Source organism: Panthera pardus, unplaced genomic scaffold (assembly GCF_024362965.1).
Source record: "Panthera pardus isolate Hobbes unplaced genomic scaffold, ASM2436296v1 HiC_scaffold_333, whole genome shotgun sequence".
NCBI classification, from domain to species: domain Eukaryota; kingdom Metazoa; phylum Chordata; class Mammalia; order Carnivora; family Felidae; genus Panthera; species Panthera pardus.
Window position 1 is genome coordinate 405402 of NW_026526914.1, and position 60948 is coordinate 466349.

Here is a 60948-nt window from a genome sequence, read left to right on the forward strand (position 1 = left end):
TTTAACTCCTTTAGTCTCCTCAGGAATCCATCAGGCAGGGCTCACCACCACTGTGCTTCTGTCAGGGGCTGGCTTCTTTCAGTGAGCCCAGTGCTTTCTGCACTGATGCTCAATGCACCCGCAGAAGGGTGAGCCACACTAAGCCCGGCGGCAAACCCTTTGGCCCTACGTTTCCCACACGTGTGCCTGGTGGCAGAGGTGCACAAGGAGCCTGCCTGCATGCGTCTCCCAGGTCCTCCACAGGGTACAAAGTACCGCCTCAGGAGGCTGATCCGCATCACATGGGCATAGCTCTGCTTGCACGTGTTAGCCTTTCGTATCATACAGGCAGCCCAGACTTAGAAATCCTGCTACCTGCTTACAACTATCCAGCCCTCGTGCTTCTGCAGACGCTCTGTGTCTGTACAGACATTTGAGTCACGGTCTCGTGACCTTCCAATACAGCTTGATGGTCTGTCCTTAGCTTACAGCCTGGGATGCGGTTCTCACTCATTGTCCTCCCCTCGGGTGCGAGTTTCCTCCATCACTGTGGTGGAAGGTAACCTTTATCACCATACGTTGGCTTGAAATTACTGGGCGGATCACCTGTCTGCGTCCGGGGATCCGAAGGAGACCTTGGCTCTTTTGCTCACGGTCCACCCTTTCTCTGTAATGAGTCGCTTTGGATGAGAAGCTTGCCAGAGGCGAGGGGGCCTCAGAGTTGAGCACATTTCCTGGGCATCTGTGAGAACTTCGTTGGTTCCACTCGGAAAGCATTGACATTCATGGATGTGCAGCCTCTGCTTTTGCTTGAATTTGCCGAGCTTTGGGACGTGATTTCTTCCCGCATGTGCTGTGCCTAAATCTCTGCTGTGTCTTTCCGGCAGTCCCGTTTGCTGTCTCCTGCTGGTAAGTACAGGACTTCCAGCAGCCCTGTGGGGAACGGGTCCTTGTTTTCTTCCCTGCGGTGCCCTCTTCCTCACCCCGAATGACCTCACTGCAGCTTCCTTCTAGTTCAGCGATCGTTTCAGACTGCCCTTAAGGTCCAGGTGGGAGCGGTGCCTTTTGTGCTGAGGGCTGACCACTGTAGAGCATTCGTCTCTGTGCAAATTGCACAGGTGAATTTCACCAGGTGAAAGAGAGTGCACACTGCAGTTGCCCTGTCTTCAGAGTCAGCCCACCTGTCTCCGCCTCGGCTGCCCCTGCTCTCCTTCCTCCTACCCTCTCCTTGCCTCCCCCTCCCTTGTCTTCTTCCTGTCCCTCCCTCCCACTTTCCTTCCAGCTCTCTTTGTCTTCGTCTCCCTCCTCTCCATCACTAATGCCTCCCCCTGTCTCCGCCTGTCTTCCTTGTAATAGGTGCCCCTCTGTCTCTTCTTGTCTTGCTCCTCCTCCCTGTCTCTCCCGCCAATCTCCCCGGACTCTCCCTCTCCAGGCTGGTCTTCCCCTCCACTCGTCCTTCCTTCATCTGCTCTGCTAGCACGTGTCTCTCTCTCTCCCTCTATAGCTCTGTCTCTCTGTGTGTCTCTTTTTCACTGTCTCTCTCAGTGGACCTTCTGTGTCTGGGTGCATGCTTCTTCAGAATTCTTGTTGGTGCCTGGGAAATGGGAAGGGAACTCGTCTGCTTTCGTGTGTACTAGTGAAAGCAGGCACGGGGCTTTCTCAGAGACAGACACAGACAAGTCTGCAATTCTCGGTGAAGGGCCCCTACGTGCCCTGCGTGGTTGGAGTCGTCCTCCTTTTAGTGGAAGGTTAGATTTCAGGACCGGAGCAAGCTGCTAAATCCTACTACCCCATCTCCCTGGCGCTCTGTACGGAGATCAGTAGGGCACCAGTGGCAGATGGTGCTCTGGGGGTTGTTCTTTGCTCTGCATTGCAGTGCAGTGAGGTCTACTGAGCTGTGTTCTTGCAAGGACATGGCGGTGGGGTGGGTCTAGGGTGGGTGTCACTGGTTCTGGGTGGGCACCCACCTTACCGCCGCCCTCAGCCTGACGGCCAACGAGGAGATACCGTGGGGACGGCCATGTGGCCCCGGTAGGCGTGACACTAAGGACTTCTCCAGGCTTTGCCCCAGCTTCATGAAGAAGGGGCAAGGCACGGAGCAGGGAGTGGCTCACGGCGTGGACGATCCTGTGCTGAATGCTCTGGTGCCCGTAGTGAGGCCTCTGGGGAAAGGGTGTACAAGCGACCACAGACTGCGCGATACCGGGGACCTCGCAAGTGAAGGCTGGAAGGTGACAGCGCTGAAGAGGACATGCGGCAAACGGGGGCCACGCTGGCACCTTGGCACTCGCTCCAGAGCCTGGACCGGCCATTGGCGCGCGCTTGCTGGCGGCCAGCACCCTGTCTTGCTGTCTTGCAACTGATTGCTCCCCGAACCTGGCCAGCTGGCCTGACCTGCCCTGGAACCACTTCGCCCCCAGGCCGCATGCGCACACTCTTCACTGCCTCTGTCTCGGCCCCTCCTCCACAGCAGCCACAGCCAATGCGGAGTCCTCAAATCCCAGAGCCTGTGCGCCTGCGCTCAACTTTGGCGGGCTGCGGCGGGAGGCTTCAGGGAGCTAATGGTCTTGCGGCCAAGGCTCCCCCCACCTGCTGCCGTTTCCTGTCCTTGTCCTGAGGCTGCCCTAGCTACACTGGGGCCGGGGCCGAGCGTCATGGCCAGCGTGTCGCGGTCCGGACAAAGCGGAGATTCCCGCCGACCCTGGGCCCTGATCGTCCCGGATGCGAAAGGTGGAGAGTCCCGGCCCCGCGGGAATGCAGGGGCGCTGGAGGGCGTGGGCTGGCCGCAGTCCCCAGGTTCAGGGGCGGCAAGCGCCCATCCTGTGCAGGAAACCCAGGCCGGGTGTGAGATACAGGTGGCAAGCCCAGCGGAGGAATTGGTGCTGATATTGGATGACGGAATGGTGGCGGCTGAGGTGGTGATCGGGGAGGAGGAAGAGGACGGCGAGGCGACCAAGGATGAGGTGGCTGGAGAGGAGAATTCTGAGGAAGCCAAGCCAGAAGCAGAGGACATGCACGAGGAGGAGGAGGAGGTGGAAGTTGAGAGACAGCAGCAGGAGGAGTTTCAGGAGCAAGAGGAGAAGCGCGAGGCAGATGCAGAGGCGGAGGAGGGGCCCCAGCTCTCACAGCCGCTGCAGCAGCAAGAGCCAGCGCTGCGTCCTGCCTCAGCCCAGGACCCGCTGGCAGCACTGGAGCGTCTTCAGCTGGAGATCAGCGCTGGGAATGCCCAGGATTCCAGGGCCTTATGGCGGCTGAAGCGCAGGATTCTTCGGAGGCAGATTTCTTACCTGGATCACAGAAGGGCCATCATCAAGCACATCCCTGGCTTCTGGGCCCAGGCGGTATCCTTCCTTGTGCTGGTGGGTGATGGCGGGGGCTGTTGTGCAGGAGGGCTGGGCACTGAGAGCAGGGTGCCTCAGGGCGATGGCCCCCAGAGAGGAGAGCTGGGGAATGGTCCCTGGCCCTGGGTTGGTGTGGTCTGGGATCCAGTGTAAGGCCTTGGACAGGGGCGGTTGTTGGGGATGGGGGGACTTGGTGACTGGGTCTGTTTCCTCAGGTCTCCGCCAACGTTGGCCTGCAGGCTGGTCTCAAATATTACTTGCAGACACGAGCCATGTGTCCCCATGCTACCAGAGCTAGGGTAGCACAAAGCAGCCTTCACTCAGAGCAGATAAGGCAAGGAAACATTTCGCTGCAAAATGGGAGAGTTACGCAGGCCGCACACCCACCTTCACATTCACAGGCTGTGCACGTTTCCTAGCAGTTCCTTCAAAAGAGAGCATTTCAGACACACACTCATGACCTTTAGTGGAACCACGCCACGCCCCTTTGCCAGACAGTAGGACGACTGAGACCCACTCCGAATGGGGTACAAGCTGCCTCCCCAGACCCTGACACATGACACACACACACACACACACACACACACACACACACACAGAGGATTCTCTCCTGGTATCTCCACCCCTGCTTCCCTCTCTGTCCTCAGGCTCCGGCTCGGTCCCACCCATGTCTTTCTCTCCGGACTGGCTGTGTCACTGTGTCTAATCCTTTTCCCTCCTCGGCCCTCCTCGTCCGTGCTTCTCGATCTCTTTCTCCCTCCCACACCCTCTGCTTGCAGCGTAAGTGTGCAGTCGGGTTCCTGTAAGCCATGTTATTCCATCTGGACTCAGGAGGCTGGTGACAACATAGGTCTTCACGGGAATATGCCAAGAAACCCAGCCGTGAGGAGGGGTCAGAGCACATGCCGACATCACAAGCTATGATGGGCTGCTGGCAGCCCACACAGGTCAGATATAGGAAGGAACTGTGAGGCGTGCAGGCAGTGGAGTCTCTCCCTGCTGTGTGCAGACAGCGTGGGAGGTACAGGAAGCCAACGGACTGCCCAGTGTCGATGGGGTCTGATGCATCTGCAGAGGCTGAGGAGTGTGGGGACTAGTGTTTCCTGGTCTTTCTGCACATGCCGTGATCTAGTCCCTTGCTCTTAGCCTGGGAGGGTTGGAGGGGGGCTGTGTCTGTTTCCACAGCATCTGAAGGCACAGCTCCTTGACACAGCACAGATTCTGAATCACCCCCAGTTGTCGGCCATGATCGGTGCCCAGGACAAAGACGTGCTCAGCTACGTGGTCGACTTGGAGGTGAGACCGGGGAGGCTGTGGCTGGGGGCCGTCCCGTCGGCTGTGGGATTTGGGCAGGAGAAGGTGAGGCAAAGGTGCTCACCCTCACAGCCAGGCAAGTAGCTCAGGACCCCGAGGGAGGACACTTGCCCCCTCCTGTCCCATTGCTCACGGCAGGTGGAAGAAGTGGGCCATCCCAAGTACCGCTGCAGAGTGATGTTTTTCTTTGGGGCCAACCCGTACTTCCGGAACCCAGTGATCATTAAGGAGTATCAGCTGAGCTTTGCTGGTAGGGTGTGGGTCCCATGATGGTGCGGGGCAGGGGGATGAGGAGCATGAATCAGGGGCAGGAGGGAGGGGGAGGGGGAGGGGCAGGTGGGTGGGGAGGAGGCCATCAGCTTGCTCCTCAAATCCTCTCTTCCTGCAGGCTACAGGATATCGCGTTCCACTCCAGTCCAGTGGTTCTGGGATTATGAACGTGGAGCTCCCAGTCGCAGGCATGACCCCACCAGCCTTAACTTGTTCAACTGGCTGTGTGAGCACAGCTGCCCAGGGGCGAACAGGATTGCCGAGGTGGGGCCCCTGAGGCCTTCGTCAGCAGTGGGGATGTGGGTGGCCCCCGGCCAGAGAGGAGAGTGGGCTATGCCCAATGTGGCGCCGGCCTGTGTCCTCTTCCAGATCATCATCGAGGACCTGTGGCCCAATCCCCTGCAGTACTACCTGAGGGAGGAAGGGACCAGCAGACAGTGATCTGACGTGCTCACGTGTCGGTGAGGACCCCAGTATGCGGTGTGTTGACCTGCGTGTTGTATGGGCAAGGGAACGTGGGCCACACATTGGCTTGGAAATGGAAGGTCCGCCGACACAGGGACACAGGTAGCATGGGGAGAGGGTGGGAGGATGACAGGGGACCTGCAGAGACTCAGCTGCAAACACACAGAGGGTCGAAGCCTGCAAACCAAATGCAGTTGTGCTGTGGGCTGGGGCTTTGGAGAGCAACTGGGGAGGAGCAGTGCTTCACCACAAATGCTCCCCGTGGATGTCCGCCCTGTCCCGGGCTTCCCCCTGCTCCTTCAGTCTGGATTTGCCTGCCAGTCTTTGGGTCAGGAGCTGTCGTGTCCCCAGGCGCCACTGTGGTGAGAATCTCGCACTTCCTTCCATGTGCCCCACCACGCCATGTCCTCCCGCAACCCGACAGCCATTCTTAGAACTGGTCCAAGGCCATTGGGGGCTGGAAATGAATCCCTGGGTGAGAAAGCAAGGGGGATCGCAAAAGGGCGAGGCACAAGAGTGACACCATCTGGGATGTATCTGCAAATATCCCGTATCATTCTTGGTGTCTGTTGCGTGGGGGTGCGTGTGTGCGCGTGTACGCAAATGTGTCTGCGTGTGCCCACATGCGTCAGGGGCTCTGCATCTGTGTGGGCGTGAATGGCGCAGAGCTTCTATCTTTGCCCATGCAGAAACAATGGAGGACGCCACCAGTGCTGGAAGAGATGGGTGGATGAGTCTCCTGTCTTCTACGTGCCCCGGAGAGAATTGAGGAAGAGATAACGTGTGGCAGCCTTGAAGAGGTTCCACGATGTTTATGTGGACACATACAGGAAGCTAAAAACCCTTCTGTTTTTGTGTATGTGTTTGTGTGTGTTTATGGGGGACGCAAGGAGGCTCGACGAGAACGGGACCTGAGTGTGACTGTCCTAGCCGCTGCCCGGGTGATTCTGTGTGTGCAGGAGAGGTGCAGTACTGGGGTGGGGCCGGTGTTGCCATGTGCACAGAGGCCTGCCTTCTTGGGCAGGAAGAGCCTGGAAGGAGGAGGAGGAAGAGACAGACCTGTTATTTGGAGATTTATTGTATAGGCCAGAGCCGAAAGGCAGGGAAGGGGATTGCACAGTGGGACCAAATTGGTCCATTGGGTCGTGGTACAGTGTGGCCAGGACTCGGGGGGGTTTCATCCAGGACCCTTGCTCCCAGAGGGGTGTTGTGTCCTTGGTGAGATAGAATCCAGTCAGCGAAGCCTCCAGTCAGGATCAGAGCTAAGACCACATGTCCCCGGACAACTCAGGAGCAGGCAGCCTTCTCATAGTCGATGGCAGTATACCTTGCTGCTGCCTCCCACACCCGGGGCTCCTTTGACCCCGAGCCCTGTCCTCAGACAGTGGCTCAGGATGGGAGATGTGTGAGGGGGAGGGGCAGGTGTGGGTTGTGGGCAGCAGCGAGGCTTATGAGTGGGAATTCATGGAGAGAGTACGCACGAGGGCAGAGATCCAGCGTGAGTTCGTGCGAGTGTGTGTGGGCGTCTGTGGCAAACTGGGCCTGAGATCCGTGGTGGTGCCGGCAGTGTGAGCGTGCATATGTTCGTGCGATTGCGTAGCCGTGTGTCTCTGTGTGTGCAGGAGTGGGTGGTTAGGCCACTGGAGAGACAAGGAGAGACACAGCGGTCTGTGTGAATGAGGTGCTTATGTGGGACGGTCAGGTGCCAGAATACAAGAGTGCAGTCCCTTCCCTCCTGAGTCCTGATGGTAATCGCTGGGATGGGTGCAATCGTTGCTGTGCCAGGGGGCTCAAGTCAGGATGCAAAAGGGAGATTGGTGCAAGGTCAAGAGGGGGGCCGAGGGGAGGACAGCCTGTGTCCAGTGGCCAGTGGACCACTTGTGAGTAAGTGTGCTTGTGTGTGTGTTAGTGTGTGTCTAGGTGGGAGTGAGTGTGTGTGTGTGTGTGTGTGTGTGTGTGTGTGTGTGTGTGTGTGTGAGTGGCTCTGGTGGGCCGACAGTAGCAAATACGTAGGGGCTACATGGTGTGCCCAGGCTTTGTGCACAGGGTAGCTAGGGAACCCAACCTGTCAGGCTACGTGGTGTGCAGAGGGCGTAGGTATTTCCCTGGAGGGAGCCGTCTAGCAAAAATCTCTGCTCTTGGCAGACGAGCCATGTTTTGTCGCCAGTCAGCTCTTCCTTGGGGCTCTCCTCTCTGCTTCCTGTGCACCAGGCCCAGGGAAAGGGAGGAGCTGGGACCCTAGACCTCAGGTGACTTGAGTCCCCCAGGGGTGCCATAGCAGGGTGGTGTGCGTGATCCATGTGTGGATGGGCAGGTGAGCAGCCTGCCAGCTGCTCTCTGAGGGGACAGTTCCTTGCCAGCAACACCTCTCCCCGCAGCACAAGATCACCACTGTCGCTGCAGCTGGGCTGGGGACATGTCAAGGTGTGTCCCAGAACTGTGTTCCCCTTGCATGTAAGTGGTGCCAGAATGCGCCTCTCAGTCCCTGTGCGGGTGACCCTGATTAGCCTCAGGCTTTGTCGACTCCTGGCCTCATGTAAATGGGGAACTGGGTTCCTTTCTCAGTGTCTCAGCGGTTGCATGTCGACAGAGGATGCTGTGGACATTGTGGTCAGGATTCTGACCGGGCTCCCCCCGCCCTGCCCCAAACCACAGTGGGCAGCACATGGCCCACTGTGTGTGCGCTTTGGGGAGGCTAAAGCCGTACAGCCCCTCCAGTATTCTTCTCAGGTGGTGGACGGTCAAAGGGGCCTAGGGAGGAACACTGGTCCCAGTCTGCTGCCGGCTGTGCCCACAGGTGTGTGTGCCCAGCTCCTTGACGCTGAAGCTGCAAGGCTTCCGCACTGCCCCCAAAGCCCCATCCCTAGAATTTGCGTGTGGGCCAGATGGAAGTGAAGTCCCAGTGACCCTGCGGGATCACAGCGGGTGGTCTCGTCTGTGCCTGGCCACCCACCTACCTGCCTTCCCCGCAGCCCGTGGCCCCCATACAGGGCTTTCGGTAAACACACGGCCACCGTCCAGCATGAGAGGAAAGGCTTGACGGTGTCCCAGTACCGCTGGTCATGTGTTGGCTGCTGCCAGCTGACAGCATGGAGACCCCATGGCCCAGTGGAGGATGTCCGACCTGTCCTACAAGGAACTGGGGACGACTGTACGGATGCATCAGGTCCCATGCAGTAACCTAGGCCTGACCTTATCCGCCTAGGGGGTGATCGAAGCGCCTTGGGGTCCCAGGCCTGGCATACGTGTCGGTGAGCTTCCTCCTGGATGGCGCTGCCGACACAAGGCTGGCTGGTCAGGGGTCGCGTGGGAGGCCCGTTGGGTCCCGGCCTCTAGGTCCGATACTGCTGTAGGTGTTGTTGAAAAGACAGAGCACGATATGACCATCCCTTGGGTGTCGCTGCACCGGGGATCCCGTCGCTGCTCCCAGGTTCCCACTACCGAGTCTCCCCGGGAGGCCTGGGAGGTTGCCAGGCTCCTTTTGCAGGGACACAAAGGCCTGTGAGAGCCCATCCGCAGGGTCCGGTGCTCATTGCGGATGACTTGGGGGCAGTGCGAGATCTATTGCTCCCGTCCTTAGAGGAGATTGTGGTAGTCTTAAGGGACAAAGATGTGCCTGGAGAATAGAAGGATGTCCAGAGGAAGCATTGGAGGAGGAAGAGGACGAGGAGGAGTAGGAGGATGAGGAGGAGTTGGAGGAAGAGGATTGGGAGGAGTTAGAGCTGGAAGAGAAGGGTGAATGATTGGGTGCAGGAGAGGGAACAAGTGGAGGAGGAGGATGTCCAGGATGAGGAGGAGCACGAGCCAAAGGAGCAGGAGCAGCTGGGGGAGGATGTTGAGGAGGACGAGAGCAGAGGGAAGAGGGTGGGGAGAAAAGATAGAGCCAGGGTTCCAGAGCATGAGTAGAAGTGTAGGAGCAGAAGGAGGAAGAGCCCGAGGAGGAAGAGGTGGAGGGAGAGGAGGAGCAGGAGGAGTTGGAGGAAGAGGATTGGGTGGGGTTAGAAGAAGAGGAGGAGGAGAAGGAGCAGTGAATGACTGGGTGCAGGAGAAGGACAAATGGAAGAGGATGATGTCCAGCACCAGGAAGAGGAGGATTACGGGCCAGAGGAGCAGGAGCAGCTGGAGGACGGAGTCGACTAGGACGAGAGCAGAGGGAAGAAGAGGTGAAAGGTCAGAGGTAGGGCAGGAAGGGCAGTAGCAGGAGAGGACCTGGAGAAGGAGGAAGAGTCCTAGGAGGAAGAGTTGGAGGAGGAGGAGGAAGAGGTGAAGGACGAGGAGGATCAGATGGAGGAAGAGGACTGGGAGGAGTTACAGGAGGAGGAAGACGAGTGAATGATCGGGTGCAGGCGAGGGAAGAAGTGGAGGAGGAGGAAGTCCAGGACGAGCAAGAGGAGGAGCACGAGTCGAAGAGCAGTAGTAGCTGGGGAGGAAATTGAGGAGGACGTGAGCAGAGGGAAGAAGAGGAGGAGGAGGAAAGGTAGAGCCAGGGCTGGAAGAGCAGTAGCTGCAGAGGGGGAGCAGAAGGATGAAGAGGCCCGAGGCTAAGACTTCCAATACTGTGTTGAATAACAGTGGAGGCGGTGGACATTCCTGTCTCGTTCGTGACTTGAGCTGAGAGCTTTTGCTCCTTGAGATGATATTCACGTTGGGTCGTTCATACATGGCTTTATGATCTCGATGTGTGCTCCTTCTATCCCTACTTTCTTGAGGGGTTTTACCAGGAAAGGATGCTGTATTTTGTCCATCACTCTGTCTGCATCGATTGAGAGGATCCTGTGGTTCTCGTCCTTTCTTTTATTGATGTGAGGAATCACGTTAATTGTTTTGCAGATGTTGAACCAGCCCTGCGTCCCAGGTACAAATCCCACTGGGTCGTGGTGAATAACATTTTCATGTATTGTTGGATCCGAGTGTCTAATACCTTGTTGAGGAGTTTTGCATCCATGTGCATCAGGGAAATTGGCCTATAGTTCTCCTTTTCAGTGGGGTCTCTTTCCGGTTTTGGAATCAAGGTAACGCTGGCTTCATAGAAAGAGTTTGGAAGTTTTCCTTCCATTTCTATTGTGAGAACAGCTTCAAGAGAATAAGTGTTAACTCTTCCTTAAATGTTTGCTGGCACTCCCCTGGAAAGCCATCTGGCCCTGCAGTCTTCTTCCTCCGGCAGGTTTTTGATTACTAATTTGATTTCTTTACTGGCGATGGGTCTGTTCAAATTTTCCTTTTCTTCCTCTTTCAGCTTTGGTAGTGTATACATTTCTAGGAATTTGTCCATTTCTTCCAGATTGCCCATTGTATTGGCAAATAATGGCTCCTAATATTCTCTTCTTATTGTTTGCCTTTCTGCTGTGTTGGTTGTGATGTCTCCTCTTTCATTCTTGCGTTTCTTTATTTGGGCCCTTTCCTTTTTCCTTTTCATCAAACTGATGACTGGCTTATCAATTTTGGTAATTCCTTCAAAGAAGCAGCTTCTGGGCTCATTGATCTGTTCTCCTATTTTGGTTTGTTTCTTTGTTTGTTTGTTTGAGGTTGTTTTTGTTTTTGTTTTGTTTGATTTTTGGTTTCAATAGCATTAATTTCCGTTAATCATTGTTATTTTCTGTCTCCTGAATGTTTTGGGTTTCGTATGGTGTTCTTTTTACAGCCTCTTAAGGCGTAAGGTGAGGTTGTGTCTCTGAGATCTTTCTTTCTTCTTTAGCAAGACCTGACTTGCTAGATAGGTCCTCTTATAACCGACCCTGGTGCGTCCCAGAGGTTTTGGGTTGTGGTGTTATCACTGACTTCCATATACATTTTCATTGACTTCCGTATACTTTTTATATTCTCTTTCAACCCTTGCTTAGCCCGTTCAATCTTTAGTAGGATGTTCTTCAGTCTCCCAGTATTTGTTACCTTTCCAAATTGTTTCTTGTAGTTGATTTCGAGTCTCTTAGTGTTGTGGTCTGAAAATATGCACGGTGTGACCTCGATCTCTTTGAACTTCCTTAGGGATGACTGTTTTCCCCAGCATATGATCTATAGAGGAGAATATTCCGTGAGCACCGGAGAAGAATGTATATTCTGCTGCTTTATTATGAAATGTTCTGAACATATCTGTGAAGCCCATCTTGTCCAGTGTGTCATTCAAAGCCCCCGTTTGCTTCTTGATTTTTCGTTTACGTGATCTGTCTATTGCAGTGAGTGAGTGCATAGAAGTCTCCTCCTATGATGGCATTACTAAGAATGAGGTTCCTTATGTCTGCGTTTAATTGGTTTGTATATTTGGTTGCTCTCAAATACGCCACATAAATGTATCCATTTGCTAGGTCTTCTTGGTGGATAGACCCCTGAATTATGACATCATGGCCTTGTGTACCACTTGACACAGTCTTAAATTAAAGTCTAGATTGTCTGATAGAAGTATGGCTACTTTGGCTTTGTTTTGTTGACGGGTAGCATGACAGATGATTCTCCATCCCCTTCTTTTCACTCTGAAGTTGTTTTCACATCTAAAGTGGGTCTCTGGTAAACAGCATATCGATGGAACTTGTTTTCTCATCCATTCTGTTCCCCTATGTTTTTTGATTGGAGCATTCAGTCCACTGACGTTTAAAGTAGTACTGAAAGACACGATTTTATGGCCATTATCTTGTTTGAAGAGTTGGAGGAAAACATATCTATATATCTTTATATCTGTATCTACGTCTCCATCTCCATCTATATGTATATGTGTATGTGTATGTATATGTGTATGTGTATGTGTATGTATGTATATGTATATGTATTGTATTAACTGTATCTATATATCTATATCTATATCGATATGTATATGTCTATATACATCTATATATATAATTCTATATCTATTTGTATATATAAATATAATTATAAAGATAGATAGATAGATAGATAGATAGTTAGATAGATAGATAGATAGATATCAATTTCCCTCTGAGTGTCCCCCCTTAAAATTGCATGCAGGTGTGATTTAGCGGTCACAAACTCCTTTAAATTTTGTGTATCTGGGAACCTTTTTCCTCTGTTTCTATTTTGAATGATGGCCTTGCTGCATAAAGAATTCTTCACTGTGGATGTTTCTAATTCAGCACTTTGAACGTATCCTACCACTCCTTTCAGGCCTGCCAAGTTTCTCTGGATAGGTCTGCTGCAAACCTGATCTGTCTTCTCTTGTAGTTTAGGGACTTGTTTCCCTTGCTGCCTTGATGATTCTCTTTGCCTGAGTACTTTGTGAGTTTGAATATGATATGCCTTGCTGAGGGTCAGTTTTTGTTGAATCTGATGGGGTCCTCGGTGCTTCCTGGATTTTGATGGTGTGTCTTTCCCCAGGTTAGCAAAATTTCCCACTATGATTTGCTCACATAACCTTTCTACCCCTTTTTCTCTCTCTTCCTCTTCGGGACCCCTATGATTCTGATGTTGTTTTTCGTTCTGCATGAGTCACTGATTTCTCCAATTCTTCAATCGTGCTCTTTTCCTTAATCTCCCTCGATTTTGCTGCTTCCATAGTCTCCATAAGTTGGTCCTCTGAATCGCTGATTCTCTGTTCTGTCTCATCCATCCTTGACACCGCTGCATCCATCCGTCATTGCAGCCCAGTTATATCATTTTTAATTTCATTCTGGCCAGTTTTTACTGCATTTTTTCTCTGCACAAAGGGACTCTAATCTACATTGGACTGCAGCTAGTATTCTCATAATCGTGCTTCTAAATGCTGCTTCAGACATCTTGCTTGTGTCTGTGTTGGTTGAATCCCTGGCTCTCGTTTCTTCAGGCTCTTTCTTTCTGGGTGAATTCCTTCCCTTTGTCATTTTGAATGGAGAAAAGGAACTCATGAGGTAGAAAATTCAATGAAATATTCAAATTATAAAATGTTAAAAGTAAAAACTTAAAAACACACATGTGAATAATGGAATGAATGATGCTAGATTCTAGGCATGTTTCACCTGGGTGTTGAAAGTGGTTTTGACACAGGAGAGAAAAAAACGTGGGAGTGGAGAAAAATTTAGAAAATACTAATAAAAAATATTAAAAAGGGAAATGTTGTGAGAATTTGAAAAACCAATACACTGAAGTAGACTAAAAGGAGAAGATGGGAGTAAAATAGAATCTGTGAATATAGACACAAAAGGAAAGAATCATGTAGAAGAGTATTAAAGAAAGTTAGTAAAATTTCCACCTGCCCAGTCTCCTTCGCCTCTCCGCGCACAAAAGCACCTCCCTTCCCATGCCTCCTCGCTCTCCAAGTTCACTTCTGCATGCCACGTACCTGCTGAATTCGGTGGTTCAGGATATGCAGATTGCTGTGCTAATCCTCCAGTCAGTTTCCTGGGTGGGTAGGATGGTTTAGTGTTGGTCTGGCTGTATCTCATGCACGCGAGACACTTAAGAAGCTTCCATGCTGTCTGCCATCCGGGCTCCTCCCCAAAGAGGTGAGATCTGTAGCACCAGTTCTCCGATATGAGACATCCCACAGGAAAGTTGTGGTCGGTGACAAAGCGGAAAAGGGCATGTACCAAACAGGGAGGTCACCCTGGAGGGGGAGGCAGAGAACCTGCTCCAGACCTGGGAGGGGAGGCAGGGGCTCAAATGCTGGAGCCACGCCCACTGCCCTCCAGCTGATTGTTCCTGAACAGCAGCCAACTGTCTGGGTCTGGCCTGGAGCGCCTTCACCCCAAGGACCCATGGTCAAAAAGTTCACTGCCTCTGCCTCTGCCTCTCCCCCACCTCCACCGCAGCCACAGCCACAGCCACAGCCACAGCCACAGCCACAGCCACTTCAGTGTCCGAAGGGCCACGGGGCCGTGGGCGTGCTTCCCAAATGCTGGTGGGCTCCAGAAGGAGGCAGCAGGCATTTAAAAACCTTGGGCCTTGACACTCCACCTGCTGGGCCTAGTCTGGAGCCTCATGCCTCAAGTTCCCACTCCTTCTGCTCTATGGCCCTAGCCTGAGGATGGGCTAGGGCCCCAAAGCAAGGGAGTCCTGTTCCGGAAAACGCTGAGATTGCTGACAATACCGGGCCTCCATTCTGCTGGAAGAGGGCGTTCGAGAGTCCAGGAATCGTGGCAACACCCCTGTCTCAGTCCCAGACAATTTCACTCATTCATACGCACTCACACGCACACGCACGGGCACGGGCACACACACACACACTCCCCCTCTGTGGCTGTCTCTAGTGGCGACTTACTCTCCTTCTTCGGCCTCCTTCCATGTCCCTCTGGCCTCTGTCTGTCTCTGAGTCCCTGTGATCATTTTCTTGAGGGAACGCTTCCTCCCTCCCGCACCTCCATCTCTCTTTCTCTGTCTCTGTGCTGTCCTTGCACAGTATCAGTGCATCTGGGTTTCCGTGAGCTGTGCGTGTCCATATGGACGGAGTAGGCTGCTGATGGCACAGGGCTGCAGGGGAACACACAAAGGAACGCACAAGTACCAGGGGTCAGAGCACATCCAGACCTCCTAAGCCGTGACTGCCTCCAGGCAGCCCACACAAGCTGGGTATACATGTGAACTGAGAAAGGTCAGTCCCTTGGCCCTTGCCCTGTAGGTTGCAGCCAGCTGGGAGGTACTGAAACCCAAGGGACTGCCCAGTGTTGAGAGGGTCTGAAGAAAGGGCAGGAGCCGAGGAGGCAGGGAACCTAGTCGTAGCTGGTGTTTCTCCACATGCCATGTTCCGGTGCCATTGGTACTGGAAGGTTGGTATCAGTTGTGGCTCTCTTTCCTTGGCATCTCAATGCAAGCTTCCGTGACCCAATGGAGGTCCTGAATCTGCCCTAGTTTTCAGCCAGGTTGGGCCCCAGGACAAATGCACGTGCTGTGTGAGGGGGGAAAGCAAGTGTGAGTCGTGAGGAGGAGCTAGCCTCGTGAGTGGGATGTGGCAGAGGGCATGAGTGAGTGCACAGGTCCACTAGAGTGTGTCTGTGAATGTATTGTGGCTGGCGCCTGTGAGTACTTTTGCCTGAGACCTAGCGTTTGTGCTGGCAGCGTGCACGTGTCTGTGTCCACGTGCCGCGTGGCCGTGCATCTTTGTGCCTGAGTGAGTGTGTGTAGGCCGTTGGCAAGCGAAGGAAAGAGACTGGGGGCTTTCCTGACTTGGTGAGTAAGGGGGGGCTCCCGTGCCAAAGTGCAGCGAGTGCAATCCCTTCGCGCCTGGGATCGACACGGAGCTAGCTGATCACCTTTCATGACGGGAGGAAAGCCCGGACTTTGCCTGGGTCCGCTCGTCCTGTGTTGCCTTGGCCAGGGGCAAGTTGGGGTTGGGCCACCCATGGCGCAGTGGAGGAGGACCAAAGTTCCCTGCAAGGAAGTGGGCGTTAGTGGAGGGAGGCAGCAGAGAGCATGAGTAAGCCTGGCCCTGCTCCTGGAGCGGCCTTGGGGATCATCGCAAGGCCTTGTGGTCCCAGCCAGGGTATGTGTCTCGGTGAACATCCTCCTGGATGACCCTGCAGAGACAGGCCTGGCTGGTCTAGAGTCCCTTGCGAAGTTGGGGCCCGGCCCCGGGACCCCAATACTGTGGTAGGTGTTGTTCAAACTGAAAGGCATTGCCTGCTTGTCCCAGACAGTCCCTGCACCTGGGACCCAGATTTGTTCCCACGTTCCTGCCACGGGGTCTCCCGGCGATGCGTGGGAGTTTGACAGGCCCCATTTCTCTGGAGGGAGTGAGTTGCATAGGTCAGGTGCACCAGGGTCTGGGCCTGCTTTCCTGTCTTGCCCACCCGCTACGTCCTCTGCTGAGGGCAGCTTGAGGGCTCACCACTGGACCTGTTCCTCTCCCTTTCTGGGTAAGAGTTTGCCTCTCTGTCGGTCACACTGGCCACCCCCTCTCAGCCCCCTACCACCTGTTCAGCCTCCCCCCATCCACCTGCGTTTCTATGCATTGCTGTCACCTGAAGCGGTGGTGTGCTGCCTCATATATCACAGCCACCCTGGAGCATTTCTGTACCCCGTTCGTATCCTGACATAGCCCAGCGAGTCTGGAGGAACCTCTTCTGTGTCACGGAAGCAACATGTTGGCCAGAGGGCCCGGCACACGAATTTGGAAATCCTAGAATCCCCCGCCTGCCTGGCAGCCTCCTGGTCCCATAAAGAGGTAGGGGAACACTGCATTCCACCAAAGGGAAAAGGCAATGCATGAGTGTGGTGCCTGGCCAGGCAATGCATCTCGAGCCTCCAATCCTGCAGTGGCTCTGTGTGGTGTGTGTGTGTGTAGCTTATGCTGTCTGACATAGACCGGCAGGGAGTCCACATCACCACTGCCCTGACAGGGAGGGAGACCACATCATCGCCCTCACTGCACACCGTCTGCAGCTTATTGCTTCCCCAAAGTGGTCATGTGGCTTCATGTAGACCCTGGGGCGTGTCCCTCACTTGGGTCCCAACACTGCATCCCCCAACCCCCCGATACCTCTCGGAGACCCTTGAAATCACGCTGCCTGTGGCACAGGGGGACAGTGTTTTGAGCCAGCGCCCACGCTCATGGCAGCCTGCCGCCTAAGTGAGTGGTAAAGGAAATGGGACCAGGATGAACAGACATACGGCCAACGAAGGCCTGGGGAGGGTCCCTGTGAGAAGATGGCCAAGCATTGTGGGAGGAAGGGGACCGCTGTCTGTGGGACAGACACAAGCTCCAGGAATCCCAGGGCCCACGGTCACGGGTCTTTCCTGTGCACTGCCACACACGGGAGCAATGGGCAGCCCATCATGAGAGGGGGGTGTGTGCTTGCCAGTGTGTCACTTTCCAGGCAACGGGGACAAACGGCAAGAGCGGCGCGCATGATACGCAGCCTCCCCTAGTGTGGCGTCCTCTCCACGTCACACACCTCTGGTCACCGACCTTCCCTAGCCGGTGCACTGCTAGACTGCTGTCATGACATACATGTCTTCTGGGAGCAAGGATGGACGTAGAGAGTATGCAAAGGAGGCTGAGCAGATGGAAAACCGGGGTGCACAGACAGCAGGCGCACAGCTGACATGCGTCTCCCGGACAGCCAAGGTGATCCGCTGAGTGGATTTGTCGGACTAGGGGCACAATGAACAAAGGTGGCGGTGTAAATGGGCAAAGCGGGGAGGTCCCCCTTTACCCGTGTGTGTAGATAGCCGCGTGCCCAGCGCAGCGTGGAATGCAAAGGTCGCTTTCGCATGGCCAGAAGCCAAACAGGGCACCCAGAGCGCACAGAGGGCCGGCTGCAAGCCCCCCGGAGGAGTTGCACTGCACGGGGCCCAGAGCCTTCCTGCCTATGCAACAGACGCGCCCCAGTTTCCGGGTGACCTAGGGGCGGGACCGCCGAAGCCACGCACGCCACCGTCCCTATGATTGGTCCTGAAGGCAGTGAAGCGGCCTGGGCGTGGCTTGGAGCTCCCTCAGCCTCAAAGCCGCAGGCGCACACCTCTCACCACAAAGGCCTCCGAGGCAGCATCGGCATAGCGATAGCCACCGCCGAGGCATCCTGGGTACAGCACCATGCGCATGCGCATGCGCATGCGCCCCCTCGACCTTTGGGCTCTGGGAGGAAGGGGGAGCGAGTTGCCAGCCATTGCCCTCAGGGCTCCACTCACTGGGTCTGGGGAGGGGGGCCGTGCTTTCACCTCCCGCTTCGTCGTCGGTAGGAGCCACAGTTGGTGTCTCGGGCCGGGGCCGCATGTTGCGCGACTCGTGTTTCCGAAACACTGGGGATGCCCGGAGCCCCCATGCCGCCTTCGACCGGGAACGGGGCGGTCGAGAGACGAGGGCCCGTGGGGACACTGGGTCTCCGGCAGGGCCGGAGGTGCCGCAGGCCGAAGGCTCGCAGGCCACAAGCGAACAGCCTGTGCAGGAAGGCCAGGCCCGACCCGAGAGGCAGGTGGGCGGCCCCAGCGAGATATCGGTGCCGCTGGTGCATGACATAGTGGCGGTGGAGGCGCTGTGGGGCCTGGCGGAGGAGGAGGTTGAGGTGGCGGCCGCGGAAGAGGACGCGCCTGGGGAAGAGGGGCATGAGCAGAGGAAGAAGGGGGAGGAGGACGAGGAGCAGGAGCCGGGGAAGGAGAAGGTCCAAGTTCACGAGGAGGAGGACCTGAAGGGCGAGGGGGAGCAGCAGGACCAGAAGAGCAGAAGGAGGAGGAGGAGGAGGAGGAGGAAGAGGGGGAGAGGCAGCAGGAGTAAAAGATTAGAAGGAGGAGGAGCAGCAGAAGCACAAGCAGAAGGAGGAAGAGCGGAAGGAGGAGGAGTTGGCGGAAATGAAAGGGGAGGAGCAGGAGCAGCAGGGTATAGAAGCGGGCGCGGCGGCGGCCACGGCGCCGGCCGCGGCGGTGGCGGTGGAGGCATTGGCGGCGGCAGTGGCAGGGGAAGGGGACCAGGAGGAGGAGCAGGAGGAGGAAGGGAAGGCGTGCGAGCCATTAAAGGGAGAGCAGAATTGCAAACCGAGGAGGAAGAGGAGCAGGAGAAGGAAGCGCTGGAGGAGCAGCAGCAGGGCGAGGAGGAGGTGGAGGGCAAGGAGGACAAGGAGGAGCGGGTGGAGGAGGAACAGAAGCCGAGTGAGCAGGAAGGCCGATGGGTGGAAGAAGCCCAGGAGCTGCAGGTGAAGCAGGCTAAGAAGGAGCAGGTAGAGTCAGGCCTCCGTCCTTGCCCTTCCCCACTGGAGGCTCTGGAGGCTCTGGAGGCCCTTCAGATAGAGCTACAGCCGGTGAATAAACAAGCCAGCCGGGAGCACGCTCGACTCAAACTCAGGATGTGGCAGAGGCGGCAGCGACATCTGCAGCAGAGAGGTGCCCTTATCCAGGGCATCCGTGGTTTCTGGGCCAAGGCTGTATCCTTCCTGCTGCTGGTGGAGGGTCCACAGGGGGCTGGGCTTGCGCAAGAGGAAGGAAAGGGAGGTGCCATTTAGAGGAACCCAGGACAGGGACTGGAGCTAAGCCACGCTCCAGTGGCCGGGAACGTGCAAACGTGATCCCATCCGGTGGTCCTGGCTCTGCAATGAGTGTGGGAGGAGGGCAGTGCCGGGGTGGGGGAGGCATGTGTGCTTTACGTCGCACCTGGCACGGAAACAGCGCTGGGAGAGTGGGGAGTGGCGGTGGAGGTCCAGGCCAGGTCGGGGAAATGACCGAGGGCTTCTTCCCACACAAAGCCGCGTGGGGGCACGTTTCTGGGTCCCGCTAAGCATCTTGCTGCGGGGAAGGCGATGTGAATGCCCACTGGTCGGCGCGAGACCGGATGTGTGCTGTCTGGCTGTGTGGAAGTAAGCGTCCTCAGTGTCCTCACGAGCACACAAAGCTAGGCGTGGTTGCGGGCGTCTGGGCATGCACAGCCTCCTGTGCGTGTCTAGCAGAGCCCTGCGCGATCCTGAGACCCCGTGGGCCTGGACGCAGCCTGTGGGGAGGGCTTGAGACCCTGGGGGAGGACGCCAGTCCCGGGGGGAGGACGCCTGGATGCTGTCCACACTGGTTCTCTGGTTCGAGCTCTCTCACGCCCAGCACCTGAAGGCTCTTTGACCTGCGGCAGTTTGTGAACCACCCTCAGATGTCAGCCCTGATTAGTAAGCCCGATGAAAGCATGCTTCGCCACATGACCAATTTGAAGGTCGGCCTGGGAGTGGGAGGTGGTGTGGGTGGCTGGCTGTGTGGGGAGGGGAGGTGGTGGGGAGAAGTGATGTGTTCCTTCCTCAGGGGAGGGCGGGTCTCCTGGAACAAGATTTCACATTTCTGCCCCACTGTACCACGGCAGGTGGAGGAACACAAGTTTCCCAGGGAATGCCGGAAGATCCTGCTGTTTTTTGGCAAGAACTCCTACTTCCAGAATGAAGTCGTTACGAAGGAGTATGTCCTAGGCCTTGATGGTAAGTGTCCACTGACTGCATGGGCGGCAGTGGGTGCAGGGTTGAATGTGATTAGTTCTCTGGCGCCTTCTCACATACTCGTCTTCCTGCAGGGTATAGGGCGTCTCATTCCAGTCCCATCCAGTGGTACCCAAGGTACAGACAGGAGGCCTACAGACGCAGGCATGACAACAGCAGCCTCAACTTCTTCAACTGGTTCTCTGACCACAGCTTTGCCGGCTCTAGCAGGATTGCTGAGGTGGGGCCCTGTAACAAGGAAGGGAGGTGATTTTCATGGGTTCCCCCACTGCGTGGGATAGCTACCTGAGGCCTGGCCTGTCTCCCCTACCAGATAATCATAGAGGATCTTTGGCCCAACCCCCTGCCGTATTTCAAGATGAAGGAGGCCCCAGGAGAGAGAACTGAGAGGGAAAGAGGTGAGCAGCCAAGGGTGTGGGCACGGAAATGTGTGTCATGGGGTCCAGGGCACAATTCTCTTCTGCATGGAGGCACCGAGACTCACAGCGGCACAGGAGGTGACCCCAGGTCAAAAGGGCATCAGCCTGAGACAGGGAGTCTTAAGAAGTAACGTGTCAAAGAGGCTTTGCCCCTTTGGGGAGCCTGAAGGTGGGAAGGGGGCTAGACAAAAAGAATGAGCAAAGCGGGACAACCAAAGCTGGCTCATCACATAGCACGGTGACAACTGTCATTCCCGGACCATGAACCCCACCCTCAGGCCTCCTACCACCATCCCACATGTTGTCTGGCTTCTGGATCCCCTTGTCAGCTTTGGCACAGCTTATCACACCCTCCCATCCTACTTTCCGTTTGGAAACATTCAAGCAACCTTACTCAGGGCCAAGATAAGACTCTCACCTGTCCTGTGTGTGTGTGTGTGTGTGTGTGTGCGTGTGTGTGTGTGTGTGTGTCTGTCTGTCTGTCTGTCTGTGTGTACCCATATATCCCAGGGATATGCACGATCTTGAGAAGAGTATGAAGGAGCGTCGCACTTCATCGACCCCAGTGGAAACCCTTCCGATGCTCACCGATGGTCCACAAGATTCTCCTGGCCATGAAATAAGGACAAGGGTGGTGGTGACACGTGGCGCAGGGCAGGGGTCCAATACATTTGAAGAAATATAGAATGGGAGATAAACAGCATGAAGTGTTTGTGTGTGTCTTCCTCTCAGGTTCGCTCTGGGGCGTGTCCATGTATACATGCGGCTGTCCAGAGGTGTAAGTGTTCTGTGCCTGCACATTGGAGTTCCAAGGAAGGGCGGGACGTAGGACATTGTCCGTAGGGATGGGTCACACATTGGGATTGCATGTGAGGTCAGTAAGATTGAAGCAATGGGGACTTGAGTGAGGGAGGCCAGGGCACAAACCTGAGAGAAAGGCCAGTGCCCAGGTTCATAGCTTTCCTGTGAAAATGAGGAAATTCAAGGAAACGGAGAGGCCAGCACAGGCCAGGGATGTCCAATATTCAGGGATTGGGCATGTCCATGATGGTGCCCCCAGAATCCCGCATGGGGACACCCTCAGTCATGTTGACTGAACCGCCACACAGGGAGGAATTCCCAGGGTTGATTACCCTCTGGTTTTCAGACGTCTACCAATGCAGACTGTCTTGTGGACAAGGTCAGGATCTCAGGACCAGCCACACATATTTGAGGGATTGTGAGCAGGTTGTAAGATTGGCGTCCAGGGGAAGGAACCGAGGGACCAGAGGCAGAGTGGGTGGGTAAGACCGATGAAGTTCTGCTTCAGGCAGAGTTGACAGGGACAACATACACACTGCAGAGAAAACAGCCCACTACAGTCTCACGCAACTCCAAAATCACAGCGAACTTTTCTGGTTCCACTTCCTGAAGCTGAGCCTCCCAAACACCGCTTCACTTATTCTCACACACACACACACACACACACACACACACACACACACACACAAGACTCCTGAAGGAGTCCTAGTGCTGATGCCCTTGTGTGAACTTTGCTGTTTCTGAAAAGACCTCTGGTTACGAATGGGTGGCCCAGATTGCAAGCCAACAGAGGGGAGGGTCGCGGGGAGGTGGGGCTCTTCAAGGGCACGAACACGCCAACCTCTCCCGTGTGCCCTCTGCCCTCTCATCATCAGCCGTGATGAGTCGGGTGATGCTCTTCCTCTGTGTCCACAGGCTTAAGCCGTGTGTCCAACACGCCATGTGAGACTTGTGAGAAGACTCCCAAGTGCAAACACCAGCAGGCGCTCAGGGAGGTCGCCTCGTCCCAGGCAGCCTGTGTTCCTTTGCCTGAGTGCCAGGACAAAGGCTGCCTCAGCCACATAGGGAACGATGGACTTGTGAGGCCTTAGCATTCTGTGCAGAGGTCCCCGGCAGGCCTGGAGCTTAGAAAGGACTGGGACGAGCCTCACCTGCGAAGACGTGAGTGCTGGGATACTCCTTACACAGCAGATGGCTGCTTGCCAGAGATGTCTGTGCTAGGGATGGGGCAAAAGCTCCACCGTGCGAGCAGTGCAGTCGACAGAGTTCAGCCTTGTCCATCGCAGGCTCTTCTGTATCCCCATGTAACACGGCCCCCAGCACAGCGTGCCTGACACTGACCTCCCGACACTAATATTCCTGTCTCCCAAGCTGCCCAAGCTCCCCAGGATCCCCACTGCACAGCTCTGCAGTACAAGAGCCTTCTCTGCAGTGGGTCTATTCCAGAGAAGGCGTGGGCAGTCCCAATGCATGGAGGCCTCTTGCCCCTATCATATGCAGACAACACGGTCAGCGGGGTGTCAGCACGCTGTGGAGTTGAGGATCTGTGCGACCAAGCCTTACCTCTTCCAGGGCAGAGGCTGTCGCACTCTCTAGAAGGGAAGGCAGGCCTTTCTCTCGCTGCTGTCTGCACACTGGCTGGAGAGGCACGTCTTCTCAGCTGCTTGATGGGTAAATGTCAGGGTACCCTGGAAAAGCTCCCAGTGCTGACCCGAGTCTTTGGGTGTGAACATCCAAAGAAAGTATGGCCAGTATTGTGCAGTGGGAATACGGCCTCAGTGGTCATGAGGCTGGGCCCTTTGGGGCATCTTCCTGCACAAGCAGGCCGTTACTTGATAGGTCTTGCCGAGCAGGAACACTTTACGGGACAGGTGAACACAGGGTCCCCCACATGTTAATATCTCCAGCCAATACCTCCTTAGGGGCCAGGGTGACGTTTCCGCCCGGCCTGTCCCAAAGACAAGGTACGGACAAGGTGTGGGTGTGGAATGCACTCACGGCACCCAGAGCCAAACCCTCGAGTGTGGACACTTGAGGTCCGTGGGCAGAGGCCTCGGTGCTCTGTGTCTGAGGGATTACAGCCCTCATGCTGCACACCCGGCATCCCCGGGTGTCCTCCCGTATCCGCAGCTCTCCCCGGGGAGCCCTAGGGTCCAGGAGCTGCTAAAGCCCCTGCACAACTGTATCTGCTGCCCAGCGGCCTCTTCCACCCCAACATCAGCGTGTGTGGGCTCCAGAGTGCTGTCCCTCGAGAGAGGACACCCTCAGCAATTCAGGAGCCTTCTGACTTCCATGTCTCTGAACCACACGTGTCTCATTGGCCTGTCGGGATCGTCACGTTGTTCTCTGTTCACAGGAAATGTCTCGCATTGCCTGTGCTCCTCTGTCTCCCTGAGTGAGCCCTGGCGTGTTTGTGTCTTTTCCTGGCTTTGCCTGTGCCGACACCTCTCTGGTGATGCCTCCTTGCCTGGCCTAAGTGGGCACAGCTGTACCCGTGTAACCGCCTTCGTCTCTGCACACCTGTGTGTTGGGTCAGCTGTGGCTCTGGTGGCCTGTCTTGTCTTTGGTGTATGCTTCTGCGCTTGAGTGTGCTTCCCTCTGCATTCAACCCCTTTCTTCCACTGACAGATCCAGTTGCTGTCCTGCTGTCAGGTGGAGGGGCTTCTGCGTGTTCTGTTCTATGTTCCAGGAGCCAGAAATCCTTCCGTGCCTGTAGGACCTTCGTCAGAGGATTGGCCATGCACTCACTGCCAGCCAGTTAATGTCCCCAAATGCAGCTGGCTTGCTGTGAGCATTCCGTCACACCTCTATTTTCTGTCCTTCTGTTTTCAAACCCTTTGCGCCCGAGGGGCTCAAACGTCACTGGCCTGCACATTGCAGATGCAGGCGTAAATTGTGAAAAGCGGACCGGCAACGTTTTCCCACTTACTCTTTTGCCACGTGGCATGTTCCTGGCTGGGAGAGACTTCCCCCTGCCAGTGTGTGTCTCGTTTCCCTGTGCCTCCTGTGTGTTCTGGTCCCTAATTTGTCCATTACGTCCTACCTGGGAGTCTGATCCATGTTTGCAGGAACGAGGCTGACACCTTTGACTGCTGGGTTCTGAGCTCAGCTTAGTCCACCAGGACTAGTGCGTGCCTGAGGGACACAACGGGCAGTGACGGATGTGCCCGTATCCTTCACGTGCAAGCGCTCCGTCCAGCCACCTTCACCGGGACATTTCTCAGCGACCCCTCTTTGTGTGTGGTGAGAGCACTTGCCTCTGAGAAATCTGACGAGGCGGTGAAGCATTGCTTACGGCTGCCCTGTGCAAGTTAGATCTCCAGAACTCATGCACATGGCATGACTGCATCTTCACACCCGAGCCCCGACACCTCCTCATCGCACCCTCCCCTGATTAGCACCACTCTACTCTCTGGTGGACTGCATGCCTTTAACTCCTTTAGTCTCCTCAGGAATCCATCAGGCAGGGCTCACCACCACTGTGCTTCTGTCAGGGGCTGGCTTCTTTCAGTGAGCCCAGTGCTTTCTGCACTGATGCTCAATGCACCCGCAGAAGGGTGAGCCACACTAAGCCCGGCGGCAAACCCTTTGGCCCTACGTTTCCCACACGTGTGCCTGGTGGCAGAGGTGCACAAGGAGCCCGCCTGCATGCGTCTCCCAGGTCCTCCACAGGGTACAAAGTACCGCCTCAGGAGGCTGATCCGCATCACATGGGCATAGCTCTGCTTGCACGTGTTAGCCTTTCGTATCATACAGGCAGCCCAGACTTAGAAATCCTGCTACCTGCTTACAACTATCCAGCCCTCGTGCTTCTGCAGACGCTCTGTGTCTGTACAGACATTTGAGTCACGGTCTCGTGACCTTCCAATACAGCTTGATGGTCTGTCCTTAGCTTACAGCCTGGGATGCGGTTCTCACTCATTGTCCTCCCCTCGGGTGCGAGTTTCCTCCATCACTGTGGTGGAAGGTAACCTTTATCACCATACGTTGGCTTGAAATTACTGGGCGGATCACCTGTCTGCGTCCGGGGATCCGAAGGAGACCTTGGCTCTTTTGCACACGGTCCACACTTTCTCTGTAATGAGTCGCTTTGGATGAGAAGCTTGCCAGAGGCGAGGGGGCCTCAGAGTTGAGCACATTTCCTGGGCATCTGTGAGAACTTCGTTGGTTCCACTCGGAAAGCATTGACATTCATGGATGTGCAGCCTCTGCTTTTGCTTGAATTTGCCGAGCTTTGGGACGTGATTTCTTCCCGCATGTGCTGTGCCTAAATCTCTGCTGTGTCTTTCCGGCAGTCCCGTTTGCTGTCTCCTGCTGGTAAGTACAGGACTTCCAGCAGCCCTGTGGGGAACGGGTCCTTGTTTTCTTCCCTGCGGTGCCCTCTTCCTCACCCCGAATGACCTCACTGCAGCTTCCTCCTAGTTCAGCGATCGTTTCAGACTGCCCTTAAGGTCCAGGTGGGAGCGGTGCCTTTTGTGCTGAGGGCTGACCACTGTAGAGCATTCGTCTCTGTGCAAATTGCACAGGTGAATTTCACCAGGTGAAAGAGAGTGCACACTGCAGTTGCCCTGTCTTCAGAGTCAGCCCACCTGTCTCCGCCTCGGCTGCCCCTGCTCTCCTTCCTCCTACCCTCTCCTTGCCTCCCCCTCCCTTGTCTTCTTCCTGTCCCTCCCTCCCACTTTCCTTCCAGCTCTCTTTGTCTTCGTCTCCCTCCTCTCCATCACTAATGCCTCCCCCTGTCTCCGCCTGTCTTCCTTGTAATAGGTGCCCCTCTGTCTCTTCTTGTCTTGCTCCTCCTCCCTGTCTCTCCCGCCAATCTCCCCGGACTCTCCCTCTCCAGGCTGGTCTTCCCCTCCACTCGTCCTTCCTTCATCTGCTCTGCTAGCACGTGTCTCTCTCTCTCCCTCTATAGCTCTGTCTCTCTGTGTGTCTCTTTTTCACTGTCTCTCTCAGTGGACCTTCTGTGTCTGGGTGCATGCTTCTTCAGAATTCTTGTTGGTGCCTGGGAAATGGGAAGGGAACTCGTCTGCTTTCGTGTGTACTAGTGAAAGCAGGCACGGGGCTTTCTCAGAGACAGACACAGACAAGTCTGCAATTCTCGGTGAAGGGCCCCTACGTGCCCTGCGTGGTTGGAGTCGTCCTCCTTTTAGTGGAAGGTTAGATTTCAGGACCGGAGCAAGCTGCTAAATCCTACTACCCCATCTCCCTGGCGCTCTGTACGGAGATCAGTAGGGCACCAGTGGCAGATGGTGCTCTGGGGGTTGTTCTTTGCTCTGCATTGCAGTGCAGTGAGGTCTACTGAGCTGTGTTCTTGCAAGGACATGGCGGTGGGGTGGGTCTAGGGTGGGTGTCACTGGTTCTGGGTGGGCACCCACCTTACCGCCGCCCTCAGCCTGACGGCCAACGAGGAGATACCGTGGGGACGGCCATGTGGCCCCGGTAGGCGTGACACTAAGGACTTCTCCAGGCTTTGCCCCAGCTTCATGAAGAAGGGGCAAGGCACGGAGCAGGGAGTGGCTCACGGCGTGGACGATCCTGTGCTGAATGCTCTGGTGCCCGTAGTGAGGCCTCTGGGGAAAGGGTGTACAAGCGACCACAGACTGCGCGATACCGGGGACCTCGCAAGTGAAGGCTGGAAGGTGACAGCGCTGAAGAGGACATGCGGCAAACGGGGGCCACGCTGGCACCTTGGCACTCGCTCCAGAGCCTGGACCGGCCATTGGCGCGCGCTTGCTGGCGGCCAGCACCCTGTCTTGCTGTCTTGCAACTGATTGCTCCCCGAACCTGGCCAGCTGGCCTGACCTGCCCTGGAACCACTTCGCCCCCAGGCCGCATGCGCACACTCTTCACTGCCTCTGTCTCGGCCCCTCCTCCACAGCAGCCACAGCCAATGCGGAGTCCTCAAATCCCAGAGCCTGTGCGCCTGCGCTCAACTTTGGCGGGCTGCGGCGGGAGGCTTCAGGGAGCTAATGGTCTTGCGGCCAAGGCTCCCCCCACCTGCTGCCGTTTCCTGTCCTTGTCCTGAGGCTGCCCTAGCTACACTGGGGCCGGGGCCGAGCGTCATGGCCAGCGTGTCGCGGTCCGGACAAAGCGGAGATTCCCGCCGACCCTGGGCCCTGATCGTCCCGGATGCGAAAGGTGGAGAGTCCCGGCCCCGCGGGAATGCAGGGGCGCTGGAGGGCGTGGGCTGGCCGCAGTCCCCAGGTTCAGGGGCGGCAAGCGCCCATCCTGTGCAGGAAACCCAGGCCGGGTGTGAGATACAGGTGGCAAGCCCAGCGGAGGAATTGGTGCTGATATTGGATGACGGAATGGTGGCGGCTGAGGTGGTGATCGGGGAGGAGGAAGAGGACGGCGAGGCGACCAAGGATGAGGTGGCTGGAGAGGAGAATTCTGAGGAAGCCAAGCCAGAAGCAGAGGACATGCACGAGGAGGAGGAGGAGGTGGAAGTTGAGAGACAGCAGCAGGAGGAGTTTCAGGAGCAAGAGGAGAAGCGCGAGGCAGATGCAGAGGCGGAGGAGGGGCCCCAGCTCTCACAGCCGCTGCAGCAGCAAGAGCCAGCGCTGCGTCCTGCCTCAGCCCAGGACCCGCTGGCAGCACTGGAGCGTCTTCAGCTGGAGATCAGCGCTGGGAATGCCCAGGATTCCAGGGCCTTATGGCGGCTGAAGCGCAGGATTCTTCGGAGGCAGATTTCTTACCTGGATCACAGAAGGGCCATCATCAAGCACATCCCTGGCTTCTGGGCCCAGGCGGTATCCTTCCTTGTGCTGGTGGGTGATGGCGGGGGCTGTTGTGCAGGAGGGCTGGGCACTGAGAGCAGGGTGCCTCAGGGCGATGGCCCCCAGAGAGGAGAGCTGGGGAATGGTCCCTGGCCCTGGGTTGGTGTGGTCTGGGATCCAGTGTAAGGCCTTGGACAGGGGCGGTTGTTGGGGATGGGGGGACTTGGTGACTGGGTCTGTTTCCTCTAGGTCTCCGCCAACGTTGGCCTGCAGGCTGGTCTCAAATATTACTTGCAGACACGAGCCATGTGTCCCCATGCTACCAGAGCTAGGGTAGCACAAAGCAGCCTTCACTCAGAGCAGATAAGGCAAGGAAACATTTCGCTGCAAAATGGGAGAGTTACGCAGGCCGCACACCCACCTTCACATTCACAGGCTGTGCACGTTTCCTAGCAGTTCCTTCAAAAGAGAGCATTTCAGACACACACTCATGACCTTTAGTGGAACCACGCCACGCCCCTTTGCCAGACAGTAGGACGACTGAGACCCACTCCGAATGGGGTACAAGCTGCCTCCCCAGACCCTGACACATGACACACACACACACACACACACACACACACACACACACAGAGGATTCTCTCCTGGTATCTCCACCCCTGCTTCCCTCTCTGTCCTCAGGCTCCGGCTCGGTCCCACCCATGTCTTTCTCTCCGGACTGGCTGTGTCACTGTGTCTAATCCTTTTCCCTCCTCGGCCCTCCTCGTCCGTGCTTCTCGATCTCTTTCTCCCTCCCACACCCTCTGCTTGCAGCGTAAGTGTGCAGTCGGGTTCCTGTAAGCCATGTTATTCCATCTGGACTCAGGAGGCTGGTGACAACATAGGTCTTCACGGGAATATGCCAAGAAACCCAGCCATGAGGAGGGGTCAGAGCACATGCCGACATCACAAGCTATGATGGGCTGCTGGCAGCCCACACAGGTCAGATATAGGAAGGAACTGTGAGGCGTGCAGGCAGTGGAGTCTCTCCCTGCTGTGTGCAGACAGCGTGGCAGGTACAGGAAGCCAACGGACTGCCCAGTGTCGATGGGGTCTGATGCATCTGCAGAGGCTGAGGAGTGTGGGGACTAGTGTTTCCTGGTCTTTCTGCACATGCCGTGATCTAGTCCCTTGCTCTTAGCCTGGGAGGGTTGGAGGGGGGCTGTGTCTGTTTCCACAGCATCTGAAGGCACAGCTCCTTGACACAGCACAGATTCTGAATCACCCCCAGTTGTCGGCCATGATCGGTGCCCAGGACAAAGACGTGCTCAGCTACGTGGTCGACTTGGAGGTGAGACCGGGGAGGCTGTGGCTGGGGGCCGTCCCGTCGGGTGTGGGATTTGGGCAGGAGAAGGTGAGGCAAAGGTGCTCACCCTCACAGCCAGGCAAGTAGCTCAGGACCCCGAGGGAGGACACTTGCCCCCTCCTGTCCCATTGCTCACGGCAGGTGGAAGAAGTGGGCCATCCCAAGTACCGCTGCAGAGTGATGTTTTTCTTTGGGGCCAACCCGTACTTCCGGAACCCAGAGATCATTAAGGAGTATCAGCTGAGCTTTGCTGGTAGGGTGTGGGTCCCATGATGGTGCGGGGCAGGGGGATGAGGAGCATGAATCAGGGGCAGGAGGGAGGGGGAGGGGGAGGGGCAGGTGGGTGGGGAGGAGGCCATCAGCTTGCTCCTCAAATCCTCTCTTCCTGCAGGCTACAGGACATCGCGTTCCACTCCAGTCCAGTGGTTCTGGGATTATGAACGTGGAGCTCCCAGTCGCAGGCATGACCCCACCAGCCTTAACTTGTTCAACTGGCTGTGTGAGCACAGCTGCCCAGGGGCCAACAGGATTGCCGAGGTGGGGCCCCTGAGGCCTTCGTCAGCAGTGGGGATGTGGGTGGCCCCCGGCCAGAGAGGAGAGTGGGCTATGCCCAATGTGGCGCCGGCCTGTGTCCTCTTCCAGATCATCATCGAGGACCTGTGGCCCAATCCCCTGCAGTACTACCTGAGGGAGGAAGGGACCAGAAGACAGTGATCTGACGTGCTCACGTGTCGGTGAGGACCCCAGTATGCGGTGTGTTGACCTGCGTGTTGTATGGGCAAGGGAACGTGGGCCACACATTGGCTTGGAAATGGAAGGTCCGCCGACACAGGGACACAGGTAGCATGGGGAGAGGGTGGGAGGATGACAGGGGACCTGCAGAGACTCAGCTGCAAACACACAGAGGGTCGAAGCCTGCAAACCAAATGCAGTTGTGCTGTGGGCTGGGGCTTTGGAGAGCAACTGGGGAGGAGCAGTGCTTCACCACAAATGCTCCCCGTGGATGTCCGCCCTGTCCCGGGCTTCCCCCTGCTCCTTCAGTCTGGATTTGCCTGCCAGTCTTTGGGTCAGGAGCTGCCGTGTCCCCAGGCGCCACTGTGGTGAGAATCTCGCACTTCCTTCCATGTGCCCCACCACGCCATGTCCTCCCGCAACCCGACAGCCATTCTTAGAACTGGTCCAAGGCCATTGGGGGCTGGAAATGAATCCCTGGGTGAGAAAGCAAGGGGGATCGCAAAAGGGCGAGGCACAAGAGTGACACCATCTGGGATGTATCTGCAAATATCCCGTATCATTCTTGGTGTCTGTTGCGTGGGGGTGCGTGTGTGCGCGTGTACGCAAATGTGTCTGCGTGTGCCCACATGCGTCAGGGGCTCTGCATCTGTGTGGGCGTGAATGGCGCAGAGCTTCTATCTTTGCCCATGCAGAAACAATGGAGGACGCCACCAGTGCTGGAAGAGATGGGTGGATGAGTCTCCTGTCTTCTACGTGCCCCGGAGAGAATTGAGGAAGAGATAACGTGTGGCAGCCTTGAAGAGTTTCCACGATGTTTATGTGGACACATACAGGAAGCTAAAAACCCTTCTGTTTTTGTGTATGTGTTTGTGTGTGTTTATGGGGGACGCAAGGAGGCTCGACGAGAACGGGACCTGAGTGTGACTGTCCTAGCCGCTGCCCGGGTGATTCTGTGTGTGCAGGAGAGGTGCAGTACTGGGGTGGGGCCGGTGTTGCCATGTGCACAGAGGCCTGCCTTCTTGGGCAGGAAGAGCCTGGAAGGAGGAGGAGGAAGAGACAGACCTGTTATTTGGAGATTTATTGTATAGGCCAGAGCCGAAAGGCAGGGAAGGGGATTGCACAGTGGGACCAAATTGGTCCATTGGGTCGTGGTACAGTGTGGCCAGGACTCGGGGGGGTTTCATCCAGGACCCTTGCTCCCAGAGGGGTGTTGTGTCCTTGGTGAGATAGAATCCAGTCAGCAAAGCCTCCAGTCAGGATCAGAGCTAAGACCACATGTCCCCGGACAACTCAGGAGCAGGCAGCCTTCTCATAGTCGATGGCAGTATACCTTGCTGCTGCCTCCCACACCCGGGGCTCCTTTGACCCCGAGCCCTGTCCTCAGACAGTGGCTCAGGATGGGAGATGTGTGAGGGGGAGGGGCAGGTGTGGGTTGTGGGCAGCAGCGAGGCTTATGAGTGGGAATGCATGGAGAGAGTACGCACGAGGGCAGAGATCCAGCGTGAGTTCGTGCGAGTGTGTGTGGGCGTCTGTGGCAAACTGGGCCTGAGATCCGTGGTGGTGCCGGCAGTGTGAGCGTGCATATGTTCGTGCGATTGCGTAGCCGTGTGTCTCTGTGTGTGCAGGAGTGGGTGGTTAGGCCACTGGAGAGACAAGGAGAGACACAGCGGTCTGTGTGAATGAGGTGCTTATGTGGGACGGTCAGGTGCCAGAATACAAGAGTGCAGTCCCTTCCCTCCTGAGTCCTGATGGTAATCGCTGGGATGGGTGCAATCGTTGCTGTGCCAGGGGGCTCAAGTCAGGATGCAAAAGGGAGATTGGTGCAAGGTCAAGAGGGGGGCCGAGGGGAGGACAGCCTGTGTCCAGTGGCCAGTGGACCACTTGTGAGTAAGTGTGCTTGTGTGTGTGTTAGTGTGTGTCTATGTGGGAGTGAGTGTGTGTGTGTGTGTGTGTGTGTGTGTGTGTGTGTGTGTGTGTGTGAGTGGCTCTGGTGGGCCGACAGTAGCAAATACGTAGGGGCTACATGGTGTGCCCAGGCTTTGTGCACAGGGTAGCTAGGGAACCCAACCTGTCAGGCTACGTGGTGTGCAGAGGGCGTAGGTATTTCCCTGGAGGGAGCCGTCTAGCAAAAATCTCTGCTCTTGGCAGACGAGCCATGTTTTGTCGCCAGTCAGCTCTTCCTTGGGGCTCTCCTCTCTGCTTCCTGTGCACCAGGCCCAGGGAAAGGGAGGAGCTGGGACCCTAGACCTCAGGTGACTTGAGTCCCCCAGGGGTGCCATAGCAGGGTGGTGTGCGTGATCCATGTGTGGATGGGCAGGTGAGCAGCCTGCCAGCTGCTCTCTGAGGGGACAGTTCCTTGCCAGCAACACCTCTCCCCGCAGCACAAGATCACCACTGTCGCTGCAGCTGGGCTGGGGACATGTCAAGGTGTGTCCCAGAACTGTGTTCCCCTTGCATGTAAGTGGTGCCAGAATGCGCCTCTCAGTCCCTGTGCGGGTGACCCTGATTAGCCTCAGGCTTTGTCGACTCCTGGCCTCATGTAAATGGGGAACTGGGTTCCTTTCTCAGTGTCTCAGCGGTTGCATGTCGACAGAGGATGCTGTGGACATTGTGGTCAGGATTCTGACCGGGCTCCCCCCGCCCTGCCCCAAACCACAGTGGGCAGCACATGGCCCACTGTGTGTGCGCTTTGGGGAGGCTAAAGCCGTACAGCCCCTCCAGTATTCTTCTCAGGTGGTGGACGGTCAAAGGGGCCTAGGGAGGAACACTGGTCCCAGTCTGCTGCCGGCTGTGCCCACAGGTGTGTGTGCCCAGCTCCTTGACGCTGAAGCTGCAAGGCTTCCGCACTGCCCCCAAAGCCCCATCCCTAGAATTTGCGTGTGGGCCAGATGGAAGTGAAGTCCCAGTGACCCTGCGGGATCACAGCGGGTGGTCTCGTCTGTGCCTGGCCACCCACCTACCTGCCTTCCCCGCAGCCCGTGGCCCCCATACAGGGCTTTCGGTAAACACACGGCCACCGTCCAGCATGAGAGGAAAGGCTTGACGGTGTCCCAGTACCGCTGGTCATGTGTTGGCTGCTGCCAGCTGACAGCATGGAGACCCCATGGCCCAGTGGAGGATGTCCGACCTGTCCTACAAGGAACTGGGGACGACTGTACGGATGCATCAGGTCCCATGCAGTAACCTAGGCCTGACCTTATCCGCCTAGGGGGTGATCGAAGCGCCTTGGGGTCCCAGGCCTGGCATACGTGTCGGTGAGCTTCCTCCTGGATGGCGCTGCCGACACAAGGCTGGCTGGTCAGGGGTCGCGTGGGAGGCCCGTTGGGTCCCGGCCTCTAGGTCCGATACTGCTGTAGGTGTTGTTGAAAAGACAGAGCACGATATGACCATCCCTTGGGTGTCGCTGCACCGGGGATCCCGTCGCTGCTCCCAGGTTCCCACTACCGAGTCTCCCCGGGAGGCCTGGGAGGTTGCCAGGCTCCTTTTGCAGGGACACAAAGGCCTGTGAGAGCCCATCCGCAGGGTCCGGTGCTCATTGCGGATGACTTGGGGGCAGTGCGAGATCTATTGCTCCCGTCCTTAGAGGAGATTGTGGTAGTCTTAAGGGACAAAGATGTGCCTGGAGAATAGAAGGATGTCCAGAGGAAGCATTGGAGGAGGAAGAGGACGAGGAGGAGTAGGAGGATGAGGAGGAGTTGGAGGAAGAGGATTGGGAGGAGTTAGAGCTGGAAGAGAAGGGTGAATGATTGGGTGCAGGAGAGGGAACAAGTGGAGGAGGAGGATGTCCAGGATGAGGAGGAGCACGAGCCAAAGGAGCAGGAGCAGCTGGGGGAGGATGTTGAGGAGGACGAGAGCAGAGGGAAGAGGGTGGGGAGAAAAGATAGAGCCAGGGTTCCAGAGCATGAGTAGAAGTGTAGGAGCAGAAGGAGGAAGAGCCCGAGGAGGAAGAGGTGGAGGGAGAGGAGGAGCAGGAGGAGTTGGAGGAAGAGGATTGGGTGGGGTTAGAAGAAGAGGAGGAGGAGAAGGAGCAGTGAATGACTGGGTGCAGGAGAAGGACAAATGGAAGAGGATGATGTCCAGCACCAGGAAGAGGAGGATTACGGGCCAGAGGAGCAGGAGCAGCTGGAGGACGGAGTCGACTAGGACGAGAGCAGAGGGAAGAAGAGGTGAAAGGTCAGAGGTAGGGCAGGAAGGGCAGTAGCAGGAGAGGACCTGGAGAAGGAGGAAGAGTCCTAGGAGGAAGAGTTGGAGGAGGAGGAGGAAGAGGTGAAGGACGAGGAGGATCAGATGGAGGAAGAGGACTGGGAGGAGTTACAGGAGGAGGAAGACGAGTGAATGATCGGGTGCAGGCGAGGGAAGAAGTGGAGGAGGAGGAAGTCCAGGACGAGCAAGAGGAGGAGCACGAGTCGAAGAGCAGTAGTAGCTGGGGAGGAAATTGAGGAGGACGTGAGCAGAGGGAAGAAGAGGAGGAGGAGGAAAGGTAGAGCCAGGGCTGGAAGAGCAGTAGCTGCAGAGGGGGAGCAGAAGGATGAAGAGGCCCGAGGCTAAGACTTCCAATACTGTGTTGAATAACAGTGGAGGCGGTGGACATTCCTGTCTCGTTCGTGACTTGAGCTGAGAGCTTTTGCTCCTTGAGATGATATTCACGTTGGGTCGTTCATACATGGCTTTATGATCTCGATGTGTGCTCCTTCTATCCCTACTTTCTTGAGGGGTTTTACCAGGAAAGGATGCTGTATTTTGTCCATCACTCTGTCTGCATCGATTGAGAGGATCCTGTGGTTCTCGTCCTTTCTTTTATTGATGTGAGGAATCACGTTAATTGTTTTGCAGATGTTGAACCAGCCCTGCGTCCCAGGTACAAATCCCACTGGGTCGTGGTGAATAACATTTTCATGTATTGTTGGATCCGAGTGTCTAATACCTTGTTGAGGAGTTTTGCATCCATGTGCATCAGGGAAATTGGCCTATAGTTCTCCTTTTCAGTGGGGTCTCTTTCCGGTTTTGGAATCAAGGTAACGCTGGCTTCATAGAAAGAGTTTGGAAGTTTTCCTTCCATTTCTATTGTGAGAACAGCTTCAAGAGAATAAGTGTTAACTCTTCCTTAAATGTTTGCTGGCACTCCCCTGGAAAGCCATCTGGCCCTGCAGTCTTCTTCCTCCGGCAGGTTTTTGATTACTAATTTGATTTCTTTACTGGCGATGGGTCTGTTCAAATTTTCCTTTTCTTCCTCTTTCAGCTTTGGTAGTGTATACATTTCTAGGAATTTGTCCATTTCTTCCAGATTGCCCATTGTATTGGCAAATAATGGCTCCTAATATTCTCTTCTTATTGTTTGCCTTTCTGCTGTGTTGGTTGTGATGTCTCCTCTTTCATTCTTGCGTTTCTTTATTTGGGCCCTTTCCTTTTTCCTTTTCATCAAACTGATGACTGGCTTATCAATTTTGGTAATTCCTTCAAAGAAGCAGCTTCTGGGCTCATTGATCTGTTCTCCTATTTTGGTTTGTTTCTTTGTTTGTTTGTTTGAGGTTGTTTTTGTTTTTGTTTTGTTTGATTTTTGGTTTCAATAGCATTAATTTCCGTTAATCATTGTTATTTTCTGTCTCCTGAATGTTTTGGGTTTCGTATGGTGTTCTTTTTACAGCCTCTTAAGGCGTAAGGTGAGGTTGTGTCTCTGAGATCTTTCTTTCTTCTTTAGCAAGACCTGACTTGCTAGATAGGTCCTCTTATAACCGACCCTGGTGCGTCCCAGAGGTTTTGGGTTGTGGTGTTATCACTGACTTCCATATACATTTTCATTGACTTCCGTATACTTTTTATATTCTCTTTCAACCCTTGCTTAGCCCGTTCAATCTTTAGTAGGATGTTCTTCAGTCTCCCAGTATTTGTTACCTTTCCAAATTGTTTCTTGTAGTTGATTTCGAGTCTCTTAGTGTTGTGGTCTGAAAATATGCACGGTGTGACCTCGATCTCTTTGAACTTCCTTAGGGATGACTGTTTTCCCCAGCATATGATCTATAGAGGAGAATATTCCGTGAGCACCGGAGAAGAATGTATATTCTGCTGCTTTATTATGAAATGTTCTGAACATATCTGTGAAGCCCATCTTGTCCAGTGTGTCATTCAAAGCCCCCGTTTCCTTGTTGATTTTTCGTTTACATGATCTGTCTATTGCAGTGAGTGAGTGCATAGAAGTCTCCTCCTATGATGGCATTACTAAGAATGAGGTTCCTTATGTTTGCGTTTAATTGGTTTGTATATTTGGTTGCTCTCAAATACGCCACATAAATGTATCCATTTGCTAGGTCTTCTTGGTGGATAGACCCCTGAATTATGACATCATGGCCTTGTGTACCACTTGACACAGTCTTAAATTAAAGTCTAGATTGTCTGATAGAAGTATGGCTACTTTGGCTTTGTTTTGTTGACGGGTAGCATGACAGATGATTCTCCATCCCCTTCTTTTCACTCTGAAGTTGTTTTCACATCTAAAGTGGGTCTCTGGTAAACAGCATATCGATGGAACTTGTTTTCTCATCCATTCTGTTCCCCTATGTTTTTTGATTGGAGCATTCAGTCCACTGACGTTTAAAGTAGTACTGAAAGACACGATTTTATGGCCATTATCTTGTTTGAAGAGTTGGAGGAAAACATATCTATATATCTTTATATCTGTATCTACGTCTCCATCTCCATCTATATGTATATGTGTATGTGTATGTATATGTGTATGTGTATGTGTATGTATGTATATGTATATGTATTGTATTAACTGTATCTATATATCTATATCTATATCGATATGTATATGTCTATATACATCTATATATATAATTCTATATCTATTTGTATATATAAATATAATTATAAAGATAGATAGATAGATAGATAGATAGTTAGATAGATAGATAGACAGATAGATATCAATTTCCCTCTGAGTGTCCCCCCTTAAAATTGCATGCAGGTGTGATTTAGCGGTCACAAACTCCTTTAAATTTTGTGTATCTGGGAACCTTTTTCCTCTGTTTCTATTTTGAATGATGGCCTTGCTGCATAAAGAATTCTTCACTGTGGATGTTTCTAATTCAGCACTTTGAACGTATCCTACCACTCCTTTCAGGCCTGCCAAGTTTCTCTGGATAGGTCTGCTGCAAACCTGATCTGTCTTCTCTTGTAGTTTAGGGACTTGTTTCCCTTGCTGCCTTGATGATTCTCTTTGCCTGAGTACTTTGTGAGTTTGAATATGATATGCCTTGCTGAGGGTCAGTTTTTGTTGAATCTGATGGGGTCCTCGGTGCTTCCTGGATTTTGATGGTGTGTCTTTCCCCAGGTTAGCAAAATTTCCCACTATGATTTGCTCACATAACCTTTCTACCCCTTTTTCTCTCTCTTCCTCTTCGGGACCCCTATGATTCTGATGTTGTTTTTCGTTCTGCATGAGTCACTGATTTCTCCAATTCTTCAATTGTGCTCTTTTCCTTAATCTCCCTCGATTTTGCTGCTTCCATAGTCTCCATAAGTTGGTCCTCTGAATCGCTGATTCTCTGTTCTGTCTCATCCATCCTTGACACCGCTGCATCCATCCGTCATTGCAGCTCAGTTATATCATTTTTAATTTCATTCTGGCCAGTTTTTACTGCATTTTTTCTCTGCACAAAGGGACTCTAATCTACATTGGACTGCAGCTAGTATTCTCATAATCGTGCTTCTAAATGCTGCTTCAGACATCTTGCTTGTGTCTGTGTTGGTTGAATCCCTGGCTCTCGTTTCTTCAGGCTCTTTCTTTCTGGGTGAATTCCTTCCCTTTGTCATTTTGAATGGAGAAAAGGAACTCATGAGGTAGAAAATTCAATGAAATATTCAAATTATAAAATGTTAAAAGTAAAAACTTAAAAACACACATGTGAATAATGGAATGAATGATGCTAGATTCTAGGCATGTTTCACCTGGGTGTTGAAAGTGGTTTTGACACAGGAGAGAAAAAAACGTGGGAGTGGAGAAAAATTTAGAAAATACTAATAAAAAATATTAAAAAGGGAAATGTTGTGAGAATTTGAAAAACCAATACACTGAAGTAGACTAAAAGGAGAAGATGGGAGTAAAATAGAATCTGTGAATATAGACACAAAAGGAAAGAATAATGTAGAAGAGTATTAAAGAAAGTTAGTAAAATTTCCACCTGCCCAGTCTCCTTCGCCTCTCCGCGCACAAAAGCACCTCCCTTCCCATGCCTCCTCGCTCTCCAAGTTCACTTCTGCATGCCACGTACCTGCTGAATTCGGTGGTTCAGGATATGCAGATTGCTGTGCTAATCCTCCAGTCAGTTTCCTGGGTGGGTAGGATGGTTTAGTGTTGGTCTGGCTGTATCTCATGCACGCGAGACACTTAAGAAGCTTCCATGCTGTCTGCCATCCGGGCTCCTCCCCAAAGAGGTGAGATCTGTAGCACCAGTTCTCCGATATGAGACATCCCACAGGAAAGTTGTGGTCGGTGACAAAGCGGAAAAGGGCATGTACCAAACAGGGAGGTCACCCTGGAGGGGGAGGCAGAGAACCTGCTCCAGACCTGGGAGGGGAGGCAGGGGCTCAAATGCTGGAGCCACGCCCACTGCCCTCCAGCTGATTGTTCCTGAACAGCAGCCAACTGTCTGGGTCTAGCCTGGAGCGCCTTCACCCCAAGGACCCATGGTCAAAAAGTTCACTGCCTCTGCCTCTGCCTCTCCCCCACCTCCACCGCAGCCACAGCCACAGCCACAGCCACAGCCACAGCCACTTCAGTGTCCGAAGGGCCACGGGGCCGTGGGCGTGCTTCCCAAATGCTGGTGGGCTCCAGAAGGAGGCAGCAGGCATTTAAAAACCTTGGGCCTTGACACTCCACCTGCTGGGCCTAGTCTGGAGCCTCATGCCTCAAGTTCCCACTCCTTCTGCTCTATGGCCCTAGCCTGAGGATGGGCTAGGGCCCCAAAGCAAGGGAGTCCTGTTCCGGAAAACGCTGAGATTCCTGACAATACCGGGCCTCCATTCTGCTGGAAGAGGGCGTTCGAGAGTCCAGGAATCGTGGCAACACCCCTGTCTCAGTCCCAGACAATTTCACTCATTCATACGCACTCACACGCACACGCACGGGCACGGGCACACACACACACACTCCCCCTCTGTGGCTGTCTCTAGTGGTGACTTACTCTCCTTCTTCGGCCTCCTTCCATGTCCCTCTGGCCTCTGTCTGTCTCTGAGTCCCTGTGATCATTTTCTTGAGGGAACGCTTCCTCCCTCCCGCACCTCCATCTCTCTTTCTCTGTCTCTGTGCTGTCCTTGCACAGTATCAGTGCATCTGGGTTTCCGTGAGCTGTGCGTGTCCATATGGACGGAGTAGGCTGCTGATGGCACAGGGCTGCAGGGGAACACACAAAGGAACGCACAAGTACCAGGGGTCAGAGCACATCCAGACCTCCTAAGCCGTGACTGCCTCCAGGCAGCCCACACAAGCTGGGTATACATGTGAACTGAGAAAGGTCAGTCCCTTGGCCCTTGCCCTGTAGGTTGCAGCCAGCTGGGAGGTACTGAAACCCAAGGGACTGCCCAGTGTTGAGAGGGTCTGAAGAAAGGGCAGGAGCCGAGGAGCCAGGGAACCTAGTCGTAGCTGGTGTTTCTCCACATGCCATGTTCCGGTGCCATTGGTACTGGAAGGTTGGTATCAGTTGTGGCTCTCTTTCCTTGGCATCTCAATGCAAGCTTCCGTGACCCAATGGAGGTCCTGAATCTGCCCTAGTTTTCAGCCAGGTTGGGCCCCAGGACAAATGCACGTGCTGTGTGAGGGGGGAAAGCAAGTGTGAGTCGTGAGGAGGAGCTAGCCTCGTGAGTGGGATGTGGCAGAGGGCATGAGTGAGTGCACAGGTCCACTAGAGTGTGTCTGTGAATGTATTGTGGCTGGCGCCTGTGAGTACTTTTGCCTGAGACCTAGCGTTTGTGCTGGCAGCGTGCACGTGTCTGTGTCCACGTGCCGCGTGGCCGTGCATCTTTGTGCCTGAGTGAGTGTGTGTAGGCCGTTGGCAAGCGAAGGAAAGAGACTGGGGGCTTTCCTGACTTGGTGAGTAAGGGGGGGCTCCCGTGCCAAAGTGCAGCGAGTGCAATCCCTTCGCGCCTGGGATCGACACGGAGCTAGCTGATCACCTTTCATGACGGGAGGAAAGCTCGGACTTTGCCTGGGTCCGCTCGTCCTGTGTTGCCTTGGCCAGGGGCAAGTTGGGGTTGGGCCACCCATGGCGCAGTGGAGGAGGACCAAAGTTCCCTGCAAGGAAGTGGGCGTTAGTGGAGGGAGGCAGCAGAGAGCATGAGTAAGCCTGGCCCTGCTCCTGGAGCGGCCTAGGGGATCATCGCAAGGCCTTGTGGTCCCAGCCAGGGTATGTGTCTCGGTGAACATCCTCCTGGATGACCCTGCAGAGACAGGCCTGGCTGGTCTAGAGTCCCTTGCGAAGTTGGGGCCCGGCCCCGGGACCCCAATACTGTGGTAGGTGTTGTTCAAACTGAAAGGCATTGCCTGCTTGTCCCAGACAGTCCCTGCACCTGGGACCCAGATTTGTTCCCACGTTCCTGCCACGGGGTCTCCCGGCGATGCGTGGGAGTTTGACAGGCCCCATTTCTCTGGAGGGAGTGAGTTGCATAGGTCAGGTGCACCAGGGTCTGGGCCTGCTTTCCTGTCTTGCCCACCCGCTACGTCCTCTGCTGAGGGCAGCTTGAGGGCTCACCACTGGACCTGTTCCTCTCCCTTTCTGGGTAAGAGTTTGCCTCTCTGTCGGTCACACTGGCCACCCCCTCTCAGCCCCCTACCACCTGTTCAGCCTCCCCCCATCCACCTGCGTTTCTATGCATTGCTGTCACCTGAAGCGGTGGTGTGCTGCCTCATATATCACAGCCACCCTGGAGCATTTCTGTACCCCGTTCGTATCCTGACATAGCCCAGCGAGTCTGGAGGAACCTCTTCTGTGTCACGGAAGCAACATGTTGGCCAGAGGGCCCGGCACACGAATTTGGAAATCCTAGAATCCCCCGCCTGCCTGGCAGCCTCCTGGTCCCATAAAGAGGTAGGGGAACACTGCATTCCACCAAAGGGAAAAGGCAATGCATGAGTGTGGTGCCTGGCCAGGCAATGCATCTCGAGCCTCCAATCCTGCAGTGGCTCTGTGTGGTGTGTGTGTGTGTAGCTTATGCTGTCTGACATAGACCGGCAGGGAGTCCACATCACCACTGCCCTGACAGGGAGGGAGACCACATCATCGCCCTCACTGCACACCGTCTGCAGCTTATTGCTTCCCCAAAGTGGTCATGTGGCTTCATGTAGACCCTGGGGCGTGTCCCTCACTTGGGTCCCAACACTGCATCCCCCAACCCCCCGATACCTCTCGGAGACCCTTGAAATCACGCTGCCTGTGGCACAGGGGGACAGTGTTTTGAGCCAGCGCCCACGCTCATGGCAGCCTGCCGCCTAAGTGAGTGGTAAAGGAAATGGGACCAGGATGAACAGACATACGGCCAACGAAGGCCTGGGGAGGGTCCCTGTGAGAAGATGGCCAAGCATTGTGGGAGGAAGGGGACCGCTGTCTGTGGGACAGACACAAGCTCCAGGAATCCCAGGGCCCACGGTCACGGGTCTTTCCTGTGCACTGCCACACACGGGAGCAATGGGCAGCCCATCATGAGAGGGGGGTGTGTGCTTGCCAGTGTGTCACTTTCCAGGCAACGGGGACAAACGGCAAGAGCGGCGCGCATGATACGCAGCCTCCCCTAGTGTGGCGTCCTCTCCACGTCACACACCTCTGGTCACCGACCTTCCCTAGCCGGTGCACTGCTAGACTGCTGTCATGACATACATGTCTTCTGGGAGCAAGGATGGACGTAGAGAGTATGCAAAGGAGGCTGAGCAGATGGAAAACCGGGGTGCACAGACAGCAGGCGCACAGCTGACATGCGTCTCCCGGACAGCCAAGGTGATCCGCTGAGTGGATTTGTCGGACTAGGGGCACAATGAACAAAGGTGGCGGTGTAAATGGGCAAAGCGGGGAGGTCCCCCTTTACCCGTGTGTGTAGATAGCCGCGTGCCCAGCGCAGCGTGGAATGCAAAGGTCGCTTTCGCATGGCCAGAAGCCAAACAGGGCACCCAGAGCGCACAGAGGGCCGGCTGCAAGCCCCCCGGAGGAGTTGCACTGCACGGGGCCCAGAGCCTTCCTGCCTATGCAACAGACGCGCCCCAGTTTCCGGGTGACCTAGGGGCGGGACCGCCGAAGCCACGCACGCCACCGTCCCTATGATTGGTCCTGAAGGCAGTGAAGCGGCCTGGGCGTGGCTTGGAGCTCCCTCAGCCTCAAAGCCGCAGGCGCACACCTCTCACCACAAAGGCCTCCGAGGCAGCATCGGCATAGCGATAGCCACCGCCGAGGCATCCTGGGTACAGCACCATGCGCATGCGCATGCGCATGCGCCCCCTCGACCTTTGGGCTCTGGGAGGAAGGGGGAGCGAGTTGCCAGCCATTGCCCTCAGGGCTCCACTCACTGGGTCTGGGGAGGGGGGCCGTGCTTTCACCTCCCGCTTCGTCGTCGGTAGGAGCCACAGTTGGTGTCTCGGGCCGGGGCCGCATGTTGCACGACTCGTGTTTCCGAAACACTGGGGATGCCCGGAGCCCCCATGCCGCCTTCGACCGGGAACGGGGCGGTCGAGAGACGAGGGCCCGTGGGGACACTGGGTCTCCGGCAGGGCCGGAGGTGCCGCAGGCCGAAGGCTCGCAGGCCACAAGCGAACAGCCTGTGCAGGAAGGCCAGGCCCGACCCGAGAGGCAGGTGGGCGGCCCCAGCGAGATATCGGTGCCGCTGGTGCATGACATAGTGGCGGTGGAGGCGCTGTGGGGCCTGGCGGAGGAGGAGGTTGAGGTGGCGGCCGCGGAAGAGGACGCGCCTGGGGAAGAGGGGCATGAGCAGAGGAAGAAGGGGGAGGAGGACGAGGAGCAGGAGCCGGGGAAGGAGAAGGTCCAAGTTCACGAGGAGGAGGACCTGAAGGGCGAGGGGGAGCAGCAGGACCAGAAGAGCAGAAGGAGGAGGAGGAGGAGGAGGAAGAGGGGGAGAGGCAGCAGGAGTAAAAGATTAGAAGGAGGAGGAGCAGCAGAAGCCCAAGCAGAAGGAGGAAGAGCGGAAGGAGGAGGAGTTGGCGGAAATGAAAGGGGAGGAGCAGGAGCAGCAGGGTATACAAGCGGGCGCGGCGGCGGCCACGGCGCCGGCCGCGGCGGTGGCGGTGGAGGCATTGGCGGCGGCAGTGGCAGGGGAAGGGGACCAGGAGGAGGAGCAGGAGGAGGAAGGGAAGGCGTGCGAGCCATTAAAGGGAGAGCAGAATTGCAAACCGAGGAGGAAGAGGAGCAGGAGAAGGAAGCGCTGGAGGAGCAGCAGCAGGGCGAGGAGGAGGTGGAGGGCAAGGAGGACAAGGAGGAGCGGGTGGAGGAGGAACAGAAGCCGAGTGAGCAGGAAGGCCGATGGGTGGAAGAAGCCCAGGAGCTGCAGGTGAAGCAGGCTAAGAAGGAGCAGGTAGAGTCAGGCCTCCGTCCTTGCCCTTCCCCACTGGAGGCTCTGGAGGCCCTTCAGATAGAGCTACAGCCGGTGAATAAACAAGCCAGCCGGGAGCACGCTCGACTCAAACTCAGGATGTGGCAGAGGCGGCAGCGACATCTGCAGCAGAGAGGTGCCCTTATCCAGGGCATCCGTGGTTTCTGGGCCAAGGCTGTATCCTTCCTGCTGCTGGTGGAGGGTCCACAGGGGGCTGGGCTTGCGCAAGAGGAAGGAAAGGGAGGTGCCATTTAGAGGAACCCAGGACAGGGACTGGAGCTAAGCCACGCTCCAGTGGCCGGGAACGTGCAAACGTGATCCCATCCGGTGGTCCTGGCTCTGCAATGAGTGTGGGAGGAGGGCAGTGCCGGGGTGGGGGAGGCATGTGTGCTTTACGTCGCACCTGGCACGGAAACAGCGCTGGGAGAGTGGGGAGTGGCGGTGGAGGTCCAGGCCAGGTCGGGGAAATGACCGAGGGCTTCTTCCCACACAAAGCCGCGTGGGGGCACGTTTCTGGGTCCCGCTAAGCATCTTGCTGCGGGGAAGGCGATGTGAATGCCCACTGGTCGGCGCGAGACCGGATGTGTGCTGTCTGGCTGTGTGGAAGTAAGCGTCCTCAGTGTCCTCACGAGCACACAAAGCTAGGCGTGGTTGCGGGCGTCTGGGCATGCACAGCCTCCTGTGCGTGTCTAGCAGAGCCCTGCGCGATCCTGAGACCCCGTGGGCCTGGACGCAGCCTGTGGGGAGGGCTTGAGAGCCTGGGGGAGGACGCCAGTCCCGGGGGGAGGACGCCTGGATGCTGTCCACACTGGTTCTCTGGTTCGAGCTCTCTCACGCCCAGCACCTGAAGGCTCTTTGACCTGCGGCAGTTTGTGAACCACCCTCAGATGTCAGCCCTGATTAGTAAGCCCGATGAAAGCATGCTTCGCCACATGACCAATTTGAAGGTCGGCCTGGGAGTGGGAGGTGGTGTGGGTGGCTGGCTGTGTGGGGAGGGGAGGTGGTGGGGAGAAGTGATGTGTTCCTTCCTCAGGGGAGGGCGGGTCTCCTGGAACAAGATTTCACATTTCTGCCCCACTGTACCACGGCAGGTGGAGGAACACAAGTTTCCCAGGGAATGCCGGAAGATCCTGCTGTTTTTTGGCAAGAACTCCTACTTCCAGAATGAAGTCGTTACGAAGGAGTATGTCCTAGGCCTTGATGGTAAGTGTCCACTGACTGCATGGGCGGCAGTGGGTGCAGGGTTGAATGTGATTAGTTCTCTGGCGCCTTCTCACATACTCGTCTTCCTGCAGGGTATAGGGCGTCTCATTCCAGTCCCATCCAGTGGTACCCAAGGTACAGACAGGAGGCCTACAGACGCAGGCATGACAACAGCAGCCTCAACTTCTTCAACTGGTTCTCTGACCACAGCTTTGCCGGCTCTAGCAGGATTGCTGAGGTGGGGCCCTGTAACAAGGAAGGGAGGTGATTTTCATGGGTTCCCCCACTGCGTGGGATAGCTACCTGAGGCCTGGCCTGTCTCCCCTACCAGATAATCATAGAGGATCTTTGGCCCAACCCCCTGCCGTATTTCAAGATGAAGGAGGCCCCAGGAGAGAGAACTGAGAGGGAAAGAGGTGAGCAGCCAAGGGTGTGGGCACGGAAATGTGTGTCATGGGGTCCAGGGCACAATTCTCTTCTGCATGGAGGCACCGAGACTCACAGCGGCACAGGAGGTGACCCCAGGTCAAAAGGGCATCAGCCTGAGACAGGGAGTCTTAAGAAGTAACGTGTCAAAGAGGCTTTGCCCCTTTGGGGAGCCTGAAGGTGGGAAGGGGGCTAGACAAAAAGAATGAGCAAAGCGGGACAACCAAAGCTGGCTCATCACATAGCACGGTGACAACTGTCATTCCCGGACCATGAACCCCACCCTCAGGCCTCCTACCACCATCCCACATGTTGTCTGGCTTCTGGATCCCCTTGTCAGCTTTGGCACAGCTTATCACACCCTCCCATCCTACTTTCCGTTTGGAAACATTCAAGCAACCTTACTCAGGGCCAAGATAAGACTCTCACCTGTCCTGTGTGTGTGTGTGTGTGTGTGTGTGTGTGTGCGTGTGCGTGTGTGTGTGTGTGTGTGTGTGTATGTGTGTGTGTCTGTCTGTCTGTCTGTCTGTGTGTACCCATATATCCCAGGGATATGCACGATCTTGAGAAGAGTATGAAGGAGCGTCGCACTTCATCGACCCCAGTGGAAACCCTTCCGATGCTCACCGATGGTCCACAAGATTCTCCTGGCCATGAAATAAGGACAAGGGTGGTGGTGACACGTGGCGCAGGGCGGGGGTCCAATACATTTGAAGAAATATAGAATGGGAGATAAACAGCATGAAGTGTTTGTGTGTGTCTTCCTCTCAGGTTCGCTCTGGGGCGTGTCCATGTATACATGCGGCTGTCCAGAGGTGTAAGTGTTCTGTGCCTGCACATTGGAGTTCCAAGGAAGGGCGGGACGTAGGACATTGTCCGTAGGGATGGGTCACACATTGGGATTGCATGTGAGGTCAGTAAGATTGAAGCAATGGGGACTTGAGTGAGGGAGGCCAGGGCACAAACCTGAGAGAAAGGCCAGTGCCCAGGTTCATAGCTTTCCTGTGAAAATGAGGAAATTCAAGGAAACGGAGAGGCCAGCACAGGCCAGGGATGTCCAATATTCAGGGATTGGGCATGTCCATGATGGTGCCCCCAGAATCCCGCATGGGGACACCCTCAGTCATGTTGACTGAACCGCCACACAGGGAGGAATTCCCAGGGTTGATTACCCTCTGGTTTTCAGACGTCTACCAATGCAGACTGTCTTGTGGACAAGGTCAGGATCTCAGGACCAGCCACACATATTTGAGGGATTGTGAGCAGGTTGTAAGATTGGCGTCCAGGGGAAGGAACTGAGGGACCAGAGGCAGAGTGGGTGGGTAAGACCGATGAAGTTCTGCTTCAGGCAGAGTTGACAGGGACAACATACACACTGCAGAGAAAACAGCCCACTACAGTCTCACGCAACTCCAAAATCACAGCGAACTTTTCTGGTTCCACTTCCTGAAGCTGAGCCTCCCAAACACCGCTTCACTTATTCTCACACACACACACACACACACACACACACACACACACACACACACACAAGACTCCTGAAGGAGTCCTAGTGCTGATGCCCTTGTGTGAACTTTGCTGTTTCTGAAAAGACCTCTGGTTACGAATGGGTGGCCCGGATTGCAAGCCAACAGAGGGGAGGGTCGCGGGGAGGTGGGGCTCTTCAAGGGCACGAACACGCCAACCTCTCCCGTGTGCCCTCTGCCCTCTCATCATCAGCCGTGATGAGTCGGGTGATGCTCTTCCTCTGTGTCCACAGGCTTAAGCCGTGTGTCCAACACGCCATGTGAGACTTGTGAGAAGACTCCCAAGTGCAAACACCAGCAGGCGCTCAGGGAGGTCGCCTCGTCCCAGGCAGCCTGTGTTCCTTTGCCTGAGTGCCAGGACAAAGGCTGCCTCAGCCACATAGGGAACGATGGACTTGTGAGGCCTTAGCATTCTGTGCAGAGGTCCCCGGCAGGCCTGGAGCTTAGAAAGGACTGGGACGAGCCTCACCTGCGAAGACGTGAGTGCTGGGATACTCCTTACACAGCAGATGGCTGCTTGCCAGAGATGTCTGTGCTAAACAAAAGCTCCACCGTGCGAGCAGTGCAGTCGACAGAGTTCAGCCTTGTCCATCGCAGGCTCTTCTGTATCCCCATGTAACACGGCCCCCAGCACAGCGTGCCTGACACTGACCTCCCGACACTAATATTCCTGTCTCCCAAGCTGCCCAAGCTCCCCAGGATCCCCACTGCACAGCTCTGCAGTACAAGAGCCTTCTCTGCAGTGGCTCTATTCCAGAGAAGGCGTGGGCAGTCCCAATGCATGGAGGCCTCTTGCCCCTATCATATGCAGACAACACGGTCAGCGGGGTGTCAGCACGCTGTGGAGTTGAGGATCTGTGCGACCAAGCCTTACCTCTTCCAGGGCAGAGGCTGTCGCACTCTCTAGAAGGGAAGGCAGGCCTTTCTCTCGCTGCTGTCTGCACACTGGCTGGAGAGGCACGTCTTCTCAGCTGCTTGATGGGTAAATGTCAGGGTACCCTGGAAAAGCTCCCAGTGCTGACCCAAGTCTTTGGGTGTGAACATCCAAAGAAAGTATGGCCAGTGATTGTGCAGTGGGAATACGGCCTCAGTGGTCATGAGGCTGGGCCCTTTGGGGCATCTTCCTGCACAAGCAGGCCGTTACTTGATAGGTCTTGCCGAGCAGGAACACTTTAGGGGACAGGTGAACACAGGGTCCCCCACATGTTAATATCTCCAGCCAATACCTCCTTAGGGGCCAGGGTGACGTTTCCGCCCGGCCTGTCCCAAAGACAAGGTACGGACAAGGTGTGGGTGTGGAATGCACTCACGGCACCCAGAGCCAAACCCTCGAGTGTGGACACTTGAGGTCCGTGGGCAGAGGCCTCGGTGCTCTGTGTCCGAGGGATTACAGCCCTCATGCTGCACACCCGGCATCCCCGGGTGTCCTCCCGTATCCGCAGCTCTCCCCGGGGAGCCCTAGGGTCCAGGAGCTGCTAAACCCCCTGCACAACTGTATCTGCTGCCCAGCGGCCTCTTCCACCCCAACATCAGCGTGTGTGGGCTCCAGAGTGCTGTCCCTCGAGAGAGGACACCCTCAGCAATTCAGGAGCCTTCTGACTTCCATGTCTCTGAACCACACGTGTCTCATTGGCCTGTCGGGATCGTCACGTTGTTCTCTGTTCACAGGAAATGTCTCGCATTGCCTGTGCTCCTCTGTCTCCCTGAGTGAGCCCTGGCGTGTTTGTGTCTTTTCCTGGCTTTGCCTGTGCCAACACCTCTCTGGTGATGCCTCCTTGCCTGGCCTAAGTGGGCACAGCTGTACCCGTGTAACCGCCTTCGTCTCTGCACACCTGTGTGTTGGGTCAGCTGTGGCTCTGGTGGCCTGTCTTGTCTTTGGTGTATGCTTCTGCGCTTGAGTGTGCTTCCCTCTGCATTCAACCCCTTTCTTCCACTGACAGATCCAGTTGCTGTCCTGCTGTCAGGTGGAGGGGCTTCTGCGTGTTCTGTTCTATGTTCCAGGAGCCAGAAATCCTTCCGTGCCTGTAGGACCTTCGTCAGAGGATTGGCCATGCACTCACTGCCAGCCAGTTAATGTCCCCAAATGCAGCTGGCTTGCTGTGAGCATTCCGTCACACCTCTATTTTCTGTCCTTCTGTTTTCAAACCCTTTGCGCCCGAGGGGCTCAAACGTCACTGGCCGGCACATTGCAGATGCAGGCGTAAATTGTGAAAAGCGGACCGGCAACGTTTTCCCACTTACTCTTTTGCCACGTGGCATGTTCCTGGCTGGGAGAGACTTCCCCCTGCCAGTGTGTGTCTCGTTTCCGTGTGCCTCCTGTGTGTTCTGGTCCCTAATTTGTCCATTACGTCCTACCTGGGAGTCTGATCCATGTTTGCAGGAACGAGGCTGACACCTTTGACTGCTGGGTTCTGAGCTCAGCTTAGTCCACCAGGACTAGTGCGTGCCTGAGGGACACAACGGGCAGTGACGGATGTGCCCGTATCCTTCACGTGCAAGCGCTCCGTCCAGCCACCTTCACCGGGACATTTCTCAGCGACCCCTCTTTGTGTGTGGTGAGAGCACTTGCCTCTGAGAAATCTGACGAGGCGGTGAAGCATTGCTTACGGCTGCCCTGTGCAAGTTAGATCTCCAGAACTCATGCACATGGCATGACTGCATCTTCACACCCGAGCCCCGACACCTCCTCATCGCACCCTCCCCTGATTAGCACCACTCTACTCTCTGGTGGACTGCATGCCTTTAACTCCTTTAGTCTCCTCAGGAATCCATCAGGCAGGGCTCACCACCACTGTGCTTCTGTCAGGGGCTGGCTTCTTTCAGTGAGCCCAGTGCTTTCTGCACTGATGCTCAATGCACCCGCAGAAGGGTGAGCCACACTAAGCCCGGCGGCAAACCCTTTGGCCCTACGTTTCCCACACGTGTGCCTGGTGGCAGAGGTGCACAAGGAGCCCGCCTGCATGCGTCTCCCAGGTCCTCCACAGGGTACAAAGTACCGCCTCAGGAGGCTGATCCGCATCACATGGGCATAGCTCTGCTTGCACGTGTTAGCCTTTCGTATCATACAGGCAGCCCAGACTTAGAAATCCTGCTACCTGCTTACAACTATCCAGCCCTCGTGCTTCTGCAGACGCTCTGTGTCTGTACAGACATTTGAGTCACGGTCTCGTGACCTTCCAATACAGCTTGATGGTCTGTCCTTAGCTTACAGCCTGGGATGCGGTTCTCACTCATTGTCCTCCCCTCGGGTGCGAGTTTCCTCCATCACTGTGGTGGAAGGTAACCTTTATCACCATACGTTGGCTTGAAATTACTGGGCGGATCACCTGTCTGCGTCCGGGGATCCGAAGGAGACCTTGGCTCTTTTGCTCACGGTCCACACTTTCTCTGTAATGAGTCGCTTTGGATGAGAAGCTTGCCAGAGGCGAGGGGGCCTCAGAGTTGAGCACATTTCCTGGGCATCTGTGAGAACTTCGTTGGTTCCACTCGGAAAGCATTGACATTCATGGATGTGCAGCCTCTGCTTTTGCTTGAATTTGCCGAGCTTTGGGACGTGATTTCTTCCCGCATGTGCTGTGCCTAAATCTCTGCTGTGTCTTTCCGGCAGTCCCGTTTGCTGTCTCCTGCTGGTAAGTACAGGACTTCCAGCAGCCCTGTGGGGAACGGGTCCTTGTTTTCTTCCCTGCGGTGCCCTCTTCCTCACCCCGAATGACCTCACTGCAGCTTCCTTCTAGTTCAGCGATCGTTTCAGACTGCCCTTAAGGTCCAGGTGGGAGCGGTGCCTTTTGTGCTGAGGGCTGACCACTGTAGAGCATTCGTCTCTGTGCAAATTGCACAGGTGAATTTCACCAGGTGAAAGAGAGTGCACACTGCAGTTGCCCTGTCTTCAGAGTCAGCCCACCTGTCTCCGCCTCGGCTGCCCCTGCTCTCCTTCCTCCTACCCTCTCCTTGCCTCCCCCTCCCTTGTCTTCTTCCTGTCCCTCCCTCCCACTTTCCTTCCAGCTCTCTTTGTCTTCGTCTCCCTCCTCTCCATCACTAATGCCTCCCCCTGTCTCCGCCTGTCTTCCTTGTAATAGGTGCCCCTCTGTCTCTTCTTGTCTTGCTCCTCCTCCCTGTCTCTCCCGCCAATCTACCCGGACTCTCCCTCTCCAGGCCGGTCTTCCCCTCCACTCGTCCTTCCTTCATCTGCTCTGCTAGCACGTGTCTCTCTCTCTCCCTCTATAGCTCTGTCTCTCTGTGTGTCTCTTTTTCACTGTCTCTCTCAGTGGACCTTCTGTGTCTGGGTGCATGCTTCTTCAGAATTCTTGTTGGTGCCTGGGAAATGGGAAGGGAACTCGTCTGCTTTCGTGTGTACTAGTGAAAGCAGGCACGGGGCTTTCTCAGAGACAGACACAGACAAGTCTGCAATTCTCGGTGAAGGGCCCCTACGTGCCCTGCGTGGTTGGAGTCGTCCTCCTTTTAGTGGAAGGTTAGATTTCAGGACCGGAGCAAGCTGCTAAATCCTACTACCCCATCTCCCTGGCGCTCTGTACGGAGATCAGTAGGGCACCAGTGGCAGATGGTGCTCTGGGGGTTGTTCTTTGATCTGCATTGCAGTGCAGTGAGGTCTACTGAGCTGTGTTCTTGCAAGGACATGGCGGTGGGGTGGGTCTAGGGTGGGTGTCACTGGTTCTGGGTGGGCACCCACCTTACCGCCGCCCTCAGCCTGACGGCCAACGAGGAGATACCGTGGGGACGGCCATGTGGCCCCGGTAGGCGTGACACTAAGGACTTCTCCAGGCTTTGCCCCAGCTTCATGAAGAAGGGGCAAGGCACGGAGCAGGGAGTGGCTCACGGCGTGGACGATCCTGTGCTGAATGCTCTGGTGCCCGTAGTGAGGCCTCTGGGGAAAGGGTGTACAAGCGACCACAGACTGCGCGATACCGGGGACCTCGCAAGTGAAGGCTGGAAGGTGACAGCGCTGAAGAGGACATGCGGCAAACGGGGGCCACGCTGGCACCTTGGCACTCGCTCCAGAGCCTGGACCGGCCATTGGCGCGCGCTTGCTGGCGGCCAGCACCCTGTCTTGCTGTCTTGCAACTGATTGCTCCCCGAACCTGGCCAGCTGGCCTGACCTGCCCTGGAACCACTTCGCCCCCAGGCCGCATGCGCACACTCTTCACTGCCTCTGTCTCGGCCCCTCCTCCACAGCAGCCACAGCCAATGCGGAGTCCTCAAATCCCAGAGCCTGTGCGCCTGCGCTCAACTTTGGCGGGCTGCGGCGGGAGGCTTCAGGGAGCTAATGGTCTTGCGGCCAAGGCTCCCCCCACCTGCTGCCGTTTCCTGTCCTTGTCCTGAGGCTGCCCTAGCTACACTGGGGCCGGGGCCGAGCGTCATGGCCAGCGTGTCGCGGTCCGGACAAAGCGGAGATTCCCGCCGACCCTGGGCCCTGATCGTCCCGGATGCGAAAGGTGGAGAGTCCCGGCCCCGCGGGAATGCAGGGGCGCTGGAGGGCGTGGGCTGGCCGCAGTCCCCAGGTTCAGGGGCGGCAAGCGCCCATCCTGTGCAGGAAACCCAGGCCGGGTGTGAGATACAGGTGGCAAGCCCAGCGGAGGAATTGGTGCTGATATTGGATGACGGAATGGTGGCGGCTGAGGTGGTGATCGGGGAGGAGGAAGAGGACGGCGAGGCGACCAAGGATGAGGTGGCTGGAGAGGAGAATTCTGAGGAAGCCAAGCCAGAAGCAGAGGACATGCACGAGGAGGAGGAGGAGGTGGAAGTTGAGAGACAGCAGCAGGAGGAGTTTCAGGAGCAAGAGGAGAAGCGCGAGGCAGATGCAGAGGCGGAGGAGGGGCCCCAGCTCTCACAGCCGCTGCAGCAGCAAGAGCCAGCGCTGCGTCCTGCCTCAGCCCAGGACCCGCTGGCAGCACTGGAGCGTCTTCAGCTGGAGATCAGCGCTGGGAATGCCCAGGATTCCAGGGCCTTATGGCGGCTGAAGCGCAGGATTCTTCGGAGGCAGATTTCTTACCTGGATCACAGAAGGGCCATCATCAAGCACATCCCTGGCTTCTGGGCCCAGGCGGTATCCTTCCTTGTGCTGGTGGGTGATGGCGGGGGCTGTTGTGCAGGAGGGCTGGGCACTGAGAGCAGGGTGCCTCAGGGCGATGGCCCCCAGAGAGGAGAGCTGGGGAATGGTCCCTGGCCCTGGGTTGGTGTGGTCTGGGATCCAGTGTAAGGCCTTGGACAGGGGCGGTTGTTGGGGATGGGGGGACTTGGTGACTGGGTCTGTTTCCTCTAGGTCTCCGCCAACGTTGGCCTGCAGGCTGGTCTCAAATATTACTTGCAGACACGAGCCATGTGTCCCCATGCTACCAGAGCTAGGGTAGCACAAAGCAGCCTTCACTCAGAGCAGATAAGGCAAGGAAACATTTCGCTGCAAAATGGGAGAGTTACGCAGGCCGCACACCCACCTTCACATTCACAGGCTGTGCACGTTTCCTAGCAGTTCCTTCAAAAGAGAGCATTTCAGACACACACTCATGACCTTTAGTGGAACCACGCCACGCCCCTTTGCCAGACAGTAGGACGACTGAGACCCACTCCGAATGGGGTACAAGCTGCCTCCCCAGACCCTGACACATGACACACACACACACACACACACACACACACACACACACACACACACAGAGGATTCTCTCCTGGTATCTCCACCCCTGCTTCCCTCTCTGTCCTCAGGCTCCGGCTCGGTCCCACCCATGTCTTTCTCTCCGGACTGGCTGTGTCACTGTGTCTAATCCTTTTCCCTCCTCGGCCCTCCTCGGCCGTGCTTCTCGATCTCTTTCTCCCTCCCACACCCTCTGCTTGCAGCGTAAGTGTGCAGTCGGGTTCCTGTAAGCCATGTTATTCCATCTGGACTCAGGAGGCTGGTGACAACATAGGTCTTCACGGGAATATGCCAAGAAACCCAGCCGTGAGGAGGGGTCAGAGCACATGCCGACATCACAAGCTATGATGGGCTGCTGGCAGCCCACACAGGTCAGATATAGGAAGGAACTGTGAGGCGTGCAGGCAGTGGAGTCTCTCCCTGCTGTGTGCAGACAGCGTGGGAGGTACAGGAAGCCAACGGACTGCCCAGTGTCGATGGGGTCTGATGCATCTGCAGAGGCTGAGGAGTGTGGGGACTAGTGTTTCCTGGTCTTTCTGCACATGCCGTGATCTAGTCCCTTGCTCTTAGCCTGGGAGGGTTGGAGGGGGGCTGTGTCTGTTTCCACAGCATCTGAAGGCACAGCTCCTTGACACAGCACAGATTCTGAATCACCCCCAGTTGTCGGCCATGATCGGTGCCCAGGACAAAGACGTGCTCAGCTACGTGGTCGACTTGGAGGTGAGACCGGGGAGGCTGTGGCTGGGGGCCGTCCCGTCGGGTGTGGGATTTGGGCAGGAGAAGGTGAGGCAAAGGTGCTCACCCTCACAGCCAGGCAAGTAGCTCAGGACCCCGAGGGAGGACACTTGCCCCCTCCTGTCCCATTGCTCACGGCAGGTGGAAGAAGTGGGCCATCCCAAGTACCGCTGCAGAGTGATGTTTTTCTTTGGGGCCAACCCGTACTTCCGGAACCCAGTGATCATTAAGGAGTATCAGCTGAGCTTTGCTGGTAGGGTGTGGGTCCCATGATGGTGCGGGGCAGGGGGATGAGGAGCATGAATCAGGGGCAGGAGGGAGGGGGAGGGGGAGGGGCAGGTGGGTGGGGAGGAGGCCATCAGCTTGCTCCTCAAATCCTCTCTTCCTGCAGGCTACAGGATATCGCGTTCCACTCCAGTCCAGTGGTTCTGGGATTATGAACATGGAGCTCCCAGTCGCAGGCATGACCCCACCAGCCTTAACTTGTTCAACTGGCTGTGTGAGCACAGCTGCCCAGGGGCGAACAGGATTGCCGAGGTGGGGCCCCTGAGGCCTTCGTCAGCAGTGGGGATGTGGGTGGCCCCCGGCCAGAGAGGAGAGTGGGCTATGCCCAATGTGGCGCCGGCCTGTGTCCTCTTCCAGATCATCATCGAGGACCTGTGGCCCAATCCCCTGCAGTACTACCTGAGGGAGGAAGGGACCAGAAGACAGTGATCTGACGTGCTCACGTGTCGGTGAGAACCCCAGTATGCGGTGTGTTGACCTGCGTGTTGTATGGGCAAGGGAACGTGGGCCACACATTGGCTTGGAAATGGAAGGTCCGCCGACACAGGGACACAGGTAGCATGGGGAGAGGGTGGGAGGATGACAGGGGACCTGCAGAGACTCAGCTGCAAACACACAGAGGGTCGAAGCCTGCAAACCAAATGCAGTTGTGCTGTGGGCTGGGGCTTTGGAGAGCAACTGGGGAGGAGCAGTGCTTCACCACAAATGCTCCCCGTGGATGTCCGCCCTGTCCCGGGCTTCCCCCTGCTCCTTCAGTCTGGATTTGCCTGCCAGTCTTTGGGTCAGGAGCTGCCGTGTCCCCAGGCGCCACTGTGGTGAGAATCTCGCACTTCCTTCCATGTGCCCCACCACGCCATGTCCTCCCGCAACCCGACAGCCATTCTTAGAACTGGTCCAAGGCCATTGGGGGCTGGAAATGAATCCCTGGGTGAGAAAGCAAGGGGGATCGCAAAAGGGCGAGGCACAAGAGTGACACCATCTGGGATGTATCTGCAAATATCCCGTATCATTCTTGGTGTCTGTTGCGTGGGGGTGCGTGTGTGCGCGTGTACGCAAATGTGTCTGCGTGTGCCCACATGCGTCAGGGGCTCTGCATCTGTGTGGGCGTGAATGGCGCAGAGCTTCTATCTTTGCCCATGCAGAAACAATGGAGGACGCCACCAGTGCTGGAAGAGATGGGTGGATGAGTCTCCTGTCTTCTACGTGCCCCGGAGAGAATTGAGGAAGAGATAACGTGTGGCAGCCTTGAAGAGGTTCCACGATGTTTATGTGGACACATACAGGAAGCTAAAAACCCTTCTGTTTTTGTGTATGTGTTTGTGTGTGTTTATGGGGGACGCAAGGAGGCTCGACGAGAACGGGACCTGAGTGTGACTGTCCTAGCCGCTGCCCGGGTGATTCTGTGTGTGCAGGAGAGGTGCAGTACTGGGGTGGGGCCGGTGTTGCCATGTGCACAGAGGCCTGCCTTCTTGGGCAGGAAGAGCCTGGAAGGAGGAGGAGGAAGAGACAGACCTGTTATTTGGAGATTTATTGTATAGGCCAGAGCCGAAAGGCAGGGAAGGGGATTGCACAGTGGGACCAAATTGGTCCATTGGGTCGTGGTACAGTGTGGCCAGGACTCGGGGGGGTTTCATCCAGGACCCTTGCTCCCAGAGGGGTGTTGTGTCCTTGGTGAGATAGAATCCAGTCAGCAAAGCCTCCAGTCAGGATCAGAGCTAAGACCACATGTCCCCGGACAACTCAGGAGCAGGCAGCCTTCTCATAGTCGATGGCAGTATACCTTGCTGCTGCCTCCCACACCCGGGGCTCCTTTGACCCCGAGCCCTGTCCTCAGACAGTGGCTCAGGATGGGAGATGTGTGAGGGGGAGGGGCAGGTGTGGGTTGTGGGCAGCAGCGAGGCTTATGAGTGGGAATTCATGGAGAGAGTACGCACGAGGGCAGAGATCCAGCGTGAGTTCGTGCGAGTGTGTGTGGGCGTCTGTGGCAAACTGGGCCTGAGATCCGTGGTGGTGCCGGCAGTGTGAGCGTGCATATGTTCGTGCGATTGCGTAGCCGTGTGTCTCTGTGTGTGCAGGAGTGGGTGGTTAGGCCACTGGAGAGACAAGGAGAGACACAGCGGTCTGTGTGAATGAGGTGCTTATGTGGGACGGTCAGGTGCCAGAATACAAGAGTGCAGTCCCTTCCCTCCTGAGTCCTGATGGTAATCGCTGGGATGGGTGCAATCGTTGCTGTGCCAGGGGGCTCAAGTCAGGATGCAAAAGGGAGATTGGTGCAAGGTCAAGAGGGGGGCCGAGGGGAGGACAGCCTGTGTCCAGTGGCCAGTGGACCACTAGTGAGTAAGTGTGCTTGTGTGTGTGTTAGTGTGTGTCTATGTGGGAGTGAGTGTGTGTGTGTGTGTGTGTGTGTGTGTGTGTGTGTGTGTGTGTGTGTGAGTGGCTCTGGTGGGCCGACAGTAGCAAATACGTAGGGGCTACATGGTGTGCCCAGGCTTTGTGCACAGGGTAGCTAGGGAACCCAACCTGTCAGGCTACGTGGTGTGCAGAGGGCGTAGGTATTTCCCTGGAGGGAGCCGTCTAGCAAAAATCTCTGCTCTTGGCAGACGAGCCATGTTTTGTCGCCAGTCAGCTCTTCCTTGGGGCTCTCCTCTCTGCTTCCTGTGCACCAGGCCCAGGGAAAGGGAGGAGCTGGGACCCTAGACCTCAGGTGACTTGAGTCCCCCAGGGGTGCCATAGCAGGGTGGTGTGCGTGATCCATGTGTGGATGGGCAGGTGAGCAGCCTGCCAGCTGCTCTCTGAGGGGACAGTTCCTTGCCAGCAACACCTCTCCCCGCAGCACAAGATCACCACTGTCGCTGCAGCTGGGCTGGGGACATGTCAAGGTGTGTCCCAGAACTGTGTTCCCCTTGCATGTAAGTGGTGCCAGAATGCGCCTCTCAGTCCCTGTGCGGGTGACCCTGATTAGCCTCAGGCTTTGTCGACTCCTGGCCTCATGTAAATGGGGAACTGGGTTCCTTTCTCAGTGTCTCAGCGGTTGCATGTCGACAGAGGATGCTGTGGACATTGTGGTCAGGATTCTGACCGGGCTCCCCCCGCCCTGCCCCAAACCACAGTGGGCAGCACATGGCCCACTGTGTGTGCGCTTTGGGGAGGCTAAAGCCGTACAGCCCCTCCAGTATTCTCAGGTGGTGGACGGTCAAAGGGGCCTAGGGAGGAACACTGGTCCCAGTCTGCTGCCGGCTGTGCCCACAGGTGTGTGTGCCCAGCTCCTTGACGCTGAAGCTGCAAGGCTTCCGCACTGCCCCCAAAGCCCCATCCCTAGAATTTGCGTGTGGGCCAGATGGAAGTGAAGTCCCAGTGACCCTGCGGGATCACAGCGGGTGGTCTCGTCTGTGCCTGGCCACCCACCTACCTGCCTTCCCCGCAGCCCGTGGCCCCCATACAGGGCTTTCGGTAAACACACGGCCACCGTCCAGCATGAGAGGAAAGGCTTGACGGTGTCCCAGTACCGCTGGTCATGTGTTGGCTGCTGCCAGCTGACAGCATGGAGACCCCATGGCCCAGTGGAGGATGTCCGACCTGTCCTACAAGGAACTGGGGACGACTGTACGGATGCATCAGGTCCCATGCAGTAACCTAGGCCTGACCTTATCCGCCTAGGGGGTGATCGAAGCGCCTTGGGGTCCCAGGCCTGGCATACGTGTCGGTGAGCTTCCTCCTGGATGGCGCTGCCGACACAAGGCTGGCTGGTCAGGGGTCGCGTGGGAGGCCCGTTGGGTCCCGGCCTCTAGGTCCGATACTGCTGTAGGTGTTGTTGAAAAGACAGAGCACGATATGACCATCCCTTGGGTGTCGCTGCACCGGGGATCCCGTCGCTGCTCCCAGGTTCCCACTACCGAGTCTCCCCGGGAGGCCTGGGAGGTTGCCAGGCTCCTTTTGCAGGGACACAAAGGCCTGTGAGAGCCCATCCGCAGGGTCCGGTGCTCATTGCGGATGACTTGGGGGCAGTGCGAGATCTATTGCTCCCGTCCTTAGAGGAGATTGTGGTAGTCTTAAGGGACAAAGATGTGCCTGGAGAATAGAAGGATGTCCAGAGGAAGCATTGGAGGAGGAAGAGGACGAGGAGGAGTAGGAGGATGAGGAGGAGTTGGAGGAAGAGGATTGGGAGGAGTTAGAGCTGGAAGAGAAGGGTGAATGATTGGGTGCAGGAGAGGGAACAAGTGGAGGAGGAGGATGTCCAGGATGAGGAGGAGCACGAGCCAAAGGAGCAGGAGCAGCTGGGGGAGGATGTTGAGGAGGACGAGAGCAGAGGGAAGAGGGTGGGGAGAAAAGATAGAGCCAGGGTTCCAGAGCATGAGTAGAAGTGTAGGAGCAGAAGGAGGAAGAGCCCGAGGAGGAAGAGGTGGAGGGAGAGGAGGAGCAGGAGGAGTTGGAGGAAGAGGATTGGGTGGGGTTAGAAGAAGAGGAGGAGGAGAAGGAGCAGTGAATGACTGGGTGCAGGAGAAGGACAAATGGAAGAGGATGATGTCCAGCACCAGGAAGAGGAGGATTACGGGCCAGAGGAGCAGGAGCAGCTGGAGGACGGAGTCGACTAGGACGAGAGCAGAGGGAAGAAGAGGTGAAAGGTCAGAGGTAGGGCAGGAAGGGCAGTAGCAGGAGAGGACCTGGAGAAGGAGGAAGAGTCCTAGGAGGAAGAGTTGGAGGAGGAGGAGGAAGAGGTGAAGGACGAGGAGGATCAGATGGAGGAAGAGGACTGGGAGGAGTTACAGGAGGAGGAAGACGAGTGAATGATCGGGTGCAGGCGAGGGAAGAAGTGGAGGAGGAGGAAGTCCAGGACGAGCAAGAGGAGGAGCACGAGTCGAAGAGCAGTAGTAGCTGGGGAGGAAATTGAGGAGGACGTGAGCAGAGGGAAGAAGAGGAGGAGGAGGAAAGGTAGAGCCAGGGCTGGAAGAGCAGTAGCTGCAGAGGGGGAGCAGAAGGATGAAGAGGCCCGAGGCTAAGACTTCCAATACTGTGTTGAATAACAGTGGAGGCGGTGGACATTCCTGTCTCGTTCGTGACTTGAGCTGAGAGCTTTTGCTCCTTGAGATGATATTCACGTTGGGTCGTTCATACATGGCTTTATGATCTCGATGTGTGCTCCTTCTATCCCTACTTTCTTGAGGGGTTTTACCAGGAAAGGATGCTGTATTTTGTCCATCACTCTGTCTGCATCGATTGAGAGGATCCTGTGGTTCTCGTCCTTTCTTTTATTGATGTGAGGAATCACGTTAATTGTTTTGCAGATGTTGAACCAGCCCTGCGTCCCAGGTACAAATCCCACTGGGTCGTGGTGAATAACATTTTCATGTATTGTTGGATCCGAGTGTCTAATACCTTGTTGAGGAGTTTTGCATCCATGTGCATCAGGGAAATTGGCCTACAGTTCTCCTTTTCAGTGGGGTCTCTTTCCGGTTTTGGAATCAAGGTAACGCTGGCTTCATAGAAAGAGTTTGGAAGTTTTCCTTCCATTTCTATTGTGAGAACAGCTTCAAGAGAATAAGTGTTAACTCTTCCTTAAATGTTTGCTGGCACTCCCCTGGAAAGCCATCTGGCCCTGCAGTCTTCTTCCTCCGGCAGGTTTTTGATTACTAATTTGATTTCTTTACTGGCGATGGGTCTGTTCAAATTTTCCTTTTCTTCCTCTTTCAGCTTTGGTAGTGTATACATTTCTAGGAATTTGTCCATTTCTTCCAGATTGCCCATTGTATTGGCAAATAATTGCTCCTAATATTCTCTTCTTATTGTTTGCCTTTCTGCTGTGTTGGTTGTGATGTCTCCTCTTTCATTCTTGCGTTTCTTTATTTGGGCCCTTTCCTTTTTCTTTTTCATCAAACTGATGACTGGCTTATCAATTTTGGTAATTCCTTCAAAGAAGCAGCTTCTGGGCTCATTGATCTGTTCTCCTATTTTGGTTTGTTTCTTTGTTTGTTTGTTTGTTTGAGGTTGTTTTTGTTTTTGTTTTGTTTGATTTTTGGTTTCAATAGCATTAATTTCCGTTAATCATTGTTATTTTCTGTCTCCTGAATGTTTTGGGTTTCGTATGGTGTTCTTTTTACAGCCTCTTAAGGCGTAAGGTGAGGTTGTGTCTCTGAGATCTTTCTTTCTTCTTTAGCAAGACCTGACTTGCTAGATAGGTCCTCTTATAACCGACCCTGGTGCGTCCCAGAGGTTTTGGGTTGTGGTGTTATCACTGACTTCCATATACATTTTCATTGACTTCCGTATACTTTTTATATTCTCTTTCAACCCTTGCTTAGCCCGTTCAATCTTTAGTAGGATGTTCTTCAGTCTCCCAGTATTTGT

General features: G+C 55.7%; 5 protein-coding genes across 5 annotated transcripts; all 5 read left to right on the forward strand.

The window, feature by feature from the left end:
• The first annotated feature begins 2633 nt into the window (after positions 1–2633).
• On the forward strand, positions 2634–5345 carry LOC128774590 (testis-specific Y-encoded protein 1-like). Its single transcript, XM_053893657.1, has 5 exons — positions 2634–3320; positions 4539–4616; positions 4773–4884; positions 5023–5168; positions 5274–5345. The coding sequence occupies exons 1-5, from the start codon at positions 2634–2636 to the stop codon at positions 5343–5345; spliced, it is 1095 nt and encodes a 364-aa protein (XP_053749632.1).
• Positions 5346–17998: 12653 nt separating this feature from the next.
• LOC128774545 (testis-specific Y-encoded protein 3-like) lies at positions 17999–20549 on the forward strand (the record flags this gene model as incomplete). The annotated part of the gene is made up of 6 exons (XM_053893611.1): positions 17999–18181; positions 18983–19141; positions 19834–19911; positions 20056–20167; positions 20260–20405; positions 20499–20549. Coding segments are annotated over exons 1-6 (729 nt in total), but the record flags the coding sequence as incomplete, so codon positions are not given.
• Positions 20550–27467: 6918 nt separating this feature from the next.
• On the forward strand, positions 27468–30180 carry LOC128774523 (testis-specific Y-encoded protein 1-like). The gene is made up of 5 exons (XM_053893589.1): positions 27468–28154; positions 29374–29451; positions 29608–29719; positions 29858–30003; positions 30109–30180. The coding sequence occupies exons 1-5, from the start codon at positions 27468–27470 to the stop codon at positions 30178–30180; spliced, it is 1095 nt and encodes a 364-aa protein (XP_053749564.1).
• A 12651-nt stretch (positions 30181–42831) lies between these two features.
• Positions 42832–45358, forward strand: LOC128774546 (testis-specific Y-encoded protein 3-like; the record flags this gene model as incomplete). The annotated part of the gene is made up of 6 exons (XM_053893612.1): positions 42832–43014; positions 43807–43962; positions 44655–44732; positions 44877–44988; positions 45081–45226; positions 45320–45358. Coding segments are annotated over exons 1-6 (714 nt in total), but the record flags the coding sequence as incomplete, so codon positions are not given.
• A 6956-nt stretch (positions 45359–52314) lies between these two features.
• On the forward strand, positions 52315–55035 carry LOC128774584 (testis-specific Y-encoded protein 1-like). The gene is made up of 5 exons (XM_053893651.1): positions 52315–53001; positions 54229–54306; positions 54463–54574; positions 54713–54858; positions 54964–55035. The coding sequence occupies exons 1-5, from the start codon at positions 52315–52317 to the stop codon at positions 55033–55035; spliced, it is 1095 nt and encodes a 364-aa protein (XP_053749626.1).
• The last annotated feature ends 5913 nt before the right edge of the window (positions 55036–60948 follow it).

Excerpts from the sequence above, each read along its gene's own strand:
- LOC128774523 (XM_053893589.1), top strand. The coding sequence starts at position 27,468 with ATGGCCAGCGTGTCGCGGTCCGGACAAAGCGGAGATTCCCGCCGACCC. Across the intron at positions 28,155-29,373 it reads CTGGCTTCTGGGCCCAGGCG|ATTCTGAATCACCCCCAGTT; the intron begins GTATCCTTCCTT and ends GACACAGCACAG. Across the intron at positions 29,720-29,857 it reads GTATCAGCTGAGCTTTGCTG|GCTACAGGACATCGCGTTCC; the intron begins GTAGGGTGTGGG and ends CTCTTCCTGCAG.
- LOC128774584 (XM_053893651.1), top strand. The coding sequence starts at position 52,315 with ATGGCCAGCGTGTCGCGGTCCGGACAAAGCGGAGATTCCCGCCGACCC. Across the intron at positions 54,307-54,462 it reads GCTACGTGGTCGACTTGGAG|GTGGAAGAAGTGGGCCATCC; the intron begins GTGAGACCGGGG and ends TGCTCACGGCAG. Across the intron at positions 54,575-54,712 it reads GTATCAGCTGAGCTTTGCTG|GCTACAGGATATCGCGTTCC; the intron begins GTAGGGTGTGGG and ends CTCTTCCTGCAG.
- LOC128774590 (XM_053893657.1), top strand. The coding sequence starts at position 2,634 with ATGGCCAGCGTGTCGCGGTCCGGACAAAGCGGAGATTCCCGCCGACCC. Across the intron at positions 4,885-5,022 it reads GTATCAGCTGAGCTTTGCTG|GCTACAGGATATCGCGTTCC; the intron begins GTAGGGTGTGGG and ends CTCTTCCTGCAG. Across the intron at positions 5,169-5,273 it reads GGGCGAACAGGATTGCCGAG|ATCATCATCGAGGACCTGTG; the intron begins GTGGGGCCCCTG and ends GTCCTCTTCCAG.